This window comes from Mustela nivalis, assembly GCF_964662115.1.
Source record: "Mustela nivalis genome assembly, contig: HAP1_SCAFFOLD_738, whole genome shotgun sequence".
Classification (NCBI taxonomy): Eukaryota; Metazoa; Chordata; class Mammalia; order Carnivora; family Mustelidae; genus Mustela; species Mustela nivalis.
This window is the reverse complement of record NW_028135925.1, coordinates 226,626-298,714: the sequence shown is the minus strand read 5'-3', so window position 1 is coordinate 298,714 and position 72,089 is coordinate 226,626. Positions and strand designations below refer to the sequence as shown.

The following is a 72,089-nucleotide window of genomic DNA, read 5'->3' as shown; positions in this document are numbered from 1 at the left end:
CTAAAGCTAGAACTCAACCACAAAAGGAAGTTTGGAAAGAACCCAAATACATGGAGACTAAACAGTATCCTTCTAAAGAATGAATGGGTCAACCGGGAAATTAAAGAAGAATTGAAAAAAATCATGGAAACAAATGATAATGAAAATACAACGGTTCAAAATCTGTGGGACACAATAAAGGCAGTCCTGAGAGGAAAATATATAGCGGTACAAGCCTTTCTCAAGAAACAAGAAAGGTCTCAGGTACACAACCTAACCCTACACCTAAAGGAGCTGGAGAAAGAACAAGAAAGAAACCCTAAGCCCAGCAGGAGAAGAGAAATCATAAAGATCAGAGCAGAAATCAATGAAATAGAAACCAAAAAAACAATAGAAAAAATCAACGAAAGTAGGAGCTGGTTCTTTGAAAGAATTAATAAAATTGATAAACCCCTGGCCAGACTTATCAAAAAGAAAAGAGAAAGGACCCAAATAAATAAAATCATGAATGAAAGAGGAGAGATCACAACTAACACCAAAGAAATACAAACTATTATAAGAACATACTATGAGCAACTCTACGGCAATAAATTTGACAATCTGGAAGAAATGGATGCATTCCTAGAAACATATACACTACCACAACTGAACCAGGAAGAAATAGAAAGCCTGAACAGACCCATAACCAGTAAGGAGATTGAAACAGTCATTAAAAATCTCCAAACAAACAAAAGCCCAGGGCCAGACGGCTTCCCGGGGGAATTCTACCAAACATTTAAAGAAGAACTAATTCCTATTCTCCTGAAACTGTTCCAAAAAATAGAAATGGAAGGAAAACTTCCAAACTCATTTTATGAGGCCAGCATCACCTTGATCCCAAAACCAGACAAGGATCCCACCAAAAAAGAGAGCTATAGACCGATATCCTTGATGAACACAGATGCGAAAATACTCAACAAAATACTAGCCAATAGGATTCAACAGTACATTAAAAAGATTATTCACCACGACCAAGTGGGATTTATTCCAGGGCTGCAAGGTTGGTTCAACATCCGCAAATCAGTCAATGTGATACAACACATCAATAAAAGAAAGAACAAGAACCATATGATACTTTCAATAGATGCTGAAAAAGCATTTGACAAAGTACAGCATCCCTTCCTGATCAAAACTCGTCAAAGTGTAGGGATAGAGGGCACATACCTCAATATCATCAAAGCCATCTATGAAAAACCCACCGCAAATATCATTCTCAATGGAGAAAAACTGAAAGCTTTTCCGCTAAGGTCTGGAACACGGCAGGGATGTCCATTATCACCACTGCTATTCAACATAGTACTAGAAGTCTTAGCCTCAGCAATCAGACAACAAAAGGAAATTAAAGGCATCCAAATCGGCAAAGAAGAAGTCAAATTATCACTCTTCGCAGATGATAAGATACTATATGTGGAAAACCCAAAAGATTCCACTCCAAAACTGCTAGATCTTATACAGGAATTCAGTAAAGTGTTAGGATATAAAATCAATGCACAGAAACCAGTTGCACTTCTCTACACCAACAACAAGACAGAAGAAAGAGAAATTAAGGAGTCCATCCAATTTACAATTGCACCCAAAACCATAAGATACCTAGGAATAAACCTAACCAAAGAGGCACAGAATCTATACTCAGAAAACTATAAAGTACTCATGAAAGAAATTGAGGAAGACACAAAGAAATGGAAAAATGTTCCATGCTCCTGGATTGGAAGAATAAATATTGTGAAAATGTCTATGCTACCTAAAGCAATCTACACATTTAATGCAATTCCTATCAAAGTACCATCCATCTTTTTCAAAGAAATTGAACAAATAATTCTAAATTTTATATGGAACCAGAAAAGACCTCGAATAGCCAAAGGGATATTGAAAAAGAAAGCCAACGTTGGTGGCATCACAATTCCGGACTTCAAGCTCTATTACAAAGCTGTCATCATCAAGACAGCATGGTACTGGCACAGAAACAGACACATAGATCAATGGAACAGAATAGAGAGCCCAGAAATAGACCCTCAACTCTATGGTCAACTAATCTTCGACAAAGCAGGAAAGAATGACCAATGGAAAAAAGACAGCCTCTTCAATAAATGGTGCTGGGAAAATTGGACAGCCACATGCAGAAAAATGAAATTGGACCAGTTCCTTACACCACACACAAAAATAGACTCAAAATGGATGAAGGACCTCAATGTGCGAAAGGAATCCATCAAAATCCTTGAGGAGAACACAGGCAGCAACCTCTTCGACCTCAGCCACAGCAACATCTTCCTAGGAACAATGCCAAAGGCAAGGGAAGCAAGGGAAAAAATGAACTATTGGGATTTCATCAAGATCAAAAGCTTTTGAACAGCAAAGGAAACAGTTAACAAAATCAAAAGACAACTGACAGAATGCGAGAAGATATTTGCAAACGACATGTCAGATAAAGGACTAGTGTCCAAAATCCGTAAAGAACTTAGCAAACTCAACACCCAAAGAACAAATAATCCAATCAAGAAATGGGCAGAGGACATGAACAGACATTTCTGCAAAGAAGACATCCAGATGGCCAACAGACACATGAAAAAGTGCTCCATATCACTCGGCATCAGGGAAATACAAATCAAAACCACAATGAGATATCACCTCACACCAGTCAGAATGCCTAAAATCAACAAGTCAGGAAATGACAGATGCTGGTGAGGATGTGGAGAAAGGGGAACCGTCCTACACTGTTGGTGGGAATGCAAGCTGGTGCAGCCACTCTGGAAAACAGCATGGTGGTTCCTCAGAATGTTGAAAATAGAACTGCCCTATGACCCAGCAATTGCACTATTGGGTATTTACCCTAAAGATACAAACGTAGTGGTCCAAAGGGGCAAATGCACCCGAATGTTTATAGCAGCAATGTCCACAATAGCCAAACTATGGAAAGAACCTAGATGTCCATCAACAGATGAATGGATCAAGAAGATGTGGTATATATACACAATGGAATACTATGCAGCCATCAAAAGAAATGAAATCTTGCCATTTGCGACAACATGGATGGAACTAGAGCGTATCATGCTTAGCGAAATAAGTCAAGCAGAGAAAGACAACTATCATATGATCTCCCTGATATGAGGAAGTGGTGATGCAACATGGGGGCTTAAGTGGGTAGGAGAAGAATCAATGAAACAAGATGGGATTGGGAGGGAGACAAACCATAAGTGACTCTTAATCTTACAAAACAAACTGAGGGTTGCTGGGGGGAGGGGGTTTGGGTGAAGGGGGGCGTGGGGTTATGGACATTGGGGAGGGTATGTGCTTTGGTGAGTGCTGCGAAGTGTGTAAACCTGGCGATTCACAGACCTGTACCCCTGGGGATAAAAATATATGTTTAGAAAAAAAATTATAAAAAAAATATTAAGACTCTGTTAGCTTCAGAAGACACGTTGTATATTTTATGTGTTTTCACTTGTATTAGAATATACAATTTCGGGGCGCCTGGGTGGCTCAGTGGGTTAAGCCGCTGCCTTCGGCTCGGGTCATGATCTCTGGATCCTGGGATGGAGTCCCACATCAGGCTCTCTGCTCAGCAGGGAGCGTGCTTCCTCCTCTCTCTCTGCCTGCCTCTCTGCCTATTTGTGATCTCTCTCTGTCAAATAAATAAATAAAATCTTAAAAAATATATACAATCTCTAGAGCTAACCTGTGAGGCAGTCAGTAGGGATCACCTTTAACTGACACTTCTAATTGAACCAGCTCTGTGACCTTCGTTTGGCTAAGGGTGTACAGTTAGTGACTTGAGAAATTAGGAGAAGAGCTTCAGGTTTTATATACAGTTCACCTTCTGGGTGACCCTGAGGGTTCTCTGCAGCATTTAACAAAAGTCACTGCATTCACTTACTAGGGCTGGGTGTCTTGAACCGTAGCAGTGGAAGTTGGACATCAAGGTATTGGCAATGTTGGTTTCATCTGAGCCCTCTCTTCTTGGTTTGCTGATGACCGCCTTTTCCCTGTGTCTTTACAGCATGTTCCCTCTGTACCTGTCTGTGTCCAAACTTCCTATTCTTATAAGCACACCAGTCTCACTGGATTGGCCCCTATAAAGCCAGCAGGTGTAATACGCATTGAATACACAGATTTCTCTGGGCAGCATGGACATTTTAATAATCTTTTTGCTTCCAGTACATGAGCATGGAATGTTTTTCCATCTCTTTGTGCCTTTCTCCACTTCTTCCATAAATGTTCGGTAGTTTTGGAGTACAGATCCTTTACCCCTTTGGTTAGGTTTATTCCTAGGTATCTTTTTTTTTTTTTAATAATATTCTTTATTTCCAGATATTACATTATTAATAAAAAATATATTTTATCTTCTCTTTTTCATACATTTCATTTACATTTTCATATTACTTGTCTAACTGAAAAGGAATGTGGAAGTGAATCTCATTTCCACCCTTTCTAAAATCTCCCACCTCCTTGGCTTCCCCATGGTGCTCAGTAGCTATGTGTCTTCTCACTGTTAGGTGCTTGACCCTGGAATTCTTAATTTTCCATTTTCTTTTCCTTTCAGCCTTCACATACAAAAAGTTCCTAAATACAAAGGGATTCTTTTCCCACAATAAACATGAGACCCAATCCATAGTTCTAGAACACACTCTCTGTCTCTCTGTTGTTGGCAGGATAAAGTTCAGCAGAGAGGACTACTCTCCATGATCTGCCTTAACTCCTAGCCTTTTCCTGATTCCCATGCAGTGCTGGGACCTGTTCCTATAGTCTGGAGGAGAACCGAGGATGCGCTCCCTTCACCAGGTCTGCGTGGAGCCCCTCCAAGATGGTAGTTTGAAAGCAGTTCTGCCAAGAGTTATTTTCACCAGGAAGATTGGCAAACTCTACAAATCAGGGTGTCTTCCCCCCTTGAGAGACAGATACAAAATATCCTCCTGTATACCACAGTTCCCTCTCCCACCAAATAAACACCCAACTCTCACTAGTGCTCTCCAACTTCAGACATATGGGAGAATGGTTTCCTCATCCTGCCACACTCTCTGATGGGATTCCTCAAGTGAGAAGTTGCAAGTTCTCAGTTGACATTCAACACTTGTATGACTTTAGCTTTCTTGTCCATAAATGGGCACAATACAATGAAAATTGAGATAATTTACTATTTGAGTAAAATGGATGTACCAGAAAGAATTGCAAGCTGTTGCAGACTTTTGTGTACAAATATCAAGGAGTGAAATTGCAGGGTTGTATGGTAAGGATATGTTTACTTTTGTGAGAAACTGTCAAAATGTTCTCCAGGCGGCTGTGCCATTTCATGTGTCCACTAGCAATGAAGGAGAATTCCTCCTTGTCCATGTTCTCACTAGTATTTGATGCTGACAGAGCTGCAGATTTTGGTTGTTCTCATAAGTGTGCAGTGCTATCTCATTATTGTTTTAGATTGTGTTTCCCTGATAACATATGATGTGGAACATCTTTTCATATGCTTATTTGCCACCTGTATATCATCTTTGGTGAGGTGTCTGTTCAGATCTTTGGCCTGTTTTTATTTTTTTAAAGGATATAAAAATATTTATTCATATTATTTAATGAGATTAGGAACCATAAAATTAAGATTTTCAAACATGTTGGGACGCCTGGGTGGCTCAGTGGGTTAAGCCGCTGCCTTCAGCTTGGGTCATGATCCCAGCGTCCTGGGATCGAGTCCCACATAGGGCTCCTTGCTTGGCAGGGAGCCTGCTTCTCCCTCTGCCTCTGTCTGCCATTCTGTCTGCCTGTGCTCACTCTCTCTCCCTCTCTCTCTGACAAATAAATAAATAAAATATTAAAAAAAAAAAAGATTTTAAAACATGTTTCTTATATTGTCCTAAAACTCATATTTCAAAAAACCTGAAAATTATGTTTTCACTTTGGCCCATTTTTAAAATCAGGTTTTAAAACCTGATCTTTCTTATTGTTCAATTTGAAAAGCTCTTTGTATATTTTGGATAACAGTCCTCTATCAGATGTGCTTTTACAAGTATTTTCTCTGAGTCTGTTCTTATCTTCTCATTTTCTTGACATGGTCTTTCACAGAGCAGAATTTCAAATTTTATAGGGCTTGAGCTCCATTGTTTCTTTTATGGATCATGTCTTTGGTGTTGTATCTAAGGACTCCTCTACATACTCAAGGTCATCTACATATTCAAGGTCATCTATGCTTCCCCTGTGCTATTTTTTAGGAGTTTTACAGTGTTCCATTTCATATTCAGATAGGATCTACTTTGATTTAATTTTTGTGTCTAGATTTATTTGGGTGTGTGGATGTGTGTGCCTACACCATCTATTGAAATGAGTCTTTGTTCCATTGCATTGCCTTTACTCCCTTGTCCAAGATAAGTTGATTATATTTACAGAAGTCTGTTTCTGGGCTCTTTATTTTGTTCTGTTGATCTATTTATCTATTCTTTCACCAATACTACACTGTCTTGATTATTATAGCTTTATAAGTAAGTACAGTGAATCTTGAGGTTAGGTAATGTTGACCCTCCAAAATAGTTCTTCTCCTTCACTATTGTGTTGGCTTTTCTAGCTCTGTTGCCTCTCCATATAGCACAACTTTAAAATAAATCTTTCAATATCTGCAAAATATGTTGCTATGATTTTGATTGGGATTGCATGAAAGCTATAGATCAAGTTGGGAAGAACTGACATTTTGACAACATTGCGTCCTCCTATCCATGAACATGTGATATCTCTGCATTTATTTAGTTTTTTTAAATTTCATTTATCAGAGTTTTGTAGTCTTTTTAATATAGATCTTGTACTGATTTTGTGATATCTATATCTAAGTATTTTATTTTTGGGTGTTATTTAAATGATATTATGCCTTTAATTTCCAATTCCAGTGTTTAATTACTGGCATATAAGGAATTTATTGGCTTTTGTGTATTAGTATTGTATCCTACAATCTTGCTGTAATTGTTTATTACATCTAGGTTTTTTTTAATTCTTTCATATTTTCTGCATAGACAATTATGTCATCTGCACACAAAGATAGTTTACTTCTTCCTTCCCAATATGCATACCTTTTATTTTTTTTCTCTGTATTGTCTTATTGCATTAGCTGGCACAATAATTTACTTTTTACACCTGCATCGGTTCCGCTCAGCAAGCCATCACTGTTCCCTGAAGATTACTGCCATGTCTTCTTAACTGGACTCTCAGCTCTCACTCGAGGCTCCTTGAGTCCATTCTAATGAAAGAGCCAGAATGACCCTTTTGAAGACACGTTTAGCCAGACCATGTCCCTCCCAGCTATAACCACAGCAATGGCTCCTCATTCCACTCTAAGGAAGACTTACATTCTAACAATGGCTTCTAAGATGCTGCACCACGTGACTTACCTCCTGCTATTACCTTGATGTCCACATTCTATAATCTTCCCCTTGTTCACACTATACCAGAAATTTTAGGACACTCTCAGCCTTGGTCCTTTCCAAGACAGTCCTGTGTTATCTCTCTAGGAGGTTCAGGAGTAGAGCATAAGAGAAGAGTGGTTTTATAAGTAAAGACAGGCTAAAGGCTAGCATTGTACTAGGTAAATTTAGCATTTTTATAGATAGGAAATTCTTTTTAAGATTTTATTTATTTATTTGACAGACAGAGATCACAAGTAGACAGAGAGACAGGCAGAGAGAGCGAGAGAGAGAGAGAGAGAGAGAGAAACAGAAGGAAGCAGGCTCCCTGGTGAGCAGAGAGCATGATGCAGGGCTTGATCACAGGACCCTGAGATTGTGACCTGAGCCAAAGGCTGAGGCTTGACTCACTGAGCCACCCAGGTGCCCCCAAATAGGTGATTCTTAAGTAAGTCTTTGGAAGATGTAAATGAGGTGGTTGACATGTATAAATACATCTATTTCAGGTTGATTTAGTGACAACTATACTCACTGAGTGATCACACTTTGCTACAACACATTCCTGTTAAACTGAATCACTACTTTATTTTCATGGTTAATTAATTTCTAAGTTTTCCCATCCTCTCTTCCTTACTGCATTATCAAGAAGATGTGATCTCTTTTCAGGAGAGGGTACCTTGCATTACCATCCTGGAAACAAGGACTAAAGCAGAAGAGCAGTTACAGAGGACAATGCAGTTGAATAGATTTTCATTTAAGTCAGTGAAGACAAAGCGATGGTATCATGAAGGTGGGACCTGCAAAGTGACACAGGGTCCCACATTAAAAAGAGCCCATCCTTGGTTTAATGCATTACCATCACTTTGTCCTTGAAAAATTTAGTAATTTTAGAACAAGGGGCCCTGGGTTTGCTTTTGTACTGGACTCTGTAAGTTATGTAGTCAGTTCTGTGAAGACCTAAGCATATCATTTGATGGGAGAAGATGACATTGTAAACAAACAAAAAAAAAGAGATTGAATATGCAAAAGGGAGATGATAAATAGAACAAGATCCTAGAACAGAAAGAAAGGGGGAAGAGAAAGATTATGGGTACAGGTCATATAATCAACAGGATCATGGACTATAGTTTTTAAAAATGTAGGGAAGCGTGGAAAGGAAGGATGAAGAAATGAAGTGATCCTATGCTTTAGAGGGAGAAGATACAGAGGTTTCCAGCACTTAATGTTCTCTCTGTTCTCAGTAAGGCAGTCCAGCACCAAGAGCATGTGCTTAAACAATAGGGATCCTAAATAAATATTTGAATGTGGGAGAAAATAATTATCTATGAGAAAGATAGTGGAGGAGTAAATGCATGAGAAAAAGCAAAGCAAATATAAACCAAACCCTATCAGAGTAGAATGCAAACATAAAGTCCTAATGGAGAAAGTTATAACAACAAATGTAGAAGAAGAAAATAATGTGTGTTTGTCATGCCTCACATGTGTCAATATAGCTTCTTAAGACATAAACAAATATTCAATATTCCATAAGATAATTATGTGATTTCCTGGAGTTCCTGGCTAGCTCATTCTGTAGAGTGTGTGATTCTTGATCTTGGGTTTATGCATTTGAGCCCCATGTTGGGTGTGGAGGTTATTTAAAAATAAAATCTTTAAAAAAATAGTGTCATTTCCTTAGTTATTATTGACTATACTTTATTCATAGGGAGACTGAATAAGACTGTCATGTTTAAGTTCCCAAAAATTCTTTTGGCTACCATTTTCTCATAACAAGTGTTAAGGGTTCTTTATCTCTAATATTTCCTGTATCACCCCGCCAATGAATTAGCTACATTCTCATTATAAACAGTCATCCCCTAAGAATCACTTAACTGAATTTTTTCCCATAATTATAACTAAGGTCTTTATTTTTCTTTTATTTCTTAACTTCTTGGTTGATGTATAACAAAAACAGCAAAATCTACACACCACAAGGGCATGAATCAATGAGTTATCTCAAATGAATGCAACCGTGTAGCCACCATCCAGATCAATAAACCAAACCCTACTGACACCCAAGAAATAGGCCCCAAGCCTTGTCCCATTTACTCCCAGCTTCCTTTCCAGAACCTTCTCTTTCTAACTATCTCAACTTCTAATATTACATATTCTTTTTTTTAAGATTTTATTTATTTGACAGACAGAGATCTCAAGTAGGCAGAGAGGCAGGCAAAGAGAGAGGGAGAAGCAGGCTCCCTGTTGAGCAGAGAGCCCGACGTGGGACTCAGTTCCAGGACCCTGAGATCATGACCTGAGCCGAAGGCAGAGGCTTAACCCACTGAGCCACCCAGGTACCCTACAGTTTCGTTTTTGAAGACTATATTAATTAAACCAGGCATTCTCATGGTCTTACTGAAGATTAGGTTTTTGAGACTCGTATGTGTTCCTGTGTATAGCAATGCTTCATTAATATTCATTACTGCACAAAATGTTGGATGGATACAACATTTCATTTATACTTTCTGCTGGTGTTGATGAGTATTTGTCGTGTTTCCAGTCTTTGCTATTAAGGATAATGCTGTCATGAACATTCTTTTACATTTTTGGTCCACATCTGCCTTCAGTTTTGTTGGATATATGGAATTACAGTCAGTAGTTATTATCCAACATCAGCAGTCAATGCCAAGGTTTTGCAAAATAGCTTTATCAATTTATATTCTTGCCAACAGCGCATGACATTTCCATTTGTTCCATATCCTTGACCAACACTTGGCATTTCCAGGTACTTTAATTTCAGTTATTCCCTCATCTTGTTATAGTTTTATTCTGCATGTTTTCAAAGCTTTCAAATGTGGAGGCGGTTTTGAAAGGTTTCATGGAATTTGGGATTTTCTCTTTTATGAAAGTCTGTTCAAATATCTGGCCTCTTTTATTATTGGGTTATCTGTCATTTCTTCTTTGGTTTGCATTGAAAGTCCCCAAGGCCATGCTTAGACTCCGTGTTTCACTAGATGGACTTCCACGCTACAGAAAGCCAGTTAAGCTCGTACAGAGAATGGATCCAGGCTAATATCAGCAAAGGTAAAAGCCCGGGGTGAAGTTGAGTACAGACCAGGTGCAAGTTTCCAGCTTCTTTCTCCCAGTGGAGTTACACGGGGCTGTTTCCTTTCCCCAGAAATATTATCTGAAACTCTGTAAACATGCAGTGTTTGCATGACTGGCTTTGGCTGCTTAGACTCCAGCTGCAGGACTCACTGTTAAGTCACACTCTTTGCACGAACTGCCTGATCCAACTCGTACCCAAGGGCCAGGCCTCAGGTCTACAAAAATAGTCTCATCAGGTAGAATTTTGCAAAGGCTCAGAGTCTGGCCAGTCCTGAAGACAAAGCTTTCTTGGGACTGTGCAGAGTTTGTGCAACACTGGCCTGCTAAGCTAACCCTTGACCGTACAGACTTGTAGAAATTATTCATGTATTATACATTGGAGCCTATTTCCTTTGCATGTGTTATAGTTTTTATCTCCCACTATGTGACTAGTTTTTTATTATCTTAACTGCTTTGATAAACAGAAGTTCTTACTTCTTTTCCATTGACTAATCCCTGCATTAATTATTGTGGCTTTATAATAAGAGAATTGATTACAATGTTACTCTCCCCAATCCTTGCACATGGTAGATCTATCCATTAACTCATGCATTCCATAATTCATCTTTAAACAGAGAGAAACCTATTAGGAAAGTAGTTTCCTCTGTATAGAGGTCTCAGACAACTTTTATTATATTTTTTCCAAGATATTTGATATTTTTGATATTATTGTATATAGCATACTTCTGAAAAATTTACTTTACATTTATTCTGGTTAGAAAAAAATGAGCTAGAGGAAAAAACATTTTTTAAGAGATGTTTACTTGCAATTAATTTAAGAAGTCAGAAATTAGAAGTACCAGCTCACCAAACTGAAAAAAACAATCCAGTAGGTGTTTACAAAAATAGCAAGATTATCATCAGACTGTTTATGGTAGAAAAACAGCTACTTCTTTCCATAATCATCATATCCCCAGAAATCATATTTTTTCAGACATCAGCATTGCAAAAAATTACTGGGAAAGACATTTTTCATTAGAGAATATTTTGTCCTGCATAAATGATTCTTCACCCGGTGTTGAGTTAGGCAGTCTCCCCCCAGAAAGTAATCAGCTTCTGCATGGAAAATATGCTGGCATTCCTGATACAGCCCTTGGGACCGTCTGACAAGTGTCCATTTGTAATGATCATGTCAACTGGATGGCCAAAGATAAGAACTCTTCATCTATTTGCTGTAGAATCAATATTTAGGAAGTTATCCATGCAGCCCTTTACCAATAAGGTGATTCTCTACATTTCTTCCAAAAACAGTGATCACCAGATGATCAGATCCTCGAGCCAAATATCTTCATCCCAGCATCGAGAGAGACATTATTTGGCCACACACACAAATCAGTCCCTTGACCAGAACCAGGCTGGATGGAGAACTGCACATAGTCTGGAACCGAATTAGAATAAGAGGTAGAAAACAGAAGGTGGGAGGAAAAGAGAGAATTCTATGACTACATAAGATCACCTCAAAAGCCAAGTAAAGGCTTGCCTTGATGTGAGGGGCCAATGGAAGCATCACTTGGCACACTGTCAGTTTCAACTCTTAGTAGGCGAGTTTCTCTGGACATAAACAGATAGATAACTCAGAGAGAAATTATATTAGAAAAGAAAATTTTGGTTTTCTTTCATAAAACACAAGGAGAGACTTTAGAAGTCCTGGCTTATCAAATAAGAAATATAATGAGTATTTGAAAGGAGAAAAACCAAGATTACAAAGGTTGTGTTGGTTGTATTAGTTCATTCATGTTGGGAATACAGCAATGTTTTCGTGTAATTATCATATCCACAAAGATCGTGAAATTTATTCAGACAACAGTACTATATGGGGCAGTAATAAAGGTCTGTTTTTTTTTTCATCAAGAGTCAACAATTTATGAGAGAAGCTCCAGGTTACATTTATTTTGAGACCTACACGGAGGTAGGGTGACCCAATTATTTTTTGTTTATCCCAGGGTACAAAGTCATTTTTCCCCCTTTTTAACCACAAATGTACTGTGTACACTTATTGACAATGGTGGTGGGGCATCGTGTCAGTTCTGCTTCCTTATAAATGATCCATATAAATATAATATTTTTAAGACTGACCTTAAGTCAAAGTAACTTTGCTAAACTCACTGATTAATTCCACTGATTTATATGTAAATCCATTGCAATTTTCTATGTATTCAATCATATTAAATGAGAATAATGAGCTTTGTTTTTCATTTTACTAACCTTCACACCTTTGTTTCCTACTCTTGTGCTGTTGCACTGGCTAGGATCTTTACTGCAACGTTGACATGAGTATGTGATGAGACGTATTGTTCGTTCTGGCTTCAGCAGGAAAGCTTCAATTCTCCATCAGTCACTTTGAAGTTTGATGTAGATTATGTTCTAAATACTCTTTGTCAGATTAAGAAAACTTTATTCTTACTTGAAGAGTTATTATCATAAGTAGATTTTAAATTTTGTTGAATACTTCTTCTCATTTATTAAAAGGATCATATGGCTCTCCACTTCCCCCTTATACTCTTAACATGGTGATTTTCAGTACTGGTTGTCAATATTCAGGCATTCCTGTTTTTTTTTTTTTTATTTCTTTAAAATAAAGTATACACATCCGTGTATAGAAGAAAGAGAAGTATACAGAAATGTACATAGTGGTTTCAGAGTTGTGCTTGCTCTTTTTTCTTATCTGTCTTCTGGTATTTCTTATTTATTATTTATTTATTTATTTATTTATTTATTTATTTATTTATATTAAAATATAGTGTATTATTGGCCCCAGGGGTACAGGTCTGTGAATTGTCAGGTTTATACTTCACAGCACTCACTCCTGTTTTCTTTTCTCTTGAGTAAATACCCAAGAATGGAACTGCTGGGTTTCATGTTAAGCACATTTTACTTTTATAAGAAATCACTGGGTTGTTTTGCAATGTATAAGGATTCTAATTATTCCACCATCTTCCCAATACTTAGCAATAACCTCTTTTTTATTTTGCCATTCTGGTGACTATGAAATACTTTGTACTGTTTTAATTTGTGGTTCTTTGATGACTCATAATGCTGAAAATGTTTTCAGAGGCTGATTGGCCATTCCTTTTACCCCCACAGCTATACTGAGGTATGATTGACAAAAATTGTATATATTTAAGGTGTAAATTTTCATATTTTGATATATGTGTATGTTCTATGATGATCACAATCAAGCTACGTAACATAACTATCACTTCATGTCATTATCTTTTGTGCGTGTGGTGAGAATGCTTGCTATCCACCTCCTTTGTAACTTTCTAGAATACAGTATATTATTATCATTATTTTTTAGAATAAAGTATATTATTAACTATAGTCACCATATATACATCTCTTATATAGGTCTCTTATTCATATATAGATCTCTTACTCATCTTTTTTCTTAAAGATTTTATTTATTTATTTGACAGACAGAAATCACAAGTAGGCAGAGAGGCAGACAGAGGGAAGCAGGTTCCCCACCAAAGCAGAGAGCCTGATTCAGGATTTGATCCCAGGACCCTGAGATCATGACCCAAGCAAAAGGCAGAGGCTTAACCCACTGAGCCACCTAGGTGCCCCGAACTTACTCATCTTATATCTGACAGTTTGTATCCTTTAACCAACATCTCCCTATTTTTCCCACTTCCTGGTAGCCACCATTCTACTCCCTGTTGCTATGAGTTTGACTTTTTTAAATTCTACACATAAATGTGATAATACAGCATTTGTCTTTCTCTGGCTTATTTCATTTAGTGTAAAGTCCACCAGGCTCATCCAGGTTTCCACATCTTTGTAAATGGAAGGATTTCCTTCTTTTTTAAGGCCGAATTTTATATGCATATATAACTAGTGTATATTGATACTGATGATTATAAACCTGATGATAGTACATAAACATCTATCTATATGTACACCTAGATAGATAAATGATCTTTATCCTTGCATCCATCGACAGACACAGGCTGTTTTCATATCTCAACCACTGAGAATAATGATACAATGAACATAGGAGTGCAGATATCTCTTTGAGATAGTGACTTTATTTCCTTTGGATGTATAACCAGTTGTGAGGTTATTGGATTCTATGGTAGCTCTATTTTTAACTTTTCAGAAATCTCCAGAATACTTTCTATAGTGACCCTACCGATTTACATCAACAATGGATATAAGTTTCTCTTTTCTCTCCATTCTTGCCAATACTTGATATTGTTTGAGTTTTTGATTCTAGCCATCCCCACAGATGTGAGGTGATATCTTATTGTGGTTTTGATTTTCAATTCCATGTTGATTAATGATGTTGAACACATTTCCCTATACCCGTTTGATTAGTCCTTCTTACATCTTCTATGAAGAATCTGTTTAAGTCTTTCACTTAGATTTTCTTAGGTTCCTTTTCTTCTGACTGAGTTTGAGAATGATTTTTATGTATTTCAGATAAATAGATTTTTCCAGATTTATTTGTTGTATATATATTTTTTCTCATGTGGTGGTTTATCTGTCATTCTCTTAAAGTGTCCTTTGACAGGCAGGAGATTTTAATTATAATTATCAAAATTTCCTTTATGACTGCTCATGCTCTGTTTCAGCTGGGATATTTTAGACTATCCCCAAGTTGCAGAGAATTTCTCCTCTGTTTCTTCTAGAAGTTCTAGAGTTTTGGGTTTTGGATTGAGGTCTATGTTCATTTCAAATTAAATTTTATGTGTGATGTAATATAGAGGTCAAAGTTCATCTTTTTTCTGTAATCATATCCACGCTGGAAAACAATATTTTACCCACTGAGAACCAACTGACTACATACATGTTAGTCTCTCTCTGAACTCTGAATTGTCCCATGGATCTAGAAGTCTTTTTTTTTTTTTCAACTGATAATTTTTACTATTATACCATACAAAGCTACTCCAGTCTATTTTATGGGATTTTCTATTAAGACAACAAGAAAAACAACCAGTTAAATGTGTCTGGTTTAGGAACTGAATGTTGACTTTTTTTAAAATTTATTTTCAGCGTAACAGTATTCATTGTTTTTGCACCACACCCAGTGCTCTATGCAATCCGTGTCCTCTCCAATGCCCACCACCTAGTTCCCCCAACCTCCCACCCCCCGCCCCTTCAAAACCCTCAGGTTGTTTTTCAGAATCCATAGTCTGTCATGGTTCACCTCCCCTTCCAATTTCCCTCAACTCCCTCTCCTCTCCATCTCTCCTTGTCCCCCATGTTATTTGCTATGCTTCACAAATAAGTGAAACCCTATGATAACTGACTCTCTCTGCTTGACTTATATCACTCTGCATAATCTCAAAGTCTTTTTATATTAACTCCACACAGTCTTAATTAAGGAAGCTTTGTGATTTAAATCTTGCTATATGGTAGTACAAATCCCCCAACATTTTAAAAAATTACTTTGACAATTCTAGATTAATTGTAATTCTACAAAAAGCTTAGAATCAGTATAACCATTTCCAGGAAAAAAAAAAAAACCTGTGGAATTTTGATTGCAATTCCTTTGAATACATGGGTACATTTGAAAGAGTGGAGATCTTAATAATATTGCCTTTCGACCTGAGCACATTTGTTTATCTGTGTTCCTAAGTATTATAACTGTCTGTAATATTGTAAATGGCATGTTTAAAATATCATTTTGTGATTATTTGACATTAGTATATAAAGACACAACTTATTTTTGTAACCCAACCTATCCTGAAATATTGCAAGATTTTAGCATTATTTCTAGCATCTTAAATGACTTGTTCTTCCTTCAGAGAAGACTTACTTTTGTTTCTGACAGATGGCTATGGCATCGGTATTCCCAAATTATCTTAAGAATTAAGAATTCCTAAGATTCAAAGGTGGTCTGCAGTTTCTGGAAGGGTCATTAATTTCTGGTTTGACTTTATTCTTAGATTATAGTACTTTGAGGTTCAGTCTAAAGTCTGAAAATCAGGGTTAATCAGGGAAACTTCCCTTTGGTAAGCTGAATTACAACTTTTGTTCTCAACTAATTATTTTCAGGATTTTAATTATACACCTGAAATAAGCAGATGTGGTTGGGATATAAACAGTTAAAATGCCAGGCTTACTTTCCTGGGCTTCTTTTCCTTGACCCTGTAATTTTTCCCCACATTTTTAACTCTCCTTTTCTTCAAATAAATGTTTTTCACATTGTCCCAGTCCACCATTACCAGATACCCCCAACTTATTTTTGTATTAATTTATTTATTTTCAGCATAACAGTATTCATTATTTTTTCACCATACCCAGTGCTGCATGCAATCCATGCCCTCTATAATACCCACCAACTTATTTTTTAAATATCACCCTAAGTAATTCTTAGTAAGTCTTATTTGAAGGGTCGTTTGAAAACTTTGGAGAAACGCTTACACTATATTCACCTTCTTAAATTATTTAAAAAGATATCTCTAAATGTGTATCTATTCTCAGTGCTTTACTTTTTTGGTACCAAAAAAAAAAGGAAGGAATGACCTGTAGCATGAACTGTGTCCTTTAAAGTTATGTGTCTTCTCTTAGCTGCATTCCAATAATCTTATATGCATGTATTTTATTTTTTTCTCACTATCTATGCATATTCCATTATTTTTGGTAGAAGACTTTTTTAAATTTATTTTTTACTTTCAGCATAACAGTATTCATTATTTTTGCACCACACCTAGTGCTCAAGCAATCTGTGCCCTCTATAATACCCACCACCTGGTACCCTGACCTCCCAACCCTGCCCCTTCAAAACCTTCAGATTGTTTTTCAGAGTCCATAGCTCTCATGGTTCACCTCCCCTTCCAATTTCCCCCAACTCCCTTCTCCTCTCTGTAGAAGACTTTTAAAGGCCCATATGCATGTGTGGAACACAGAGTTAGCAACCACAGAGTGAACTGGACTTGGCTTGGCTTCCAACCTCCATTTTGCCTTGGGTAAGAAACTTAATTTTCCAATCCAGGAAATTATAGATTTTTTTTTTCAGTATTTATGGGGTAAATTTACACTCAATTCTAGAACTCTCCCTTTTCATCTTGCTGTCCCCAGAGACTAAGAAAAGCCTGTGAAGTTATGCATTATAGAGGAGTTGGAAAGACTGGAGTCTAAGTCCTTGTATGTGGTGTCACCTTTACCACCCTCTGATGCCCACTGAGCCCAGGGCTCCAGGATCATGACCTGAGCCGAAGGCAGATGCTTAAGGACTGAGCCACCCAGGTGCCCCATACACCATTGTGACTCTTTGCACACACTTTTTGGAAAGGCTGGCTATACACTCGGGAAGTGAGGTGATGCAAACCCTCTATGGCTTTTATGATCCCCCTACTTCTGAAGCTTGGCCGGAAGTGGGGCAGACGCAGCCCTATCACACTGGTATCCAGGCTCTTTCTTCCCTTTTGTCTCCCCCGAATTCCTTTATGTAGCTTAAAAGTGTTTCTACTCTTCATTCAGCGTATTGAAAAATTAGCTTTCATATCTGCAAACATTCTCCCAAACTCTTTTTATATCATATATGCTCATCTTTGAAGAAAAGAGAGCACCTTTCTCAAAAAAAAAAAAAATCATCCCGTTAAAATTATGCTTTTACTTACTTAAAACACAACAGACTTCTTCGGGCCATGTTGGAATCTGCCATTTCCCCTTATATGACAAATGTCACTGATTTAATGAATGGAAGGCCTGCGGCAGTGAAGAAAAACAGGGAAAAATTCCAGATTTTATTTAAATAACAGGAAAACCATACATAGCAAGAAAATAATGATTGGCTTTTAAGAGAAATGAAATGGATCCTTCAACACAGACTACTGTAGTTCTTTATAGACTGCCTTGGATAATGTCAATGATTTCATGGTAAACTTGCTGATATACATCTAAATGGAACAAAAAGTCTATATGACTGTAGCAATAAATAGTTTTATGGTAAATAGGGTTTGTAATTTCAGAAAGTAGATTTTTCACATCTTGAGGATTGGCCAACAAGTCATTGCTCCCATTCTAAGTCACTGTCCATACATTCATGTTCTTCACGTCGTAAAATGGAGAAGTGGACTAAATGTAGAGGGTTTTCGCAGAAAATAATACATAGAAGGTGTTCTTTACTATTCTTTAAATGATTAATTAATACAAATTTAAAGTAAGTTGAATCTAAAATTATTACTATGATGGAAGCAAGGAATATTAAAAGAATCGTTATTATGATTTTTACTTAGAAATACATCAGATACAAATCAAAACTAGACAATTTGCTCTAATTCAGGGTGTTCAAACATGCCACAGAAGGAATTTCAGTTTTATTTATAAGGCATGAAAGTATTTTAATCAAAATTTTCTGTAGCTGGGGCGCCTGGGTGGCTTAGTTGTTGGGCATCTGCCTTTGGCTCAGGTCCCGATCCCGGAGTCCTGGGATGGAGCCCCACATTGGGCTCCCAGCTCAGCAGGAAGCCTGCTTCTCTCTCTCCCACTCCCCCTGCTTATGTTCCCTCTCTCACAGTGTCTCCCTCTAATAAATAAATAAAATCTTAAAAAAAAACTTTTTGTAGCTGCCAATGTATCTATCAATAAATGGTAAATATTGGAGGGGGGAGCAAGTCTGATTTTATTGATTTTAATCTTTCCATTTTACTGCGGAGTTTTACACAAGCAAACCACATCAGACATGAAGTTTAGCTAAGGCAGAAGAGGATAATGGGAAAAAATAATTTTGAAGATGGCAGACTTGGGTTCTAATACCTCAAGATTTCTGTCATCTTCTTCAAACAATATTACCATCTTCTCATTAAGTTTGTCTTTTCCTCATAATTACAGGTTTGTCTTATTTTCCCAAATACAATCAAGAGCTTTTAGGGTCAAGAATCATATTGTGCCTTTTATTTCTTATTTAACTAATCACGGAGCTACGCATATTATACACACAATATTTTTTCTCCTGAGGGAAGATGAATTACTCTACAGCCTGTCAAACTTCTCCAGGCTTAACTGAGGTATTTGTTGTTAAAATACATAGAAAATCTGGAAAAGCCCCCATTGGATGTGAGACTATGGAACCAAATCATGGCAGCCTTTGCCTGCTGGTCCTTCTCACTGTTTTTATCCTCTCGGGCTTTACACGAGCCCTTCTCTGTAGCCACCTCCTCTGAACTGACCCAGGAGATAGTTTTTAGCTTATGCATAATTATGTACCTGATTAAAATGAACCAAGTTCAGAGCAGGACTGCCTCAATCAAAAACTCTCAAGTGACTAGAATTGAAAAACATGAAAGAAAAAAAAAATTAAAGCAAGATTATACTCTTCTGTTTTTTACAGTGCAGCTGGTAAAGTGAGGTGTGAATTTCATATACTGTCTCTTCGTATTTGGCCCATTGGAATATATCTGCGCAGGGACATGTCTTCACTTCTCCCTTTCTTTGAAAAGGGCAAGAAATGGAAGGGGAGAGGTGGTGAGGGGCAGGGGTGTCTATGGAACCCAAGTCTATCAGCTTCATATAAATGCACATTCCCCCAAGGCCTTTTACCTTGTTAACGGGAGCCTGTGTGCTCATCATCCCTCCCCGGAAAGCCTCAGCTCAATCCACAGAGGACAAAAGTGAGTGTCTATGGGCACCGATGTGGCTCAGTCTGTTAAGTGTCCAACTCTTGGCTTCAGCTCAGGTCATGATCTCAGGGTTGTGGGATTGAGCCCTGCGTTTGGCTCCGCACACAGTAGGGAGTCTGCTTGAAGATTCTCCCTCTCCTTCTTCCTCTGCTCCTCCCTGTGCTCATACTCTCTCTCTAAAATATATAAATATCTCTTAAAAATATACATAAATATAAATATATCTTTAAAAAAATCTTTTAAAAAAGTGTGTAGTGCTAGGTGCACTAGCACTGAAATGATATGTCCCTAAATATCCTTGCTTCAAACAACAGCTCTCAAGAGCATGTTCCAGAAGCCACCCCTTGCTCCACCTTTCCTAACTCTAGCCTCACCACTGCCACCACCTGCTGTGAGCCTCTTAGGTCTAATCTGATCATATCCTATTGTCCCCCTGATAATGTATTCATTGCAGGAAGTTTCAGACTCTCAGCTTCCAGATCTTCTCTGGGACTCTAACCCTGACAGGTCTCCATGCACCCACCATTTTATCTTCTCCTAACTCCTCCCAACTTCTAAAACTCTCTCTGCCATCTGGAATTCCATCATTAGGTATATCTTAAAACCCATCTATGATGGGTTCCTTTACCTTCCTGCTCTCCGGACAACCTGATTTCCCCCCAACAACACTTCTTACCCTGCAGTTCTTTCATTCCACAAAACCAGCTGAGGTTATTCATGATCTTAGCATTTGTAAAACTTGTCGATTCTGAGGAATTTCCTCACATTACCCATTATGCCATTGGATCCAGCTGTTCATTTCTATCCTAGAGCTTTTTTCCCACTTAGCTTCTGGAATACTGTCATTTCATTTCTTTAAATAATTTTTAAAAATTTTTAATAAACATATAGTGTATTATTAGTCTCAGGGGGTACAGGTCTGTGAATCGCTAGGTTTACACACTGCACAGCACTCACCATATCACATACCCTCCCCAATGTCTGTATCCCCACTCCCCTTCTCCCTAACGCCCCTCCCCCAGTTACACTCAGTTTGTTTTGTGACATTAAGAGTCTCTTATGGTTTGTCTAATACCGTCATTTCTTCATTTTCATTTTTCACTCCCAGCTCCTTTTTGGTTTCTTTGCTGTATCCATCCAACTGCCACTGCCTGACCTTTGAATCCTTCCATGTCTCAGCCTAACCGTGCTCCTCTTCTCCCCATCTGTATTCGCTCTGTGTGTGTTCTCATCCAGTTTCTTGGTTTTCAGTGGTGTCCATACTTAAAATGTTTATCCTCTTCTGTAAGTCTCTTCTAAATACTAGACTCCTATACACAACTGCTTATTCAAGTTAAACACTGGGATGCCTCACACTTAACATCTCCAAATGTGAACATCTTCTCTGTCCCTCAAACCTGCACTGCCACCAAATGTCCCTATCTCCTTTAATGGCAATTGCATATTTTCCTTGCTTAGGCCAGAAAGTCTGGAATCATCCAAGACTCTTCCCTATCTCCTTTCACAGAATCCATATTAAATGTCTTTCACTGCATGTTTACAATACACATGTACACTCAGAACCCAACCCTCTTCGGCACCCTTCCTGGAAACACATCTGTGCAGGCCATCATCAATCTCGATTATGGTGGTCTCCAAAATTTCTCATTGTTTCCACTTTGATCTACCCAACATGGCACCCAAAGTATTCTTTTTTTCCCCCCCCAAGTAAACTTTACCCCTAACATGGTGCTTGAACTCATGACCCCGAGATCGAGCATCACATGCTCTGTTGACTGAGCCAGTGAGGTGTCCCCTAAGCATTCCTTTAAAAATGTAGGTCATATCATGTCCGCTCCCTGCTCAAAAACCTGCAGTGGCTGCTCACTTAGCTAGAAAGCCAAAGTCCTCCCAATGGAGTACTTGTTCCTTTCTGGCTCTAGTACATTTCTGCTCCCCTTTTCCTACTTCTTTCTCCCTTAATTGCTGACATAAGCCACACTGAACTTTTAGCCATGCCTTTCAGAAATGCTCCTAACTAAAGGGCTTTGCGTTGGTTATTCTCTCTGTCTGGAATACTCTTCCTCCAGGTTGTTCACATTGCTAACTTTCTCGGCTTCTCTAAATCTCGAATGTCAGCATCTCATTGAGGCTGGCCTAACCTCTCTGTTCAAAGACACAACCCACTACCCACTGTGTCTAATCTCTTTATCTTGCTTTTTCCCCTTTATTTTTCCATAGTTTTTATTCCCTTCTAAAGTTTTAATAATTTACTTATTTGCTATGCTTAATGTCTGTATATCTAACTGCTAGAATGTCAGCTTAAGGAGGACAGGAATATTTACTTTGTTCACTGATGTGTACCCTGAGCATAGAATGGTACAGGGCACATAGTAGGTACTCAATAAATATTGTTTCCATAGATGAATAGATGCAAAGGTTACCTAGACTTTCCTGGTCTAGTTATCACCAGGAATGAACTAAATCTAAATATAAGTTAAAGATTTTTAATAATTTACCTCAAAACAATCACTTAGTAGATTTAGACATGTTAAATGAGAAAGTCCTTCCCAAAATCTCAATGATACTTGAGTTCATTAGTGTTCATTAAATTTAAACAACACTCTTGATTATCACCCTGTTGAACTGTCATAATATTTTTGTTAGTTAAGTCAGAGCATTATTATTAACTCCATTTTTAAAATTAAGGAAACTGACTTCATAAGGAGTAAGTGAGCTTGCTGAGTGTCTCACTAGCAATAAGTTTCAGAGAAAAGATTCAGTGCCTGATATTTTAATCTCAAGTATACTGTTTCTTCTAAGATTTTATCCTGGTTCTCAACTGTAAGATGATATTCACACTGGATTTTTTCTTCATTAATATTCATGCAACATATATTCTTGAGTACCTGTTGTTTGCCCAGAACTCTTGGCCTTGCACATATAGAAGTGAATAAAACTTGCTCAAGGGCCTTATAAAGTTCACAATTGAACAGAGGAGATAATGAAGTCTAGTGAGAGATTAGGCATTCGGATACCTGTGTTTTAGTCTTAGGTTTTTAAAATTTTATTGTTATTGTTAGTGTTATTATTAGTCTTAGGCATTTTTGAAGGAATAGCTCTGAATCTTTTGGCAAGTCAAATGATAAACATGGCCTCAATGATTCCTAGTCTACTATTCCAAATTAACATTTTCTCATTTGTAAAATAGAAAATAGGTATATTGCTCTGATTATTGCTTAGGGATAAAAGACCTAATAGATTATGATACTAACATATTAGAAACCATAAAGAATTACATAAATATGTAATAGTTACATTTTATACTTCTAAATTTATCATCCTATGACAATGGCATGATTCTCAGAATGATGAGGTAAACCATGAGTAGTATAAATAAAATTGTACTCAAAAGCACTTGAAAAGTTATACCTGACTCCAGTGTAGCATATTTTGAACAGATGTCCCTGCTGGGTTATGTGACAAATACACATCCACACCACTCTGAGGGGTTAAAAAATTATTTTTATACTTGGTCCACCCAGAGAAAGTGTAACTTTTGATACTTACTTCACTAAATAATTTCAATACAATTTAAAGTAATTTTTAAGCAAATAATATAAATAAAATATAAAATTATATTTTAATTAAGTACATAAATTTACTTACTAAATATGTAATTTTACATTAACATAGAAGGTATTATTGGATTTCTGAGTTATGTAGTTTGTCATCCCATACTGAAAACAATCTAAACTGTTAGGACTCACACACATGGACCCCTTTTGTGAGCACAAAGGATTGAAAAGATAGAAATTACCAGGAGAAATGGAAAAGGGAAAAAAAAACCCTCAAAAAAGCAAAGTACTAAAGCCAGTTTTTTCTTCAAGTTATTTGCCAATCCCAGGGAATCTGAAGTTTTATTGTGAGAACTAAGCTAGTTGAGGAAAACAAACAAACAAAAAATCAGCCCAGAGCCTGCCAAGGACAATTAGGAGATTTAAAATGAAACCCTTTCCATGATTAACTGGGCTCCTGCAATGCTACACAACTCCCAGTGAAGCAATCAGAAATGCAGCAGCTTTCATGTCAACCTGTCATCAAGGTTTGAATTAACTACAATGTCCCTGGAAACCTTAGTCAGTGAGCAAGACTTACAATGTCAATGTAGTCCTATCAAAATCTCAGCAAGTTCTCTTAAGGATATCAACAAACTGTTTCTCAGATGGAGAAATGGAAGACCCAGGACAGCCAATACAGTAATACAGTATTGTAAGGGAGGAACAAAGTTGGAGGATGGACATACACAACTTCAAGATGTACTATCAACCTACAGTAATCAAGAAGTGGGGTACTGGTGGAAGAATAGACAAACATCCATAGAATGGAAAGAGGGCCCCAAAATAGATCCCCTATATAGTCAACAGATCTTTGAAAAAGAGAAAAGGCAATACAATCGAGAAACAATGGTATCTTCAACAAATGGTCCTGGAACAACTAGACAACGACATGGAAAAGTAGAAGAAAAAAAAAAAAAAGAATTGAGGCACAGACCTCACACTTTTCACAAGAGTTAACTCAAAATAGAACACAGATCTAAATATCAAACTCAAAACTATGAAACTCCTAGAAGATGACCTAGTAGAGAAAATCTAGTTGACTTTGGGTCTAGTGATGGCTTTGTAGATAAAACACCAAAGGCACAAACTATGAAAGAAGTAACTGACAAGCTGAACTTCTGAGTCAAAAACGTCCACTTTGAAAAAGACAAAGAGAATTAGAAGACAGGGCACAGACTGGAAGAAAATATTTGCAAAAGACATATCTATGAAGTTGTTATCCAAAATGTACAAAGAACTCTTCAAACTCAATAATTAGAAAATAACCTGATTTAAAAATGGGCCAAAGACCTTAACAGACAGCTCATTGAATAGATGTACAGATAGCAAATGACCATGAAAAGATGCTCTGCATCATACACCATCAGGGAAATGCAATTTAAAAGAACAATGAAATCCCACTACACACCTATGAAAATGACAAAAGTCTGAAACATTGACAGCACCAAGTGCTGGTGAGGAAAAAGTCACAGGAACTCTCATTCACTGCTGGTGGAAATGCACAATAGTACAACCCCTTTGGAAAAACAGTTTAGTGGTCTCTTATAAAACAAAAGGAATCCTTGTCACATGATCCAGCAATTTCAGTCCTTGGTATTTATCCAAAGGAGGTAAAGACTCGTGTTCATGCAAAATCTGCACATTGATCTTGATAGCATCTTTATTCATAATTGTCAAAACTTGAACCATAATGACCTTTAGTAGGTGGATAGATACACAGTGATACATCCCAACAATAAAATATTTTTTTCAACACTAAAAATAAATGAGATACCAAGCCAGGAAAAGACATGGAGGAACCTTGAATGTTTGCTACTAAATGGACGAAGGCAATCTGAGAGGGCTACAAACTATGATTCTAACTACATGACATTCTGGAAAAGGCAAAACTGTGGCAGGCAGTGAAAAAATCAGTAGTATCAGTGGTTGCCAGGATTTAAGAGGGGAGGGATGAGTAGACAAAGCACAGAGGATTTATAGTGCAGTGAAAATATCCTACATGATACTGTAATGGTAGGTCTATGTCATTATACATTTGTTAGAACTCACAGAATGTAGAACACCAGAGTGAACCACGCTGTAAACTATGGTTTTGGGGTACTTATGATGTGTCCATGTAGGTTCATCAATTATAACAAACAAAAAGTACAACCTGGTGGTCCTTGCCACATCCAAGATCATTTAGGTTTTTCCTGATGTGATCTTCTAGTAGTTTGAGAGTCTTACATTTCACATTTAGGTCTATGATCCAAATCTGAGTTAACTTTGTGAAGGTTATTTTATTGTTTTGTATGTAGACATCCAGTTGTCCCAACACTATTTGTTGAAGAGACTATGGTCTTTCTAGTGCACTGCCTTTCTCCTTTGTCAAAGATCTGTTGATGGTGTTCATGAGACTCTGTGTCTGCACTCTTTATTCTGCTACTCTGATCTTCTTGTTTCTTTCATTAATTCCACGCTGTCTAGATTACTGTAGTTGAAGACTAAGTCTTAACGTTCAACAGTACCAGTCCTCCAACTTTGCTCTTTCTCTTCAATTCTGTGTTGGGTACTCTAGGTTTTGCTTTCCTCCATAAACATTAAAAGTCATTTGTCAATATCCTTAAATTAGCTTTCAGGGATTTTGGTTGCCTTGAATCCACAGACTAAATTGGTAAGAATGGACATCTTGACAACTTCTCTTTCTTTGACTGAATAAATTGATTCTTGCTGGTAAATTATTAAATGGTACAGGTGAAGGAACCAACCAGTAGTCTGAATGCCACAACTGCTTCTTCTAAATCTGTTTTTTTAATTTAATGTGCTTAAAAAGTCTTAGAATGAATGTGTACATCTGTAATAGCATCTATACACAAACTGTACGGCTTTGGGAATAGTAGCTTGAGCCCCTAAACGGTGTCCCACTCCAGGAATTTTGATGAATGCCCGAAGCTGGTAAGGTAATTAGCAGACACAAATGCCAATTACAAAAGGGTCAATAAGAAAGGGAAGGAGTGTTAGGAACCAAGATATAAGAGCAGAAGTTGTTAAAAAAAAATAAGAGATAGAAGATGGGGTGCCTAGGTGGTTCAGTGGGTTAAGCCTCTGTCTTCAGCTCAGGTCATGATCTCAGGGTCCTGGGATCAAGTCCCGCATCGGGCTCACTGCTCGGCAGGGAGCCTTCTTCCTCCTCTCTCTCTCTCTCTCTCTCTCTCTCTCTCTCTGCTTGCCTCTCTGCCTACTTGTGATCTCTCTCTGTCAAATAAATCAATAAAATCTTTTTTTAAAAAATTAAGTGATAGGAGAGAACTTAAATACGAGAAACTTCAGGAAACAAACACTCAATAGTAAAGGCCAATTAAAAGACCCAGCACAGCACCTGCTCTCTGTTCCCTATGGAGAGCAAGACAAATCGGAATGCAAAATAATCCCAGCATGCTCACGCTGATTAGTTTCAGAATGTTGGTGTAGTCCCCAAACCAGGAAGGCAAAGACTCTATCAGTACATGTGCATAAATCATACAATGACATGTAAGGCATAAAGTACTATTAATAGCTGCTTTCTGAAAATGGACAAAGTACATTTCAAATTCAATTTGTTCTCACCATATATAAGTTCTCCTGGTCATAACCATTTATCATAAGCAAGATATCATGGCAAATCTTACCAATAATCTTCAGTGGACACAGCTTTGAACCAACAAATCTTTTGAATGAGGTATTAGGTAGGAAGTCTTTGTTGCCAAAAATGCCTGTAAGACAAGTTTACTTTATTCATATCTGGAAGACCAAAATAGTTATTCAAGGAATGGTCCAATGTGATCATTATATTTATAATGAAATTCACTGTCTCACATTAGTTCAAAATATTTAAATGAGAGAGGTGGCTCAGTCGGTTAAGTGGATGACTCTTGATTTTGGCTCAGGGTATGAGATGGAGTCCCATGTTGGGTCCATGCTCAGAGCAGTCTGCTTGTCCCTCTCTCTGCCCTACCCTGCCTCCCTTGCCCTTGTGTTCTCTCTCTCTTTCAAATAAGAAATTAAATAAAGCCTTTAAAAGAAATACATTTATTTATTTTTTTAAAGATTTTATTTATTCATTTGACAGACAGAGATCACAAGTAGTCAGAGAAGCAGGCAGAGAGAGGAGGAAGCAGGGTCCCCACTGAGCAGAGAGCCCAATGCAAGGCTTGATCCCAGGACCCTGGGATCATGACCTGAGCTGAAGGCAGAGGCTTTAACCCACTGAGCCACCCAGGTGCCCTAAAAGAAATGCATTCAAATTAAGGGCAAAACTTGGAAGCGGGAGATAGAGATAAGCTGACTACTGGATTTTCCTTCAAAATGAGAAGTCCAAAGCTATTATAAATAAAATATTATTCATTTGTAAAAACAAAAAAAGAATCCATTGTCATTGAAACCAAAAAATTAAATTCATGCAAACATAGTCAAGACCTTTTATTTTGAAATGACAGAATTATTGTCATTTTGTATTATCAGCTATGTAAAGGAAAGGAATAACATACCTTTAACACTGACCTCCATTTGTATGCCAATTTAATTAAAGGCCTCTTTGAGTATTTGATGGAAAAAACTGGAGCTAAGGCAAAAAATATTTTGATTCTTTCAGCTATCTGTGGTATTGTGGAAAATGTTATGAACGCTGAAAGAAAACAAGACAGAAATTAACTATTCTTACGCCATTACTGGCATGTAAGAAATGATATCATGGTAAGTGAGAGTAAATTCATTATGTTACGACCACTAATTGACTCATTCATTTCTCAATTTCCTTATCAAACATTTCTCGGTCACCCAGTATGAGACCTACATATGAATCAAACATCATACTGATGATTAATATTAAAAACAATGTCTAGACCATAAACAATGATAAATCAACAATAAAAGAGTCTTGTAACACCATAGTTGAGAAATCAGAAACAATATTGAAGATTTCTATAACTGGCAATGCTGAAAATAGGTTAGTGAGAATTGTGGATATTTGAATCTTACACTTTAGGTGACAGATCCAATACATGTCAAATTGTTTTCATATTTATTTTTAATATATTTTAAAACATCCTTGCCTTATTGTGCAGAGGATACTAGTTTATATTTTTTTGTTAGTTTAGAGTCATTAATATGACAAATAGTTTTCACTTTTATGACATCTTATCAAGCTACATTCTTGCACATCTTTTTTATTTTTATAGCTTTTCTGTTTTCTTAGTTCTAAGAAGGCACACAATCAGAGAATCATATAACATATTAGAAGTCAGTAAATTCTAGCTCATAGTCACTTCTTTCTTAATAATTTTCCAAGATTCCTGGTTCCAGATAACTGTTACACCTTGAAAATCCAGAGTACAACTCACACACATGATTAATAAATGTCAGAGAAAAGATCTGTGGAAAATCGGATTAGACTGTTCTTCAACATAATCTTTTAAAACAGGGTGTGTCTTATTCCTATAAGAAAATGATCATTTTTCAGCCTAGAAAAGACTCAGTGAATACTGGTTGCTATTATCAAGTAGGCTTTGTAACTTCCCCAGTAGAAAGAGTGGGAGTAAGAAAGTTTACCACATCATGTAAGAGAATTATGTTGGGTTTTAGAGAATTATCCTCTGAAAGTGAAACTATTACACATTAGATGGAAGCATTGTTGCTGTGAGCTAAAAGAAGTTCTTTTTTAGTCTCTTTAAACATATGAAGGCTTAGGCTCATCTTTGTGCATGTCTAAAGTTTAATCTGTCCTAAATGCGTAAGCATTAATGGCCTTCTCACATCCCCTCCTCATGAGGTCCTTTGCCACACTTAAATGACAATTATAAGTATGAAATTTCTATTTGTGGAACAAGGGGTAGTTATGATCTCACTTTGATCCCAAGATGGATATCCAACTCTGAACGCTTGGGAACAAAGACAACCTGTTATTACATGAATTCTTTTTGACTGGAGAAGACAAGGTAAGAGGAGTAAGGGGGTAAGTGTCCAGGGCCAGGCTGTGGGTCTTCTTCCTGGTGCTCTGTTTTATGTCACTTGAGGCTCTGGGAGCTTGCCCACATCCTTAGGAGGTATGTCTGCAAACCCTACAAAAGACATTGCATACTATGAGCCACAATCCTTCTGGCCGTACCAATAGTGGTGCCCTGGGAATGGCTTATAGAAAAAATTTCCTCTTGTCCCGTGTGTTTCACGATGAAGCTGATGGAGGCTGGGAGGTTGTATTTTGCCATCTCGTCAAAACTACAAAAGAAAAAGGGAAGTTGAAATCCCCTTGCTTCCAGAATGTGATGCTAACCCTTGAAGATAATGAACAGGTAAGTGAAGGCAAACAATTTTCCACTCTCTTTGGGTATTATCAAGAAGTTATGGGGTGGGGCACCTGGGTGGCTCAGTGGGTTAAAGCCTCTGCTTTCAGCTCAGGTCATGGTCCCAGAGTCCTGGGATGGAGTCCCACATCAAGCTTTCTGCTCAGCAGGGAGCCTGCTTCCCCCTCTCTCTCTGCCTGCTTCTCTGCCTACTTGTGATCTTTGTCTGTCAAATAAATATATCAAACCTTAAAAAAAAAAGATGTTTAAAAAAAAAGGAAGAATTTTAGGGCCCTTGGGTGGCTCAATTGGCTGAGCATCTGACTCTTGATTTCAGCTCAGGTCGTGGTCTCAGGGTGGTGAGGTCGAGCCCTGTGTCTGGCTCTGCACTCAGTGTGGAGTCTGTTTGAGCTTCTCTCTTACTTCTCCTAGGCTCCTCCCCACTCGTGCATGTGCATGCACATTCTCTCCAGCTCTCTCTCAAATAAATAAATATTTCTTAAAAAAGAAGTTATGTGATGTAATATATCTACTTAATAAAGACTTCTGTGAGAACACAAAGTCAGGGAATAAAGTAGCCCCAAGATCGTCTTATAAAGAGGCTGTTTATTTTACATACAGGGAGATAAAGTAAATATATAGGTTAAGGAGCAAAACAATGGGAAGGGTGGGGTTAGCCAATAAAGGTTACTACTGACAAACGAGAAACACACTTAAGGTCAAGCAAGCATTCTTTCATTTTCAAGCAAAAACTGACATAAATTCTGATGGTCTGTTACAAGCCCTGATTGAGAAAAGACACTTCTTTTCTACTTTATTTCATTCAAACACAAGACAAAATATTTGACACACTCATAAAATAAAATGAAACATTACTTGATGTTATTTGTACCTGAAGGCCCAGAATTCTTTGGAATTTGTCTCCAGGTACTTGTGTTTCCTGGACCAGGTGGTCCCCTGCTGTTCCCCATCCACACGTCTTAACCAGCATCTGCCAGAATGAAGCCCAGGCTATTGTTGGGCAGATTGGAGATCCAGCTGCTGGCAGGTGTAAACAAACCATGTTGCAAGTAGACAACAAACCTCTGAGCTAGAAAAAAAAATGCAGAGAATTTCTTCTTAAATGTTGTAGTATCTGTATAAATATCTTATCTGAAATTAAATCTTTTAACACATGACAGTTTGAAGTTTTAAAAATATATTTTTTAAATTTTATATTGTATAAATATGGTAAATTTTTTATGTTTAATGCCATTGTATGTCAGAGTTGTTTAGCAAAGTTTACAAAGTTGCAAACTTAGCAAAGTTTACAAAGAATTTTTTTTCAAATAACCAAGTATATCATTAGGTCATGTCTCACTTAAATATATAAACTTTAAAGATTAGAACATTCACATAGCTAATAGTCATGTGAGGACTCATATACATTTTATTTTATTTTTATTTTAGAGAGAGAGAGAGAGAGTGAGAAGGGGGAGGGGCAGAGGGGGAGGGAGAAAGAGAATCTCAAGTAGACTCCACATTGAGCACGGAGCCCAACATAGACCACCCTGAGATCATGACCTGAGCCAAAAACAAGAGTCGGACATTTAACTGAGCCACTCATGCTTCCATCATATACATTTTAAATAGCATATTACAATAGATGTCAGCCAGACACAGGTCTTAACCACTCCAGTGCTGTGCAGTGGGCTCATGAAAGAAGTAGCCAGGGTGAGAGAGATGTAGTTTAACTTGGGCCCTGCAGCGTGGGTGCCTCACCAAGGCTACTGCTAGGGAAGTATGTCTGACCTGCCTGCAACAGAGGTCTCACAAAATACCATCACCTCAAGGAGATCAAACCAGCCACTTGGAGACCAGTTGGGGGACATCAGACCTATTCTCTTATGGAAAGGTCAACAACCCACTATGACTGGTATTGATATATATTTTGGTTATGATTTGCCTTTCTTTCCACATAGGACCACAGCAGCCAGCACTATTATTCAAGAGTTCACGGAGCATCTGATCTACAAATATGGAACCCCTCATGACATACCTCAAATAAAGGGAATCACTGCAGGTCAAAGAAGGTGCATTCCTCCGTATTATGGCCTTGGAAGGCCACTGGTCTGAGACTATAACCACCATCAAGAGGCTGCTAGCCCAGCCAAGCAATGAAATCACCAGCCAGTAGAGATGCCAGCTGCGAGATGACATCCTGTATCTATGGGTCCTGTCCTTTAGGACTCATTTGATACCTTAAACAAATGACTGAATATATTGCTGCTTCCTCTAATCAGTAGAACACGGAGTCTAAGAAAAAAGGGGTAGGATTAAGAATGGTCTTACTCACTGTCATCCAGTAACTCACTTGGGAGTTTGTCCTTTCTGTTCTCACAATTTAAGGCTCTTATAGATCCAGAGGCCCTGGTCCCCAGACAGAAGACATGTCCACTAGTTCACACAGTAAACATCCTAATAATAAAGCCATGACTGCTGGCAGGCTATGACTTTGGGCTCCTCATGATAGAAGACTAGAGGGCAGCAGTGGCAAAGAAAGGAATTACTATATTGGCAGGAGTCATTGCCCTTGATCTTCATGACGAGGTAGGGATTCTGATACAGAATGAGGATGGAAAAACATACTTGATGTTCACGAGATTCAGTGGGACATTTTTTGTTACTCTGTTGCCTTGCTTTCCCTATAAAATGTACAAGTACTGCAACTATGACCTGTTACAGGCACAGTAACCCTTCAGGATAAGGGCGTGGCTTGCCACATCAGGAGACACAGCTGAGAGGGAGGGGAATCTACAGTGGGTAGTACAGGTGGGAATTCACAAGTGACAGCCATGGCATTAGGATCAGTGGCAATGGCAGATGTCATACTTTGTTCCACTCACCTTCTTATATGTTTCCCCAGAAATTCTGACCTACCCATACCCTGGAAAACCTGTACCTGGATGAAATAAGCTTAATGTGAAAAACAAAAGGATCTGTATAATGTAAGAGGTGCACTCTCTGTTATTTTGGTGTTCACCCAGACTTCCTTTCCAAAGTAGGTGGAGCTCCCAGATGTTGTAGGTGTTGCTTTCTAAGTGCTCATCATTGCCCCTCTATCCCCCAGGGCAAATGGAAGTTGCCTTACCTAGGAGATTACACCAATAAAAGTAGCCTTAAGCAATAACTAACTGCTGTGGCAATGCAAGAGGCTAACTCCTTAACTTCTAGGCAGGACAGCTTCCACGATGCAGTTTCTGGATCCATAAGCTCCCCTGAGATCAGACTCAGCAGGGCTTAGCTGAGCCACACCCTTCCCTAGCTCCTTTCCTTGCCCTTCTGGATTTCCACATGACCTTCTCCTGATGGTAGACCAGCAATAAATCACATGCTCCTGACTCCCTGTCTCTGGCACTGCTTCTAGACAACTCAAAAGCACTTACTGTATTTTTAAATTACCCTTCAATATTTTATTACAGTATTCACAAAATTAGGTCAGACCCTGAAAAATGATTACTATAATTATGTTAAGTCTATGATAACATTTTCTGTCTGGTAGTTCTGACCTTTATAAGAATCCAAAATTACATTGATTGAGGTTGTTTCAAATTAGTATCTTTCCTGAAATATACTTTACTGCTTAAAACTTGAGAGGGCATTTTATAATTTGAGAAACATCCTTTTCAAGGAGAAATATCTAAAGAGAAAACTAAAAAAAAAAGTTGGCTTTTGTTTGAACAATTAGATGAATAAGCAAAAGTAATCTATTGCATATTCTTCTAGTAAGTGACAGATATAGGATTATAACCCTAGCAACAAATTCGAGTGCTTTATCTTTTTCACCACACTTGCAGATAGTGATGTACCTATTGTTGGGGTAAAGAACCAGGACCAAACTCATCTCTTTGCTATTATTAGAGGAGACAGGAAGGACATTTTTACAAGCCATTTTCTAACCCGTGTTACCATGTTACCATTTCTAACCCTTCATGAAACAAAGAGATTGGAAAGAATCAACAGAAATGAGTAAAGGGACCCACAGAGAACATTTGGAACAGCTTAGTTTCCATCACACTCTAAAACCATCTTGTGGGGGTGCCTGGGTGGCTCAGTGGGTTAATCCTCTGCCTTCGGCTCGGGTCATAATCTCGGGGTCCTGGGATCAAGCCCCACATCGGGCTCTCTGCTCGGCAGGGGCCTGCTTCCTCCTCTCTGCCTCCTCTCTGCCTGTGTCTCTGCCTACTTCTGATCTCTGTCTGTCAAATAAATAAATTAAAAAAAGTAATTATATAAAAAAAGTAATTATAAAACCATCTTGTGAACAAGAAGCCAGGGAAGAATCAGGTTCTCTTCTGGGGGCATGTAGAGACATGGGTGAGAAGTTAACTATGAACTTCATCTTTAAGTCTTTTCCTTGTCTGACACTCACTTAGGGCCGAGACAGTCACCAAGCTGCTCTGAATTGAATATTAACTGAACTGTCACCGTCTTCCCATAAGGAATTCTATAAAGGCCAAGGATGTAACCATCTTCAGTTACAATATCATAACTTCATCTGGGTAGCGCCAATAAGAAATAATTTGGCTCTAGATAAAGAAAAAGGAAGGCTTTTAGGATACAATTTCTGGTCAGTTAATGGAACCTGATAATAACCTAAGCTGTTAATGTAATAATGGACCTTGTAGAGTCAGTCTCTCAACCTCAGTACTATTTTTTTTTCACTAGCTCACTGATTCATTCAGTAATAGATATTTTAGAACATCTATAAACATCATTCTTTTTTTTAATTATGTAATTTATTTTATTAAACGTTTTTTGCCTTCTTCAACCTTTATTATTCTTTTTTTTTAATTTAATTTTTTGTTTTTTATAAACATATATTTTTATCCCCAGGGGTACAGGTCTGTGAATCACCAGGTTTACACACTTCACAGCACTCACCAAAGCACATACCCTCCCCAATGTCCATAATCCCACCCCCTTCTCCCAAACCCCCTCCCCCTCACAACCCTCAGTTTGTTTTGTGAGATTAAGAGTCACTTAAGGTTTGTCTCCCTCCCAATCCCATCTTATTTCATTGATTCTTCTCCTACCCACTTAAGCCCCCATGTTGCATCACCACTTCCTCATATCAGGGAGATCATATGATAGTTGTCTTTCTCTGCTTGACTTATTTCACTAAGAATGATACGCTCTAGTTCCATCCATGTTGTCGCAAATGGCAAGATTTCATTTCTTTTGATGGCTGCATAGTATTCCATTGTGTATATATACCACATCTTCTTGATCCATTCATCTGCTGATGGACATCTAGGTTCTTTCCATAGTTTGGATATTGTGGACATTGCTGCTATAAACATTCGGGTGCACGTGCCCTTTTGGATCACTACGTTTGTATCTTTAGGGTAAATACCCAATAGTGCAATTGCTGGGTCATAGGGCAGTTCTATTTTCAACATTTTGAGGAACCTCCATGCTGTTTTCCAGAGTGGCTGCACCAGCTTGCATTCCCACCAACAGTGTAGGAGGGTTCCCCTTTCTCCGCATCCTCGCCAGCATCTGTCATTTCCTGACTTGTTTATTTTAGGCATTCTGACTGGTGTGAGGTGATATCTCATTGTGGTTTTGATTTGTATTTCCCTGATGCCGAGTGATATGGAGCACTTTTTCATGTATCTGTTGGCCATCTGGATGTCTTCTTTGCAGAAATGTCTGTTCATGTCCTCTGCCCATTTCTTCATTGGATTATTTGTTCTTTGGGTGTTGAGTTTCCTAAGTTCTTTAAAGATTTTGGACACTAGTCCTTTATCTGATATGTTGTTTGCAAATATCTTCTTCCATTCTGTCAGTTGTCTTCTAATTTTGTTAACTGTTTCTGTTGCTGTGCAAAAGCTTTTGATCTTGATGAAATCCCAATAGTTCATTTCTGCCCTTGCTTCCCTTGCCTTTGGTGTTGTTCCTAGGAAGATTTTGCTGTGGCTGAGGTCAAAGAGGTTGCTGCCTGTGTTCTCCTCAAGGATTTTGATGGATTCCTTTCGCACATTGAGGTCCTTCATCCATTTTGAGTCTATTTTTGTGTGTGGTGTAAGGAACTGGTCCAATTTCATTTTTCTGCATGTGGCTGTCCAATTTTCCCAGCACCATTTATTGAAGAGGCTGTCTTTTTTCCATTGGACATTCTTTCCTGCTTTGTCGAAGATTAGTTGACTGTAGAGTTGAGGGTCTATTTCTGGGCTCTCTATTCTGTTCCATTGATCTATGTGTCTGTTTTTGTGTCAGTACCATGCTGTCTTGATGATGACAGCTTTGTAATAGAGCTTGCAGTCCGGAATTGTGATGCCACCAACGTTGGCTTTCTTTTTCAATATCGCTTTGGATATTCGAGGTCTTTTCTGGTTCCATATAAAATTTAGAATTATTTGTTCCATTTCTTTGAAAAAGATGGATGGTACTTTGATAGGAATTACATTAAATGTGTAGATTGCTTTAGGTAGCATAGACATTTTCACAATATTTATTCTTCCAATCCAGGAGCATGGAACATTTTTCCATTTCTTTGTGTCTTCCTCAATTTCTTTCATTTGGAGTGGAGTCTTTTGGGTTTTCCACATGTAGTATCATATCATCTGCAAAGAGTGATAATTTGACTTCTTCTTTGCTAATTTGGATGTCTTTAATTTCCTTTTGTTGTCTGATTGCTGAGGCTAAGACCTCTAGTACTATGTTGAATAGCAGTGGTGATAATGGACATCCCTGCCGTGTTCCTGACCTTAGCGGAAAAGCTTTCAGTTTTTCTCCATTGAGAATGATATTTGCGGTGGGTTTTTCATAGATGGCTTTGATGATATTGAGGTATGTGCCCTCTATCTCTACACTTTGAAGAGTTTTGATCAGGAAGGTCTGCTGTCCTTTGTCAAATGCTTTTTCAGCATCTATGGAGAGTATCATATGGTTCTTGTTCTTTCTTTTATTGATGATCACATTGACTGATTTGCGGATGTTGAACCAAGCTTGCAGCCCTGGAATAAATCCCACTTGGTCGTGGTGAATAATCCTTTTAATGTCCTGTTGAATCCTATGGGCTAGTATTTTGTTGAGTATTTTAGCATCTGTGTTCATCAAGGATATTGGTCTATAGCTCTCTTTTTTGATGGGATCCTTGTCTTGTTTTGGGATCAAGGTGATGCTGGCCTCATAAAATGAGTTTGGAAGTTTTCCTTCCATTTCTATTTTTTGGAACAGTTTCAGGAGAATAGGAATTAGTTCTTCTTTAAATGTTTGGTAGAATTTCCCCGGGAAGCCGTCTGGCCCTGGGCTTTTGTTTGTTTGGAGATTTTTAATGACTGTTTCAATCTCCTTACTGGTTATGGGTCTATTCGGGCTTTCTACTTCTTCCTGGTTCAGTTGTGGTAGTTTATATGTTTCTAGGAATGCATCCATTTCTTCCAGATTGTCAAATTTGTTGGCGTAGAGTTGCTCATAGTATGTTCTTATAATAGTTTGTATTTTTTTGGTGTTAGTTGTGATCTCTCCTCTTTCATTCATGATTTTATTTATTTGGGTCCTTTCGCTTTTCTTTTTGGTAAGTCTGGCCAGGGTTTTACCAATTTTATTAATTCTTTCAAAGAACCAGCTCCTACTTTCGTTGATTTGTTCTATTGTTTTTTTGGTTTCTATTTCATTGATTTCTGCTCTAATCTTTATGATTTCTCTTCTCCTGCTGGGCTTAGGGTTTCTTTCTTGTTCTTTCTCCAGCTCCTTCAGGTGTAGGGTTAGGTTGTGTACCTGAGACCTTTCTTGTTTCTTGAGAAAGGCTTGTGCCGCTATATATTTTCCTCTCAGGACTGCCTTTGTTGTGTCCCACAGATTTTGAACTGTTGTATTTTCATTGTCATTTGTTTCCATGATTTTTTTCAATTCTTCTTTAATTTCCTGGTTGACCCATTCATTCTTTAGAAGGATGCTGTTTAGTCTCCATGTATTTGGGTTCTTTTCAAACTTCCTTTTGTGGTTGAGTTCTAGCTTTAGAGCATTGTGGTCTGAAAATATGCAGGAAATGATCCCAATCTTTTGATACCGGTTGAGTCCTGATTTAGGACCGAGGATGTGATCTATTCTGGAGAATGTTCCATGTGCACTAGAGAAGAATGTATATTCTGTTTCTTTGGGATGAAATGTTCTGAATATATCTGTGATGTCCATCTAATCCAGTGTGTCGTTTAAGGCCTTTATCTCCTTGCTGATCTTTTGCTTGGATGATCTGTCCATTTCAGTGAGGGGAGTGTTTAAGTCCCCTACTATTATTGTATTATTGTTGATGTGTTTCTTTGATTTTGTTATTAATTGGTTTATATAGTTGGCTGCTCCCACGTTGGGGGCATAGATATTTAAAATCGTTAAATCTTCTTGTTGGACAGACCCTTTGAATATGATATAGTGTCCTTCCTCATCTCTTATTATAGTCTTTGGCTTAAAATCTAATTGATCTGATATAAGGATTGCCACTCCTGCTTTCTTCTGATGTCCATTAGCATGGTAAATTCTTTTCCACCCCCTCACTTTAAATCTGGAGGTGTCTTCGGGCTTAAAATGAGTTTCTTGGAGGCAACATATAGATGGGTCTTGTTTTTTTATCCATTCTGATACCCTGTGTCTTTTGACAGGGGCATTTAGCCCATTAACATTCAGGGTAACTATTGAGAGATATGAATTTAGTGCCATTGTATTGCCTGTAAGGGGACTGTTAGTGTATATGGTCTTTGTTCCTTTCTGATCTACCACTTGTAGGCTCTCTCTTTGCTTAGAGGACCCCTTTCAAGATTTCCTGTAGAGCTGGTTTGGTGTTTGCAAATTCTTTCCGTTTTTGTTTGTCCAGGAAGCTTTTAATCTCTCCTTCTATTTCCAATGATAGCCTAGCTGGATATAGTATTCTTGGCTGCATGGTTTTCTCGTTTAGTGCTCTGAAAATATCATGCCAGCACTTTCTGGCCTGCCAGGTCTCTGTGGATAAGTCTGCTGCCAATCTAATATTTTTACCATTGTATGTTACAGACTTCTTTTCCCGGGCTGCTTTCAGGATTTTCTCTTTGTCACTGAGACTTGTAAATTTTACTATTAGGTGACGGGGTGTGGGCCTATTCTTATTGATTTTGAGGGGCGTTCTCTGAACCTCCTGAATTTTGATGCTTGTTTGCCATATTGGGGAAATTCTCCCCAATAATTCTCTCCAGTATACCTTCTGCTCCCTCTCTCTCTTTCTTCTTCTTTTGGAATCCTAATTATTCTAATGTTGTTTCATCTTATGGTGTCACTTACCTCTCGAATTCACCCCTCATTATCCAGTATCTGTTTGTCCCTCTTTTGCTCAGCTTCTTTATTCTCTGTCATTTGGTCTTCTATATCACTAATTCTTTCTTCTGCCTCATTTATCCTAGCAGTGAGAGCCTCCATTTTTTATTGCACTTCATTAATAGCTTTTTTGATTTCAACTTGGTTAGATTTTAGTTCTTTCATTTCTCCAGAAAGGGCTTTTATATCTCTCGAGAGAGTTTCTCTAATATCTTCCATGCCTTTTTCGAGCCCGGCTAGAACCTTGAGAATTGTCATTCTGAACTCTATATCTGACATATTACCAATGTCTGTATTGATTAGGTCCCTAGCCTTCGGTACTGCCTCTTGTTCTTTTTTTTGTGTTGAATTTTTCCGTCTTGTCATTTTGTCCAGATAAGAATATATGAAGGAGCAAGTAAAATACTAAAATGGTGGCAACAACCCCAGGAAAATATGCTTTAACCAAATTAGAAGAGATCCCAAATCGTGAGGGGGGAGAAAGGGGATAAAAAGAGGTTCAAAAGGAAGAAAGAAAAGAAAAGAAAAGAAAAGAATTTAAAAAAAGAAAACAAATAAGAAAAATATAAAAAAGATAAAATATATATATTGGATAAACTAGTTAAAAAACGTTAAAAAAGAGAAAGGTAAAAGGTTAAAAATTTACCAGAAGGCGAGAAATAAAACAAAAAATGAAAAAGAAAAAAATTAAATTAACTGCAAGACTAAAAAAAAAATCAGACGGAAAAAGCCATGAGTTCCGTGCTTGGCTTTCTCCTCCTCTGGAATTCTGCTGCTCTCCTTGGAATTGAAACCGCACTCCTTGGTAGGTGAACTTGGTCTCGGCTGGATTTCTTGTTGATCTTCTGGGGGAGGGGCCTGTTGTAGTGATTCTCAAGTGTCTTTGCCCCAGGCGGAATTGCACCCCACTTACCCGGGGCCGGGGTGAGTAATCAGCTCAGGTTTGCTTTCAGGAGCTTTTGTTCCCTGAGCGCTTTCCGTAGAGTTCCGGAGGATGGGAATAGAAATGGCGGCCTCCTGGTCACCGGCCCGGAGGAGCTGAGAGCCCAGTGCGCCCTCAGAGAACAGCGCCCAGTTACTCCCGTCTACCTGACCTCCGGCCACGCTCTGAGATCACCGAGCCTGCGACCGGTTCAAGGTAACACCGAGCTGTGAGCTTACTGTTGGCTCTGTCTCTGTAGCTGGCTTTCCCGTTCCAATACCCACAAGCTCTGTGACACTCAGACACCCCCGATCCTTCTGTGACCCTGCGGGACCTGAGGCCACGCTGACCCCACGTGGGCTTCGCCCCAGTTTAGCCTCTGGAGCGATGTCCCTAAGCGGAATAGACTTTTAAAAGTCCTGATTTTGTGTGCCATTGCTCTGCCGCTTGCCGGGAGCTGGCTCCTCCCCCCGGGGTCTATCTTCCCTTCACTTTGGATTCACTTCTCCGCAGGTCTTACCTTTCAGAAAGTGGTTGTTTTTCTGTTTCCAGAATTGCTGTTCTTCTTCTCTTTGATCTGCCGATGGATTTTCAGGTGTTTTCAATCTTTAGATAAGCTATCTAGCTGATCTCCGGCTAGCTGAAGTAGTCTCAGCCTGCTACTTCTCCGCCATCTTGACTCCTCCCCTATAAACATCATTCTTATACATTACTTTTTGCCTAACTACTAATCACTCAAACGTTTACCTGCTCAGCCATATACAATTTTAAAATATATGTTTATCCACAAATGTTTGCATGTCTATGATTATAGCTAAGCTTATATCTGGAATTTGCATGTATACAAAAAAGAATTTATAAGTCTTCCACAAAGGTATTTAAATGCCGGTATATATATTTTCACCCAGGGACAAAGTAAGGGTGAAGGGGAAACTGGAGCCACAGAACAGTAAATGGGGACTATTCATTGACCCATATCAAAATATATGAATACAGGGAAATTTATTTGACTGCAGCTCTATTAAAATAAAAGCCCACCCTCTGCAATTAAAGAGTAGCATCCCCTGTGTTATTTCAGCAGCTTAGCATTTATTTACTTGCAACTTAGAATGTTCATGTTCACTTCAGGGTTCTGAGCTCTTCGATATAGAAAGGCACCTTGCATAGTCCCAAGAATTAAAATGAGAGACTTCACTCTGGAAAGGTAGGACATTTGGGATCTGCATATAAAAGGAGATGTTAATACTACTAAAATTGCAGCAAGTGATACCATTTGACTGTTTAAATAATTCTGTGAGTTAGGGAATATTACTGTTTTCAGGTCAGAAAACCAAAGCCCCCCAGAATTAAGTAACTTGTCTAAGGACACACAATGTATAGTTGGCAGTCAAGAGTTTGATTCATTCTGACTTCATTCCCACATCAGTGCTTTGCCAGCTGTCCTCTTTTGCAGCACAAAAACCTCTGTGAGGTCTCCATTATAGAATTGTTTAGCCCAATTCCAAAAACTTTATCATATACTGCAAGTTAATTGATACCTGAATTAATGATGTAATGATATTCTTACGAGACTAACACTTGTTTATTTCCTTTAAATATTTTATTGATTTATTTGAGAGTGTGTGTGTGTGAGAAACAGAGTCAGAGAGAAAGCACAAGAAGGGGGAGGTTCAGAGGGAGAGGCAGACACCCCACTGAATGGGGAGCCAGATGCAGGACTCTGGGATCATGACCAGAACCAAAGGCAGACACATAACTGATGGAGCCACCTAGGTGTCCCTAGACTAACACTCGTTTAAAGTATGTTTAACAGTAGTCGAGTTTTGGGGAGGGAAGGGGAATGGAGAGAATCTTAAAACAGTAAGAAAAAGAACTTGTTATCTATAATGGAACCCCCATAAGACTATCAGAAAATTTTTAGCAGAGACTTTGCAAAATATATATTGCAAAATGTACATATATGCATAAATATATTATATATATATGATTTTATTTTATTTATTTGACATAGAGGCATCAGAAGTAGGCTGAGAGGCAGGCAAAGAGAGAGAGGGGGAAGAAGGCTCCCCACTGAGCAGAGCACCTGATGTGGGGCTCGATCCCAGGACCCTGGTATCATGACCTGAGCCAAAGGCAGATGCTTTAACCCACTGAGCCACCCAGCCCCCCCTACAACCCAACAAAGCTGCCTTTCTTTTTTTTTTTTTTTAATATTTTATTTATTTTCTCTATTTTTTACTTTCAGCATAACAGTATTCATTAATTTTGCACCACACCCAGTGCTCCATGCAATCCGTGCCCTCTATAATACCCACCACCTGGTACCCCGACCTCCCACCCCCCGTCCCTTCAAAACCCTCAGATTGTTTTTCAGAGTCCATAGTCTCTCAATGCTGCCTTTCAAATTGGAAGGGAAGATAGTTTTTCAGACAAGTAAAAGCTGAAGGACTTTATCACCGGAAATAGTTGAGCCTTACAGTACACATTAAAGGGACTTCCTCAAGCTGAAATGAAAAGGATGATAATAAGTAATGGGAAATCATGTGAAACTATAAAACTGTTCAGGTATATATATAGTTGAATTCAGAAAACTCTAGTGTTTCATGGTGGTGGTAAATCTGGAGAATTCTTACAAAGCTGGTAAAGAGCAACTGTGAAAGGGTAAGGTAGGAAAGGCAAATCTGCTTGACCACAAAGGCTTTTCTAGACATATTAGTGGAAAGTACTTTCAGCAGTTCAGACAGTGGAAACTGGCTTCCTTAAAATTCTGTCTACCATTTAGAAAATCTTCATTTACTTATACATATCCTGTTTGAGGACTGCTGTCCCAGGACCACTGTCCTATCCAGTACTTCAGTTTCTTTGACAATATCCCCCATTGTGCCCATCCACATTCCGAAGGTGTCCCCATTGGAGAGCTACTTCATGAGGAAATGTGTTCCATTTTTAGATGCACCTACTTAAAATTATTCCTTAATTTCTTCTTTGAGAATATCTATATTCTCAATAAATAACATAGATATTTAATATATAATACAGATAATAAATATCTATATTATTCCTTAAATATCTTTAAGCCAGAATCTAGTTTCTTATAATTTTCATCAACTGATTTTAGTATACTGATGTATCCAATTATTTTTCTTTCTGAAGATCTATTACATGTTTGAAGATGGTTTTCATGTTTTTGTGACATTTTCTTCAGGCTAGCAATCTAGCAAACTTTATCCCTCTTACCTATTAAAGCAAGATAATTTCAAGTCTGCTTATCATCCTGGACACTTTTCCTTGGAATGACCCCATTTCTCAATGATCCTTTTGAAATCTTGGGTCCAGGAATGAACCTGGTATTCTAAATGTGTTCTGAGCAGTGTAAATAGTGTGGGACTATCACCGTCCTTGTTCTGCACACTAATCCATTTATCATAGCTTAGGTTGATATTTAGTTTTTTGTCTTAACAGCTCTATTATACTGTTAACTCAGAATAAACTTAAGGCCAAGTACAATTTTTTTTCTTAAGTAGGCTACACATGGGGCTTGAACTCAAAGCCCTCATTTAACCAACTGAGGCACCCGACACCTAAGCCAAGTAAAATTCTAAGCTCTCTTTCCTTGTTTCTGTAAAATTGTTTTCTATATACAAAGGTAACACTTCAAATAACCTCCTCCATTTTTTTTGTTGTTAAATTTGTTTCAGTGACTTCTATTGAAATCTCTTAAATTCCTGATCTTAAAGTAACCCTATGAGACTATTCACCTTGATTTTATGCCATCAAAAACTGATTTGCCATTAACGGTTATTGAAGTTATCAATAACACGGTTAGTAAGAACAGACAGAGCTGTGCCTCACACAAGCAGACAACCTTTGCTGACTGGCATGATATTTTTATATTATTACAGTCCTATTATATAATAAAAAAGCACTCTCTGAGAAAGTATTCTCAATGCTGAAACTGACCCACTGAATTACCATTCAGTCTATCTTAGTTTAAGCATAATTCTTGAACGGCTTGCATACCTTCTAGGCAGAGTTACTGAGCTCTGTGTCTGAGAATTGTGACTGATTCTAGTTGTCAGCGATACCATATTGACTATGACAATGTTTCTATCCTCTTAAACTCTATTAAGTAAACAACAAATAAGTAGGTAAGAAAGCAAGATAACTTCTAAAAGTGACTAGGTAACATGAAGAAAATGAAACAGGTTGGGGGTATAAAGTCACAGGGTGGTTCTTTTAAGTCAAATAGTTAGAGAAGGCTTCCTTTAGGTGACTTCTAAGTGGGACTTAAATGAACAGAAAGAGCCAGGCTTGCAAAGATCAGGAACAGGAAAGAAGAGAAAAGGTCAAGGTAGCTAGGAAGAGTAAATACAGAAGCCCCATCCTAGCTATTTTGCAATCCTACTTTCTTTAGTTGTCTAGTCATTCTCAAATGTCCCAGAAAGATGCACTAGTACCAGTAGCCAACCATGGACCTACAACCCTACAGTTATAGCTCTGGGCTGATGGAACCCATTCTGGAGATTGGGGATGGGGGTAAGGTGGTTGGTTATACTAGTCCTTAAAGACTAATGAGAAATCACAGCCATGATAGCCACCTCCATTTAGTGCTCATGACCATCTCCAATTCTACATACTTTTTAAAGAACATATTATTGATCACATCAGAAAAGGAAAAGAGTGAAGAATTCATGCAAATGAACAATACTAGAAATACAAGTCAAAGAAAGTATGCTCTGTACTCAAGAACTACATAAACAAAGGCTTACCGCTTTCACAGATATGTGGAAAATTTGGGGGGAACATAAAATAATTCCATTTAGCTATAGCACAGGACATACGAAGATTACCAAGGTTAAGATATAATGATAGTGTGGGGAATTATCACTGAACAGTTTTTATGCCAAGCAGTTGAACTTGGTTCTGTATGAAACTGAGTGCTACTGCAAGTTTTCTGAGAATGGTAGTGACTGACCCAGAAGCTCGGTGGAGAACATAGATTAGGAAAGGGGAGAAAGTCATTATAATAATAATGAAATAATAGGCATTATAATAATAAAAAGTCATTATAGTAATCCAGTTAAGAAGTAATGACTGCTTGGGGCAGCTCTGCAGCTAGGTCTGTTAAGTGTCCCACTCTTGATTTCTGCTCAGGACACAATCTCAGGGTCGTAAAACTGAGCCCGGAGTAAAACAAAAAAAACAGAAAAAAAAAGAAGAAGAAGAAGAAGAAGAAAGACAGAAAGAGACAAAGAAAGAAAAAGAAAAAAAGTAAAGCTTGAGTTTTCTGGTGTAGAATTGCATGAGATTGAATATAAGAAACAGAGGAGAAAAGGTCAAAAGGACAGAGGACCAATAAATAACAGTGACAAAAGAGAAACTATGGAAGATGACCATGAGGTTTTAGACCTGATTGTACAAGAAACGAGGAAGCAGGAGCTGTTTGAGAACAGACTCAAAACAATCCAGGAGGACCTGCCCTGGTCTCATCCTTGAAATACTACATAAATTTGGGCAAATTCACTTTAACTTAGTGTCTATATTTACATTATGTAAAATGCTGGTGGCAGAGCGCTGTTGAACTAGATTACCTCAAATCTCCTTTCTAGACAGTTCTGAGGTCTTTAGCATGTGGTTGTGAAATCTCTTTAAAGCAGGGATTGATTAACTTCTTCTGCCTAGAATAGCAGCTTTATTGTATTTATAACAAATAAATTAATAGATTCATATGGCTTTTATAAAACCTTGAAATTAATAGAAAAATGTAGATACATCTGTTTCCTCTCGAATTTCTCTAATACTGCAGTCATACTTGTCTCTGTGTGTTTGTAAAACTCTGGGATTTTACTAGTTTTGTAGCCAGTTTTTCAACATTATAGAATGAGTAATTTTCTGTATGTCCTTAAATATTTAAAGCCCTATTTTCTTAGAAGGTTCGTTGGATATAGACGTCAATGATTCTTTTTTTTTTTCTTCAATAGTTTATTTATTTATTTGAGAAAGAGAGCATGCCAGGAGAGAGGTTAGCGGGAGAAGAGCGCAATGCAGGACTCGATTCGCGGACTCTGGGATCATGACCTGAGCCGAAGGCAGTCGCTTAACCAACTGAGCTACCCAGGTGCCCCAGACATCAATGTTTCTAATAACATTGAGGTAAACACATTTTTATGTAAATCTTAATGTTTAGCTATCTATTATTTCCCCCAGATAAATGTCTAGACCTGGTATGTTTCATTCAAAGGACAGAGTTTTAGGATTTTTGATATATTATCAAACTCCACTCCGGTTTGCTATTTATATTTTGTCCTGTGCATTTTGCAACACACAAGTTGTAAATAACTATGTTTTTAATGTTTTTCTGTTCAGTTCTATCTTTTATTCTTATGTCTTTTTACAGGCTGTAATTCTTCTATATTTCATCTATATTTTCTTTTATCAGATATATGTACTGTTGGTCCACCACCAATTTGATGTATGGTAATTTCTTCATAAGGGGGCATAAAGTAAAACCTTTAATTTTTAAATGTTTTCATTATCTGGCTACCACTGTCAACTTTCTTAGCACTTCTCATAGCTATCCAGTTTCTCTAGTTTTCCAGTTAATAATTTATCTACAATCTAGGGTATCTGAATTCTTTATTTTTTTTTTTTTAACGGTTCATAGTTCTCATTGCTTTTTGTTGTTTCACTGAGAATTTCCAGGACAATGTTGAAGGGAACCAACAGGTCATGTGTCCTTTACTTGCTCATCTTTATATACCTCAGAGCACGTGGAATGTGTTCTAAAATATGGACCGAAGAGCCGAGTGAGCTCAAGTTTTCTGGTGAACGGTCACCAATCTGACACGCAGACGTTAGGGTCCCCCTTTGACAGATGGAGAAACTGAGGCTCAGGGTTACAGGGCAGCCACAGAGCCCTGGGCCAACCTGAAAAGGACAGCTCCTGCACTCACACGTGCTTCCGGAGGAGGTGAGCAGCGGCCGTCCGGGTCCCTCCCTCCGCACTGCGGGACTGCGCGGTCACTCCCGCAGCGGCTCCGGCCTGGATCGGTGCTCTCACGCTCCATCCTGCATCCCTGCCCCCTCCGTGAGGCTCGGGAGCAACTGGGCGTGGCCCGCCCCGCCCCGCGGCCCGCTCGCCTCCCGTCTGCCCCCTAGAGGCCGGCGGGCGGCACTGTGCGCGGCGAGGCTGGGCGGGCCTGGAGCGCGGAACCCGAGAGCCGGGTGCGGCCTCGCCCCGAGACTCCCGGCCCTGGCGCAGGTGCTGATCCTGGGCGCCGGGCTGACGGGAAGCCTGTGCGCAGCGCTGCTCGGGAAGGAGGCGCCTCGTCCAGTGCACCTCATGGTGTGGGATGAAGCTGGGGACTCAGGTGGGTCGTGGGGTGGTTGAAACCCGGGAGAGGAAGGCGGCGCCTGCTGGCGGCCCACCCTGGGAGGGCTGTGGGACGATCCGGTCACCGCGGCCGCCACCTCCCTGCGGCAATGTGCGCGGTGCACGCCCGGTCACGTGACCGGAGCCTCCAGCTCCCCAGGGACGCCGGAGAGGGGCGGAGTAGGCAGTGACCCCCGTGCGAGGGAGTGGGAGGAGCCCCGGGAGGGAGTGGGAGGACCGGGAGGAGCCCTGGGTAGGAGGAGGGGGGCCACTGTGGGAAGTAGGAAGATCCCCAAGCGGGGTCAGGAGCGTGAGGAGGGAGGACACTCTGGATGAGGAGTGGGGGTTTAGGGCGGGAGACGGGAGGATCCCCGCGCGGGTGAGGGAGGAGGAAGGAGTCTAGGGTAGGAGGAAAGGGGGGATAGGGAGAGAGGGAGCCTAGGTCAGGGTCCAGAGTCTGGGATGAGCAGGAGGAGCCGGGGCTGGAGTAGTGGGCATGGCCGGGGGGGGGGGGGTGAGGGGAGCAGGGAGAGGGAACCTTGGTCAGGGTCTGGGAAGAGCAGGAGGAGCCCTGGCTGGAGGAGCACAGGTCGGGGGATCAAGAGGGGGAGGAGTCTCGCGCGGGGTTAGGGAGGAGGAGCGGGAGGTGTGCCACCCTGAGGGCAGCCCAGGAGCTCTGGCAGTTTGCACAGCTTGGGCCTACCCCCTTGGCCAGTGCGTGGTTTTTGTTGTTGTTGTTGTTGTTTTGGTTTTCATCTAGGCCTGGCCATGCCTTCCAGGCCATCTGCACATGTCGAGGATCCCAAAGTGCCCTTGGACTAGGACTACCAAAATCTAGTTGACAGACTCCTTTTTTTTTTCTCACGAAACCCGTTTGTGGGAGTGAAAACATGCTCCCAGTGATTATTCTGACATGTCATGCGTTTTTTCATTGGATGTTCTCCACACACCCTTTCCTGTTGTTTAAATGTGTGAATCCAGGGGCCAGGCACAGCGCTGAACACCGCTGTGTCCTCTTTAAAAATACCTCGCAGTGACCAAGTTGTCCTAACGATGGTAGAGGACAAAGCCCAAAACTAAAACAGAAAAGCACAACAAAGTCCTCTTTTAATACAGCCCTAATCTCTTTGGCCCACTCTGGGGTGCATAATTGAGGTGTTCATTGCAAAAGGGTCATTCTGATGCACTAAGATGTTTCTTGTGAATGAATCCAAGGGGGAAGAAGGACGACAGCCAGGAGCTCTTATAATCCACAGAGCACGGTTGACTTGGGTGCCCAGTACATCACCTGCACGCCTCACTATGCCAAGCAACACCAAAGGTGAGTTAGTTGGCAGGAGTCAATCTTCATGCCCATAGGATGTAAAAAGATAGAAATCATCCATTATTAACAGAGCGACACCTTGCCCCTTGTGATATAGTGAAGATACTACAATAACATCGTTGATGGCATTAGCCTGAGTTGAGTGGGAAAGCCAGAGTCTGTGCCTCCCAAGGGTGGTCCTGGAGACTGGAAGATATGCTACATCCAGGGCTCGATTTAAATATGAATTACTGTGCTATGTTGGCAAAGAGGACAACTAGTCCTGGGGGAACTGCATACCTTTCTATGTTCACTGTCTGTAATTTTGAGATATACAAGAAAATAGGCCTTCAGCTAATGTCAGCAAGATTTATAGATTCACAGAACGTTTCTGTTCTTCACCTGGATGATGGTTTACTGATTTTTTAAGGAAACTCTGTACCCCACATGGGGACTTGAACTCACCAAGACCAAGATTCCCCTGCTCAATTGACTGAGCCAGCCAGGTGCCCCTTGAATTGTTTTTTTAATGTAAAACATGCACTGAGTCGATCATATGAAGATTTCTAATTATGTAGAGTGATACTCTCTAAGAATTCTTGGAAGAGAATACAGTATTTTTAAGCTAACTGATAGTGGTATTTAATTATATCATATATATTGATTTATTTCAGTTGTTATGATGACCTGTTAGCTCTTGGCATTTTGAAGCCTCTGACATCTCCTATTGAAGGGGTGGTGATGAAAGAAGGAGACTGTAACTTTGAGGCACCTTAAGGAGTTTATTCAATCATTAAGCACTTCTTGAAAGAATCAGGTGGGGATAGGAGTTTCTCTGCTTTATTTTACTATTGGCATTTAAAGATAAACGTTGTAAACATAATTAAATATTAATACTATAAAGAAAGTTATAAAATAGATGTTCTTCTCTTTACCAATAGCTGATTTTCTTTTATCCCTAATAATAGTTTTCAATGTGTGCTTCTAGAAAAAACTTTATGGATCTGTGTATTGATTTACATAGCTGCCTCTATTTATTTATTCATGTGTGTTTATATTTATTCTTTTTAAGTATACCAATGGGATTATTTTTCATAAACCAACACCTTGTTTGGTCTACTTGTAATAAATCAGTCCCCCCCAATTATCTATCTGTATGCCTCCTATTGGTTCTGTTTCTCTGGAAAATCCTAATACATCATCATCAACTGAATCATATCTTAGGTCTATTTTCATAACAACAAATTCAGTATGCTTCATTTTTCTCAATGCCTGTTCAGTGTTATATGATTTCTTTATGAATAAATAAATTCATTGCTTATGTCAGGATTAGCTTTCTGGAAAATATTTAGGTTGTTGGTGGGATGAGGGGTTGTTTTGGTTTTCGCTAATACCGCTATTGCTGCATTGTTTAACTGTGTCACACTTCTTTAGGTGTATCTGTAGAACCAGTTTCTAACAGCACAGTTGCTGTGCCAAATGGTATTGTGAATTTTTAATTAAACTAAGTGGTTCTATCTGCTCCTCTGAAAGAATATCTCATCAGTGGTAATGAGGAGGCTCCTGGGTGGCTCAGTCAGTTAAGCATCTGATTCTTGGTTTTGGCTCAGGTCATGATCTCAGAGTGGTGAGATGGAGCCCCACTCTGGGCTCAGTGGGGAGTCTGCTTGAGATTCTCTCCCTCTCCCTCTACCCCTCCCACTCGTGTTCTCTCTCTCTCTCTAAAATAAGTAAATAAATCTTTTTAAAATATTTGAAAAAGCAATGAATGAAAATTTCTCTCTCTGCGCATCTAGGTATTTTATAACTAAAAATTTTAAATTTTTGCTAGTGGGGCAGGTTAAAGCTGGTGTCTTTTTGTGTTCTGATTTGTACTTACATAATTATGACTGAGTTCATGCATCTTTGTGTGTTTAGTGAGGTCTTTCCACCTTTTTTCTTGAATTTCTTATTTATGACTTTGTCCCTTTTCTATTAGGATTTTCATTTATTCTTTACGTATTTTATGAATGTTTTGAAAATGACCTTTTTTAGAAAAGTTGATAAATGATCTTGGATGATAAGCGATTTGTTGTTTTTTTTTTAAATCTTTCAATTTTTTAAAGATTTTATTTATTTTTGTGTGTGAGAGAGAGAGAGAGAGAGAGAAAGAGAGAACACCCATGTGCATGAGGCAGCAGGCAGGAGAAACAGATTCCTAGCTGAGCAGGGTGCCCAACCCAGAACTCGATCTTAGGCCCTGGGAACATGACCTGAGCAGAAAGCAGATGCTTCACTGACTGAGCCCCCCCAGGAGTCCAACATTTTGTTGTTCTTGTTGTTTTTAAAGATTTTATTTATTTATTTATTTATTTATTTGACAGAGAGACATTGTAAGTAGGCAGAGAGGCAGGCGGCGGGGGGGGTGGGTGGGATGGGAAGCAGGATCCCAGCCGAGCAAAGAGCCCGATGCGGGACTCAATTCCAGGACTCTGAGACCATGACCTGAACCGAAGGCAGAGGCTTAACCCACTAAGCCACCCAGGCACCCCTAACTATTTTCTTTAAACAGAAGTAAGTTTCTTGATGAATCATAATTAAGTAAGGTGCCCAATTCAAGATCACTGATGAAAGGTGCTAAGACATTTTGTTCCATAAACTATTTCAAGAATAATTACTATTTTGATTTTCTTCATCAAGTTTTACTTTTTGAGAACCCCAAGAATCCCTGATAGCAGGCAATAGAGGAGTCAGTTAGATTCGATATACATACAGCATGGGGAAATAGTAGATGTCAATTGAGAATTCAGGCAATGATGGTGTATTACTTGGGATTTTCCAGAGAAACAGAGCCAACAGGAGCTAGATATAATAGGGAGTGTGTGTATGTGTGTGTGTGTGTGTGTATTTATATAAATATATATAAATATATAAACACATATAAATATATAATTATATATAATATTTAATATATTATAGCGTATATAATATGATCATATAATATATAAAATATATAATATATAATTAATATAATATATTTTATATATTATTTGATTATATAATATATAATATAATATGTATTTATATGTATTATATATACAAATATATAATAGGATATATCTGTATATATACAGTTTATTATAAAGAATTGGCTCGTGATTAGGGAGGTTGGTAGGTGTCAAGATCTGCAGGATGAATTGGCAAATCCCAATACAAGGGGTAGAAAAACCCCCAACAACCCCTTGTCCCAGTTTGAAGGCTGTCGGTCAGGAAGAATTCTTTCCTTTTGGGGAGGGTCAGGTTTTTTGTTTCATACATGCCAATGACTGGATAAGAGCCATGGGCATTAAGTAGGGAGGGTAATCTACCTTACTCATTCTACCAATTTAAATGTTAATCTCATCCACAATCATTGTCAAAGACAGAGCCAGAATATATTTGACCAAATATCTTGGGGGGAATCCATGACCCAGTTCAAGCTAGTGCATAAAATTAACCCTTACAGAATGTGATAGCATTGGATATTTTGTAGAATGTCACCATCAGCTTCATCTCTTGCCACCATTTAACTTTTAAAAATCTCATTTCCATTATGATTTGACCCAATTTGGATGTGCCTATTTACTGAAATCCTCAAGTACTTACCAGCTGTATTATATGTCCTATCCATCCATCCATGCACGCACACATCCCTTCAGTGAACGCTTATCCCTTCAGTGTACTTCCTGTATGTCAGATGCTGTGTTAGGTGCTAAGGATACAAGAACCAAAGTCCTTGCCCTCTTACATCTGACGTTCTTCCAGCAGAGGAACAGTCCTTGAATACACAGTACCTACATCCTTCTCTTGGTAGGTGTTTGGGAGAATATATATTTTATCTTCCAGTTTTGCTTTGGAAGCTCTTGGGAAAAGAGGTCCTATTTAATTATTTGTGGCTCCCATAGAGTTTAACCTACCCTGTACATGGCAGGTAGGTATCATGATATATAGATTTCTATATCTATTTCTATATATATGTATGCATGTACATTGGAGTATATATTAAATATATTGAATATAGTTATGAAATACATTTAATATATATATTAGGTGGTTATCAGTTTTAATTTAACCAATTCTTAGTAAAAACCTGTTAATATTTTCCATTTGTACAACCTCTTGAGACAATGGTTTTATAGAGTTTTTTATCCCTATGTAAAATACTATTTACTTCAAAAGGGAATTTTTTAAAAAGATTACATACTATTGGTTGAAAGTTTGGAAGATACAGAAAAATCACAGGAAAATGTCACTGTAGACATCAACCATAAGTTCGTTTTGTGACCTACTTTCTCCTTTTTTAAAAAATGAATTTTTACATAATCAAGTTCAAGATCTATATAATTTGAGTGCATATAAATGATTTATTTTAATATTATCTTTGTAATACCTCAAGTCTTTTTCCTGTTTACCCAGATCTGTTGTTACAGAATTTATAAACCTTATTATACTATTTTAAATTCTGCAATTGTATCTTTTTAAACATCCTTTGAACTTCTGGGAAGTTTTCTCTCCACTACATGATCCACAAGAGTGTTTTCATGTTTCCAAAACATTAGTTTCTGGAATCGTATTGACCTGGAACTAACTAACCCTTTCCTAGCTATGTAATAATCGGAAAGTTTAAAAATCTATACCTTGGTTCTTTCATTGGAAAAAATGAGAGTAATTACAGTCCCCCCTGCAAAGTGTTACCGTGAGGACTATGGGATAGAACGCATTCATTGTCAACCCAAGCAAGTAGTAGGCCAGGTACATAGCAACCTTTTGCTACATTTTGGTTTAAAAAAATAGTCTCCTTAATGAAGTTGACCTTGCATAAGATCAAATTGTTAAGTCATTCCAAAACTATTCTACAGTTTGGAATCAATAAAATTTATAACCCCACAGTCTATTGGATGAACCAGCACGGTTTTGATTGGACCAGACTTCCAGGAGATTATCTGTGTGGGATATGACTAATCACGTATGCTTTCGAATGCGTTCAAATCTCTAAAACCAATATTGCGCAGAACAACTTTCGAGAACAGCAGCCTGAGCAGCAGAGATGCTGGTCCAGTAGGTCTGGCTTAGGTCTCAGAACGTACCTTTGTACCAGGATCCAAGGTGCCGCTGGTGCTGCCGGCCTGGGGTCCACACTTAAGAGAACCACGGACATACACCTTGCAGAATACTTTGGGACCCTTGGGACGCATGTCCAGGACATCTGGCTGGGTATGGAGAATTTCTAGGTCCGTGGACTTAAGTTCCCTGAAACACGCACGCCTGCTCACCACCGCCCATAACCGTGCACCACTCTTTCCCACGGCACCCTAAATAAATAGAAACGAGTGAAGGGGAAAGGTTCAGGCCGGCCTGAAGCTGGCGGGTGGGAGTTGAAGGGGCCTCCGCGCAAGCAGGCAGGTTGGAGGCTGTTTACTAGCCCTTGCTCCAGTGTATGAACAGAACGAAGCTAATTGCCTCAAAGAGACGAACCCCTGGGCCTAGTTAGCACCTTGTTCCTTCTAATATATTTGCTTTTGATTTAAAAACTCTGAATGTTCACAGTGTTGCCACGGGATTCCAGGGACAGTGAAAGCATCTGAGGTCTAGAGACGTGAAATGGAGGAAATGAGTGGTTTTGGATGGATAAGACATACCAGACACAGGCAGATATTCCGAATCAATGTCAGAACAACGGCGGAGGGACCTTCTAGGGGAGGAGGATGGAGTCGCCACAGGAAGGAAGCTTCAGGGCCAGGCGGACATAAGCCGGATGTTGGGTGGCTGGGATGCTGTGGTGTCCCCTGGAAATGATGGACGAGATCTTCCAACGTGCTTTTGTGTCTTGTTCTTTCTTCATTTCTTGCTTTTCCATTCCTGAGACAGCATACAATTAGATTTGTAAAAACAAATCCAAGTTTTCTGGCAATTGCAATGTGAGGTAAGTGCTTGGCCTCAAGGACACTTAACAATCCAGGGATGTTTTCTTGTCTTTTGGTTTATGGTTCCTGATTCATTCTCTTCAGCAGGTACTTATGAAATCCCACTATGTGGTGAGTACTCTACTGTGTATGGGATACGGTCTTCACAGACACAGAGCAGATATGGTTCCTTCCCTGGGGGCTCACAGGTTAATAGGGAAGAAAATATTAGTCAAATAACTACTCAGGTAATTATCAAAATACCTTGGTGATAAAGAAGAAAAATGCGATTAGAGGACATTCTCAACCGTATTTCTCTTCATTCCAATTCTTTTTTTTTTTTAAGATTTTATTTATTTGACAGAAATCCCAAGTAGGCAGAGAGGCAGGCAGAGAGAGAGGGGGAGGAAGACCCCCGCCAAGTGGAGAGCCTGATGTGGGGCTCGATCCCAGGACCCTGGGATCATGACCTGAGCCTAAGGAAGAGGCTTTAACCCACTGAGCCACCCAGGTGCCCCCTCATTCCAATTCTTAATAAAGGTAAATTGATCCACTAATGAGAGCTTGGATCTCGTTCACAGACACCTTTTTCAGGCTTAAGAGGGAATGAGACCTAATGGGGAAGTGAGCCCCAAGAAGGGTGCCTTCACTGTTCAGTTCCCCTGAATGGATCCAGTCTGTAACTCCTCTCTCTCTTCCTGTTCATACTGGAAACCCTGAGGATGTGAATATGTCCTTGCTTTTGGAACAGCTGCTGATGTCTCCTTCAGACACCATGTGACTCAGGTCAACCTGCAGAATGACAAGTGGGAAGTCTCCAAGGAAACAGGTCCCCCCGAGCAGTTTGATATCATTGTCCTCACGATGCCGGTTCGCAGATTCTGCAGCTCCAAGGCGACATCGCAAACTGTGAGTCCCAGCCTGGCTGTCCACCTCACGGAGTGGGGTTCCTCTCACGGGGTGTGAGCTTAGCATAACTCTCTCAGCAAACGGCACATTGTGGATTCTATTGATTTCCGTGTTTTAGAAACTGATGCTATGGCCTTGTCTGTGATGTTAGTCAAGGTTAAACTTAAATCCATGGAATTTTTTTTAACTGGTTAAAGCTTGAACATTGTTCTTACCGCCCTTGCTTTTAAGATGTAAATATGTTTTATGAACATGCAGTTTTTTGGCCAAAGGAAGACCAGTCTCTTTGTGTCCATCCTGGAGATAAGAAGGTTTTTATGATACAAGAATTGATCACATTGGCCACCTGGGTGGCTCAGCTGGTTAAGCATCTGCCTCTGGCTCTGGTCATGATCCCAGGGTCCTGGGATTGAGTCCCTCATTGGGCTGCCTGCCCAGCGGGAAGTCTGCTTCTCCCTCTGCCTGCTGCTCCCTCTGCTTGTGCTCTCTCTCTCGTTCTCTCTCAAATAGATACATGAAATCTTAAAAAAAAAAAAAAGAAAATGTTTATGAATGATTGACTTGGTACACTTGACGGAGGGTAAGTTTCTTTGGGTTTTATCAGCTCAAATCAGAATTGGACCCCATGTAAATAAGCCCACTAAATGGGGAGCCAGAGCAGGGCTCCCTCTCCCGACCCTAAGATCCTGACCTGAGCTGAGATCAAGAGTCCAGTGCTCAAAATACTAAGCCACCCAGGTGCCCCTAAAACTCAGGAATCAAAAACATCTGGTTTCCCTTTAAGTTCTAAATCTCAAGTTCTAAAGCTCAGTATGGACTATTCACGTCTTCTCTCTGTGTTTTCCTGAGAGCCTTAAATAGTGCTTGTGTGATTATTACCTGGTGTGTCATAGTTCCCCTGCTGAAGATGTCCATCTACGAAGCCACGTGCTGCCACATCGTGGACGCTTTATGTAGTGCCGGTCCCCTCAGAATTTTTAAGCCAGAGTGGACTCTGAAGAAGAGAGCAAAACAGAATATATGGAATGAATGAATAAACAAACAAACAAAAAACAGAATATACGTAAAACCGCGACTGTAATTCATGAAACCCCACAGTGTCACAGGGAAATCACCTTAGACCCACAATAACTGAGTAACATGCTCAGAAGTGCTAGTCAGTGACAGGCCTCGCTTTCCTACCAACTGTGAGCAGCCCTGAGCCTTTGCTTTCTTTGCATTTCCTTCTCACCCTGTCCCCCTTTTAAATCATGTCTGCCCTTTTGGATCAATGCAAATACCATTGCTCCAGTGAGAGACTTCCCTGTTGATTACACGTGGTCTGGGTTTTCCCCTATGCACTGCTCTCTCCTTACTTTGCTTTTTACAGAAGACATGGAGCTACTATTTTTGTGTGTGTGTGTCAATTACTTGTTACATTTATTACATTATATCAGGGAGAACAGGGAATCCTTATGGCCCACGTCGACATTCTCTTATAATTCGTGATTTGCCTTTTGGTACTATAACTGTGCTGCCCTCTATTTATTAATATCACAGGATTATCTCCCATGATCCTAAGACATTATTATTATGATTATTTCCATTCTTGGCGCTGAAGGAATAAACATCTGTTTTATTCCTCAACTTGATTATAAGCTCCTTGTGGTCAGATGACCTTGGAGTCTACTGGTTCTGGCTTGGTTCCCCGTTTGGGTGCTGGGATAAAAGGGTGAGCCTTGAGAGATTCAGGACTGGAAGGGACCTTGGGGCTCATTGCTTCTGCCACCCTGACTTTAGAGATGAGGAATTTCAGATGTGATCCGCCTTCTACAAGATTACATGATTTAGTGGGGACCATGCAGGAGAAAGTGTGGCTGAGGAAAAGGAGGCACCTTTCCCATATCATTATGGTCTTGATTTCGTGTTTCCTAGACATTTATTTACTTATTTATTTTAAAAGATTTATTTATTTTAGAGAGGGGGCAGAGGGAGAAGGAGAGAGAGAATTTTCAACAGACTCCCTGCTAAGTAGGGAGCCCAACATGGGACTCTGTTCCAGGACCCCGAGATCGTGACGTGGGCCAAAAGCAGGAGGCAGACAGTTAACAGATTAATCCACCCAGGCGCCCCCATGTTTCTGATACATTTAAATACAACTTTTCATTGGGCTGTCATAGGGCATCTGGGTCTGAATCCACATACCGGACTTCCTGCTAGAGTTCTCGCCTCCTCCTGCTAGGAGCGTGGCAGAGGAAGTGGAGAGATTGTGGGGTGAGCAGTGTAAAATAAAGCAGGTGGGACTTGGTGACTGTCAGACATGAAAAGCCTGGAAGGTTCCGCTCCCTGTGCCATGCTGCCTCCCACATGCCTAGATGGAAGGAACGCGTGCATTAAAGTCTCCTGATGGATTTTTGTCCTTCCTTATTGGTTTGGTACACTCTCTCACATCCTTAACACCAGGAGGGTAATTTGTTTTCTTGAGACAGGAAGGAATGAACACACAAACCAGGTCAGGTACCGGCATGTCAGGGAGCACCCCACTCCCCCCTGCTCCCACCACATGACTGCACTGTGTTTGTCTGAGCAGAAACATGGTCAGATAGACCCAGGGGGGGAAACATGTGAGTCCATCCCTGCATTGAACCCACAAAACACTACTAGTTTTAGACCAAAAGCCTCAAGCTGCCAAACATTACTTCAAGAGGCAAATGAATGAAAGCAAAAGGTTCACATGCAGCCCATTGGAAGGGTCACAAAGAGGAAGCTGAGGGGGAGGCAGGGACAGCCGTAGAGTGGGTCTCCTCCCTTCAGGAATTCCAGTCTGCTCCGGGCTCCTGGAATGAACCATACATTCTTCGTGCATTTCTTCCTAAAGCTCCCTTTGCTTGCCATACTCGGATATGGGCTCTGTCTCCCTCCTTCAGGACCCAGCCCCCCCATCAAAGAGTTCCCTGGGCTTCTCTGAAGCTCTGCTCTTCAGGGGAAGCACCTTGGAGATTTCTCCAGCACCATGTCCTTACACTCATGTAGCTCCTGGCATTGGCTCCTCCACAGAGGACAGTTCAGGGCACTGACAGAGGGAGCCAGAGCTTGTAACCCAACCATGCCGCTCACAGTCTGGGTTATCTGGGGCAAGTTACTCAACCTCTCTGAGTTTGCATACAAAATGAGGACAAATCACATAATTGACACATGGGATCATAGTGAAGACTCCGTGAGATACTCTGAGTACAGACCTTGTCACGGCGTTGGACACATAGTAAGCACATTGCTTGTATTAATACTCTTGGTGACTTTTTAATGTTTGTGAATTCTTTACTACTAGGGAAAAGGTCTAGGCATCTGTTTAAGGGGTGGAATGCTTGGTGTTGGGGATTAAGACAACCAGAAAAATCCCCTGTATCAGTAAGGATACAGCGGGGAACATTACTTTGCTCTTGTGCAAAACAGTGGCATATTTGGATCCAGAACACTGTGTGGTCCCTTCGCCTTAGAGTCTACAACACTGAGATGCAAGGAACGTCTGTTTCTTCATCGCTCTAAGTTTACAAATTACTCTCTCCACCTACCTGGTAGAAAACCCTCCCTTGTCCTCATTAGGGTATCTTCCTTTCCCTTTGGGGTCACATGGGAATTCCAGGCTTCTGTAGTGCCAGGGAACTGGGGGTGGAGGCCATGGCTCCCAAGTGCACAAAGTTGCCAGCTTTATTGGTGCTCCTCTGGTCTGTCGGCTTGGGCCCAGCCCAGTCCTCGGACATCGCTCAGCCTGGCAGGACTCACGGACGTCTCAGGGGACAGCCATGCACTTACCCAGAAGCCTTTCCACTGCCCTGCAGGCCTAGACACATGCTCCTTGTGAATTCTGCTGCAAGTTGCCTCCCAGGCAGAACACGCAAGTGGGAGCCGGGCCTCTTCCCTGACAGGAACCCCCCGAAACTCCTCCCTTTTAGACATTTCACATCCAGCCCCTGCCCCTACATTTTCATGGATCCACCCCCTTGACCCACCTGATAATCCTGCAACAGAAAGACACTTTACTTCCTTCTGACTGCATGCGGGGTGAGGGTGGGGTCGTCCCTACTTTTAGAAACACACCACTGAGCATCTCTTTCCTAGACTGGAGGGTGGGGATGAGAGAGTTGGTTTTCCCTGAATTACTCATCTTGGTAAATTCTCGAATCTCTGGTTGCTATGTGATAGAAAATCTGGAACGAAGCTGCAGGAGCTCTCAAGAAGGCACACTGTAATAATGGAAAGGTCACGCATGTAGGTAACTAGAGGCTAATAGAAGGAAATGGGAAGAACATGGAATTGCTCTTAAAATTCTAGAATACAACCACCAAAGGAGTAGCAGCAACCTGGAAGCCTTAAAGTTGATAATTTCAGATGAAGGATATGCACTCTAATTCATTGTAGAGAAGTTTGCCCTCTGACAAAATATTATCTGTTTGACTGAATCTAAGGGAAATGCTTACTTTGCTTCTATTTTAAAAAGTATAACTTGTTTGCCCAAAATATAATAGTTTAAGATTTTCAGTAGACTCACAGATGGGAGGTTTTTGATGAACTAAGGGTCTTGGAGCACTGCATCAAAAACTAGTGATATATTGTGTGGTGACTAACATCACACAATAAAAAAAATACTTTGAATATACAAAAATTAAAAATTTTAAAAATTGATGAATTATTGTAAAAAAAAATTAAGATCTTGGGGGTCCATTTCTAGATTTGTAAAAATGTCCCAGAAAATATCTGCTTTTTCAGTAGTTATCTGTGTGTGTCCCTTTTCTCCACATCACATACCCTGACTGGTACACTTCAGGCTTATGGAATTGCTCAGGATCTATTTTTGATATATCTATTAATATTGCTAACATTTCTGTTCTTTGGATTCACGTTGATGTGTTAAACCAGTTTGATCGACATCACGTTGATGTGTTAAACCAGTTTGATCAACATGGACGTTTCCAGTTTCATAAAGTGTTGCTCACAGAATGCTAACCATGTTGTTAACTGCAAATATGAAACAAGGTTTTCTCCACTAAATTCCTTTCCTCACAGAACCAGTTAATTTTAACATAGAGTAGAGTTAGGGCCTCTTGATGGTTTTTGTTGTAAATTTTCTTGGCTAATCTATGTTTTATTTCTCTGTGCTTTAGAATCAAGTTTCATTAAAAATTCCAGTTAGAATACTGACTCGAATTACATTGAACATAAGCATTAATTTAGGGAGAAAGGACACTGTTACAATAGTGCATCTTTCTACCCAAAAGAACACACACACACACACACACACACACACACACACACAGCAACACCAAAAACAAAACAGTTCTCTAGGAATTTTTATGCCCTTTAGTATAATTTGGTAGCTTTTATTTTAAGATCTTATACATTTCTTGTTAGGATTATTATGAAATCTCTTATGATGTCTTGGAGATTGTGAAGAATGTCACTTTTTTTTTGCTTAGAAATATTTTATTTTATTTTATTTATAATTTTTTATTTTTTATAAACATATATTTTTATCCCCAGGGGTACAGGTCTGTGAATCACCAGATTTACACACTTCACAGCACTCACCAAAGCACATACCCTCCCCAATGTACATAACCCCACCCCCCTTCTCCCACACCCCCTTCCCCCAGCAACCCTCAGTTTGTTTTGTGAGATTAAGAGTCACTTAAGAATGTCACTTTTGTTTTATGTTTACTTAGGCATTTTCAGAGAAAACCACCTAGTTGTTTTAAAATCCATCATGAAAGGTCTGTTTCTTTTGATAGTGGAGTTAAACCCTTTTACGTTTATTGGGGTAAATAGCCTGTTACTTTTATCTTTTCCATTGATGTCTGTTATTTATTTTATTGTAGTTTTTTCCCCTCTTTTTCTTCTTTTCACCAACTTTATCAAGTCTCTCTTTTTCCTTTTCTCATGTCATTTATTTATAGGATCTACAGTGCTTTGTCATTCCATGAATGCTTATCCTTTTATCCTTTACAAACATGTTTAAACCTATTTCATCTCCTTCCTATTCCTTTCCACTTTATTCCACAAAAAAATTTTGAATGCCTACTGTATTTGGTGTTGTTGGGTAAAGTAAAATTTAAGTAATCCTTTCCTTCTCCCAGAATATTTTTTATCACTTTATATGAAAAAGCTGATGAGTAATCTGAAAACAAAAGAAACAATCAGAGGTTGAACAATAATTCCCTGCACTGTCCTCTCTTCCCACATCCCAGAGATAATTGATGTTAGTGCTGTGGTGAGTGCCCTTCCACACCTTGCTCCGGCATAGAGTGCCTTCTAAATCTATTGTTTTGAAATTGGCTCTTTAAATTGACTTTTCTTTAGGGTCATCTGACTCTTGACTTCAGCTCAGGCCATGATCTCAGGGTCCTGAGACTGAGCCCCATGCTGGGCTCTGCACTCAGCAGGAAGTCTGCTTGAGAGTGTCTCTTTCCCTCTTCCTCTACTGCTCCCAACCTACTTGTGTGCATACTCTCATGCTCTCTCTCAAAATAAATAAATAAAATCTTTTTTAAAATCTGACATTTCTTCAGATAAATACATCGTATCTATTTCTATTTAATGGCTGCATAATCTTCTATACTTTGGAAGTCCTAGAATTTAGTTTTCATCCCTTGTTGTATATTGAGGGACATTCATGTGCTTTCAAGTTTTTTTCTATTTATTCCTGTTTACTGCTATATTGAGTGATAAAGTGCCAACATTGGAGTTTTGGGCTCAAAAGATCTGTATGTTTTATTATTTATTTATTTATTTATTTATTTATTTATTTAATGGTTTTATTTATTTGACAGCCAGATATCACAAGTAGGCCGAGATACAGGCAGAGAGAGAGAGGAGGAAGCAGGCTCCCTGCTGAGCAGAGAGCCCAATGTGGGGCTTGATCCCAGGACCCTGGGGTCATGTCCTGAGCTGAAGACAGAGGCTTCAACCCACTGAGCCACCCAGGTGCTCCAATCTGTATGTTTTAACAGATATTGCCATTAACTCTCTAAAAGTTATATACTTTCTAAAAATTTTATAATGATGTGCATTCTTAATGTTTGAGAATATCTGCTTTTCCATATACTCTTAGCAGTGGATATTTTTTAATTTATCTTTTAAAATTTCTGCCATAGTGTTAAGTGAAAACAGGTACATTTTTCTTGTTTTAATTTGCATTTCCCTTGACTGAAAATGAAATTGAGCCCTTTTCATGTGTGTTGCTCATTAGATTCCCCTCATGTGAATATCCAGGTCCTCTCTTTTGCTTACTTTTGTAGTGGGCTCTTTGTCTCTTAGGAGCATTTCATATATAAAAGATATTAATGTTTTTCATATAATAACACAAATATTTTGCAGACTATCATTTATTTGTTTCTTGCTTTTTTAAAAAATGTCATTTGCCATAGTAATTTCTTAAGATTTTTATTCAGTTAAGCATGTTTATTATCTTGCATGGCTGCTGGATTTCCCAACTCACTTCTCACTTCCCTTACTCCGAAGTCTTGTAAATATCCTAAATAGTATTTTAATACTTTTACTTCTCATGCTTTACATTTAAATCTTTATCTGTAATATGTGTTTTATAGAGTATTAGATAGTGATCTGGCTTTGTGGGGTTCCCGCCCCCCCGCATAGGAATACCGATTTTATCAACATTATAAGATTTATTTTTTCCACTAAATTGAAATTCCTTATTTGCCATATGGTAAGTTCCACGTATACCTAACATTTGTTATTGGATATCTGTTTTGTTCCGTTTATTTATTCCTGTGTCAATGCCATCGCTATTTGGCTTATAGTCACTTTGTAGTTATAAGTTGTTTTTAGGGAGTCTGAGCCAAATGTGTGGGGTGTAAGCATGAGAAAGCTTGATTGTTCTCTGGAATGGCCTTCAGACTCTCTGATGTGAACTCCAGGTCTTTCCATAGAATTAGGGCCTGAATGGAGTCTTGGTCACTGGCAACAACTTTCTAGCCATCTTTGGCTTTGGAAGAGTCTAATGTTGGCTTTTAAGGCTCGGTTGTGGTTAATTTAGTCTTGACTCTGAGCTCATTTGCTCCATCTCTAATGCCAAGCAAGCCTGTCTGGTACCAAGGGATGCTGGCAGAGTGGCTTTGGGGTCTGATTTTGAATATCCGCCCACTCCTCTCTTCAGACTGTCCCGTGACTAGCTGCTTGGTGCTGGGAGGGAGTCAGCCTTGGCTTCCCTGGAGTTCATTCTGTAGTTTGACCCTTAGGGGATGGGTCTACATGTAGACAAGGTGGGGTGTGTTTTCTTGGCCCAGAGGTCGGTTTCTGCTTCATACCGAATGTTTCCAGGGCTGTTTCCCTGTGTCTAGAGGCAGTGATGTCTTCCCCAGGTAGCCCCACCTGCCGAGCTTCACCTCAGTCCCTGTGGAGTCTGCCCTTCAGCACGTACCTGGTTAGAAAACAAGGCCTCTCCTTCTTGGAACTCCCTCTCCAGGAGTGTTTCTGGATCATTCTCTAGGGGGCTTCCAGGATGTGGAGGTGGAGCTTCTCTCTGGGAATACTGGCATTTCCATAAAGCTGAGCTTTGGCATTTCACATCCTGTTGGAATTTTCTCTTTATATTGACCAGACAATGGGGCTCAGAGGAGCAAGGCCCAGTCTTACTGGTGAGTTCTCAGAATTCACTGAGAGCAGTTGGCTCGGTGCTTTTCTTGGTGACCTCTGGAACTTCAAATGTAGGATCATGAGTGCTTTTTGTCCCAGCTTCACAGAGAGCCGGGAAGAACTGCTGTTGCAGTTTTCACACTTGGAAGGCAGGAATTTCCTTCCCACACTTTTATGACTATATCGCAATTTCATCATAACCATGCACCTGTTGGGAAAGTTGACTTGTTGGTCCCCCTCTGCCCTACGTTAGCCTCCTGTTCGTTCATCCTCCCAACTTGCAGCAAAACTGCTTTCTCAGGAGCATCTTCCTGACCTCCAGGACATTTCTCCTACCATATGTAATCCCAGTTTTCTGTGCCTCATATGCTTAGCACTCCCTACAGCTGCACTTAATTAATGGCTCAATCCACTGTGTGACAGGGGTCTTCCCTTGAAGAATGGAAAGGACACAAAGACAAGAACTGGTTCCAACTCACTGTGTCCTGCTTTCCCAGGATCCCATCGCCTGTGGATGGCCCTCAGGCTCTGTTTACTGAATGAATGACTGGCACGATCTGTAGTAAATCTTGCAGAACAGGCAGGGGACAGGAAGGGAATGCTTTGGAGAAGAAAAAAGGTCTTAGCAAAAAGCTGGAACTAGAGGTGCTTATCTTATATTTTGGGGACTGAAAATGGACTGGCTTGGTGGGAGAGAAGGCTTTAGGGTGGGAGAGTTAGGGAGATAAAGCTAGAAATGTGGTTTTGGGGCAGAATTGGTGAGCCTCGGATGTGGACATCCATTGAACAGAAGTCCTAGTTTATCAGAAATACAGATTCTACCTTTAAAACCTGACTGGGCACATTAAGTTGGTAAATAAATTTACCTAACTGGACTGAGAGGAAGGAAATCCTTGTGGGACTTTGGGGAATGTTGTCCAAAAGACTTTTCATCTGAACAGACTGTCTGTCCTTAAAGAGACACTTAGCACTTCAGTAAACCGAACTGGAAAAATATGTAATCTCAGAACCTATCATGTACTGTAGAATTAAAGGATGAATATTGATCACTACAAACACCTTCAATCTCCTTCCCACGACTGCTAGAATCTCCCATTATCTTTGATGGAAAAATGAGAATCAATTCTTTTCTGCTAAAAGAAGTTTAAATTCCTCATTTTTCTTTGACACTTTGGTGAAGAGATTTTGCTTAAAAGCACAGGAAACAAAGATCCTCTCTTCATCAGGTAACATGCTTCATTGCTTTTTCCAGCAGACCATCTCCATAGCAGGGGAGATAATTCAGTTTCGAAACATCTCAGATATTAACTACTCTGTTGGGCTGCCTGCAAGCTTTTGAACTGAGATCTCCATTTTTAGAAAAACCAATTATTACTATTAAATCCCCTTTATTTGTCATGTCTCGATCTTCAACTTTTGTATCTCCCTCATCTACTTGTCTTTCTTTATTATTATTTGCATAGTATTGGAGAGTGAGCATTGGTTCTGGTTGATGTCTCCTTACTTTAGTAGCCAAGAGGCAGCCCAAGCTGATCTTTGCCTTCCTGCAGAAACCCAGTAGTCAGCGGAAATGTCAGAGTCCTGTACCCATTGTGGGGTCTAGAGCAATTTGTTACCACTCCTTCTGCTGATTGCCTACTCAGGTCCTGGCGGGACAGAGCAAGCATCTCTCCTTCCATACCTGCCACTCTGGGGACTGACTGCTGGAGTTGGAGAGAAGAGTAAGAGGGCATCTGGAAGGATCTGGAATATGAAGAGAACTGGTATCACAAGCAGTTCATACTTATTGTATCAACCACTTCACCCTCACTGTTCTTCCCTCATTCTTCACAATTGCCTCGTGAGTGTTTTACTCCCATTTTACGGTAGAGAAAAGTGAGACTCCAAGAGGTTACATTAACCTGTCTGAGGTCCCGGAGATCACAGAGCTGTTGGGTGGCCATCTGGAATCCAGTCTTCTCAGGACACTGCGGTTCCCGTTTCCACCACATGGTCCCTAGTAGCTTGCTCAGAGAGAGTTTTTAAAACTCCTAATGAAATGCACTGCATAAATTTTGGGGGGAGAAGAAAACTGAGGTGATACTTAATACCCATCAAATGTTTCTATCTTGAGTGGCCCATATTATGTGTCATAGGATGAAATATGGTCTCTGCCCTTAAAAGCAGCTCAGTGGAAAGGAGTTCCGGTACGGCCAGGCCAGGTGCAGTGTGAAACAGATGTCTACACCCATGTTCATTTATCCAGACTCAGGAGCATCTCTCCCTCACCAGCCCCTCTTCTGTGGTCATCAGAATGAGGTAGTGAGCCAAAGGGATCTGTTTGAAGAGATCTGGGGACACATTGAGATAAAGGTATTTAAGAAAAGGGACCTTATCATCTGATTCAGCTTTTCCGTTAAATTTTCACGATCATATTCAGTATTGCAATGTCTAGCTCTCAGGCCACTGCCATAGAGGGTGATGATCACTTGAAAATTGGACTAAAATCTCAAGTCACTGCTGGCGAAACTGGTGTCCTATGTAGGTAACTCTCAGAAGATTTCATAGTTTCAACACGAGCATGATTCTAAACCATCATAACTGTTCTCTGATCTGCATCCCTGAGAAAAAGATTTAAGTGTATTTTTTTTTCAGATTTTATTTATTTTTTTGAAGAGAGAGAGCACAAGCAGGAAGAGCACCAGCAGAGGGAGAAGCAGAATCCCCACTGAGCAGGGAGCCCAATGTGAGACTCAATCCCAGAACCCTAAGATCTTTACCTGGGCTGAAGGCAGACACTTAATCGGCTGAGCCACTCCCCAGATCTAAGTGTGTTTGTTATTCCCACTTCAAAGATGAGAAAATTGTGCAATGGTGATACAGTTAATGAACGACCCAGTTAGGTTGAGTCCAGGGGATGGGCCTTCCCCATTCCATCACACTTTCCACTATTTATGTGCTTCTCATACCCAACACATGAGCCATGGGTTTGCAGGTAGAAGAACCACAGTGGAAGGGCAAGATGCACAGTTGTTCACTTCCCGTGTTTTCACGTTCAGTGTGGAAGGCAGAAGAACGGCCCCTCAAAGATGTCCTGCCCTGATCCCTGGAACTGGGGAGTATGTTGTGTTACATGGTGAAAGGGACTTTGGAGATGCAGCTAAGGGTCTGAACATGGGGAGATGATCTCCATTATCCAGGGACCTCGTGTAATCTCAGAGATCCTTGTAAGTGAGAGCAGGCAGGGAGAATCAGAGGCAGAAGAGCTGTGCTGTGAGAACAAAGCTCAGAAAGATGTTCTTGGTGGCTTTGAAGATGAAAGGGGCTACAGACCCAGGACCATGGGTGGGCTTCAGCATGAAACACATTCTCCCAGCGAGCCTCCAGAGGTGTGAACACAGCCTCGTGGGCACCATGTTGTTAGCTCTGGTAGACCTATTTCGGACTCCTGTGAGGCAGTGTATGTGTGGCATTCGAAGCCACTCTGTGTGTCATAATTTGTTATAGCATCATGAGAAACTACAATTCCCAGGAATTGTTTTCATTAGTAATAATGTTTTTTCATAAAATTAGCTCATTCTTACCTGAGAATGATCATCAAATTGAACATTATAATCATTACTGACTGAATATGTAGGAACTATGAGGAATTTGCCTCTCTTCTCTCTTACAAATGATCCCAATTGACTGCTTTCTCTGACAGTGTGAAAGAATCTTTACATCCTTACAGTTTTGTGAAGTTGAGTACTGATTGTCTAACTAGTTTCAAGGAACTTGAGAGCAATTTACTTGGAAATGACCTATGAATTTATTTAGGCCTTTTAATGAGACCATTTTTAAATTTTTTTGCTTTGTTTTGTTTTGTTTTACGGTGGAAAGGGTTGCCCCTTCATAGAGGATTACTTGTATCTTGCCCGTTATTGGGAAAGCCAAAATTGCTTTGAAGTTTCAAGATGCTGAGGTTTTTGGAAATGTATTTACTTCACCCGTGATAAAATCTATTTTATCTGCAATTGGTTTCACTTTGAATGTTGTAACGATGTGTCTGTAAGTTTTGTAAGACCCCACTAATTATTTGACAAGAAATGTGGCTGCCAAATTCATAAAGTTCCAGGAAGCACACCAGAAGTAGATGCCAGGATGGGCAGTTGGAGGCACTTTCCCATCTCCTTCCACCTGGAGCTCAGTGACCTTGGACTTGGAGTGTCCTCTTTACGTTAGTGCCATCACAAACCAACGTGAAAAGAGAAAACAATTTAAAAGTAAATAGAAGGAAGTCTTGGGGTGCCTGGGTGGCTCAGTAGGTTAAGCCTTTGCCTTCAGCTCAGGTCATGATCTCAGGGTCCTGGGATCAAGCCCCGCATCTGGCTCTCTGCACAGTGGGGAGCCTGCTTCCTCCTCACTTGTCCTCAGCCTTTTGTCTTCTGTGCACCAGTATGCACAGACCCACACCACGGAGTTGTTCCAGTTAGTGTGTACTGGACATCTGTTGTTGGGACATCACAGTCTCCAACAATTCCTTCCTTGTCTTTTACATACTACAACCTGCCAGCTAGCCATTGTCTTGGTGTCTTAGTAAGAAATAAATTTAGGGTTTGAAAGTTCTTGTTGTCTTTGAAGTAACATTGTTGGATTTTCTAACACCTGTTATGCAGAAATTTTACTTAGCCTGCACAATGATTAGTTTATGGCTAGTTAAGAAAGATTTTTAACATTTCTTGCCTTGTTAATTTTTTGTTTGATTATTGACATATGACATCAGTTTTCTGAATTATGGATTAGATGATAATATTTCTATTCATCTCCAGCATGAAGGCAATAATCTACTATATTTTTTTTAGTTTTCTATTTATTTATTTATTTATTTAATTTATTTTTTATTTTCAGCATAACAGTATTCATTATTTTTGTACCACACCCAGTGCTCCATGCAATCCGTGCCCTCTATTATACCCACCACCTGGTACCCCGACCTCCCACCCCCCCGCCCCTTCAAAATCCTCAGATTGTTTTTCAGAGACCATAGTCTATTTTTAACCGCTATTATTATGAGAAGTTTTTTTCAGTGGGAGTGTTCATTGACGTGTTCATTGTTTCTTATATGAAAGTCAGAAAACAGACACACCAGTGTGTCTGCAATAAGCACAATGGACACAGCCTCATTCTTCTACTAACTGTGCTCAACATAAATCAGTGAACTCTGCCTTTATTTGAACTGTTCAGAGTTTTTAAAGTCATCATTATTTATTTTAGAATTTAGAATTTTCATTTTTGGTTCCAGTAGGTGAAAAGATCAGCAAAGCATTTTTTTTCTTTTTACAATAATTTACAATGTTCTGAATAGGTGACAGTTCCAAAAGACTCTTTTGCATTTACCAATGACTTTACAATAAGCTGAATATAGAAAGTGAATATAGAGTTTTATCTGTTACCATGAGTAGGGCATCAGCAGTCAGATATACTTAGGACGGTTAGAGAATTATGTAGGTTTGAATGTTTATTTTCATTCTTGATGTGAAAGTAATTGCAGAATTCTCCTATTATTACAATATGTAAATATTGAATATATTCCGCATTCTTTATAATTACTTTTCAGTAGCCCTGACATGCCAGACATGTATTTTTTTCCCTCAATAATCCCCCAAATTTAGAAACTATATTTCCCATGAACATACATGTAATTTTTAATTTAGTGATTATTTATGGAATGCAAATTCTTAGAATACCTCCAAATGATTCTCTTAGTTAACTTTTATTGTTCATTAGTGCTACTGATAAAATGTTTTTATTTAAAATTTCCAGTTAATCCAAGTGCATAATTTGGATATTTTCCCTGAAATGGCAATTCTCACACTGTTTTTATTTCGAGATAGATGTAAAGAGAAACAGCATGGAAGAAATTGTCAAGAAAACAATACCTTTTGACAGAATTAATTTCTGGGAACTGTCAGCTCATTCATAATAAGAGCCACATAATGCCGAATTGTGCTGTTTGATTTATATGAACTCTATGGTGTCACTTTTTTCCCTTACTAAAGTCTTTCTCAATATTGTTACTTTTTTCCCTTTCCACTAAAGTCTTTCTCAATTTAAGTTTTGGGTCAGTACTCTAGAAAAATGAAGAGAAAAAGTTTTTGATAAGACACAGGGAACTTCTCCCTAGTTTGCTGGTCGGAAAATACAGATTATGTTGTGGAATCCCTGGAGAATCAGAGAAGAGAGACTTCAGCAAAGCAGCAGGCATCTCCAGGAAGTACTGTGGGCCCAGGGACCTTCTCGGATGAGCTGCTGCTGGAAACTCGCTGAAGCATTACCTTACCATCATCCTCAAACAAGGACAAATGGGGTGATCCCAGGGGCGCCTGGGAGACAGGACTGCCGTGTTAATTCTGCATTTCCATACTGTACGGCACAAATAGCCTACCATCTTTCCACTTGAATTTAAAGCAGTTGGACTCCAGACCAAGCAGCACTCATCTTCTCTCTGAGAGCATCCTTTCCAGAGGGATAGTTCCCACCTCCATCGTGAAAGAAGACCGGAAGTCACCGGTCATCCACATCCAAGTTAATGGTGTCCTCGAGGGGTTGTAGGTCACTCAGGCACGTGTGCTGTTTGTTTTCTCAGAATTGAGTGTTTCTGGGCATCCCTGCTTCTCAGAGCACACATCCCCGCCATATGCAGCATTTTAAATTGAAGTAAGAGACCCTAGAAATGATTCTTGAAAGTCAAAGCCTTTAGTTTGATGGCCAGATAGCCTGGTATTTTCCACCTCAAAGTTCCCCAAACTCTTCTCCTTTTTACTGTGAGAATAACAGGGGTACAGGAGGAGAGCGCTGAGGAGATATGTCGAGCCAAGGAGAAGATAGATAGCAGTCCTTCCAGCTGGTAGAAATCGGAGGGAGGGCACCATAGTGCATTCATCTCACCACAGACCAGTCCAGAAGGACAGGAATATGCAGCTGTTGGCCTTTCCCACCCAGCCTGCCTGGCTACAACCCTCACTGTATGGCTGTTCCTTGAACTTGTCAGACTTCACTGGAAACAAGTATTTCAAGGACAGTGTTGTCTGAAGAATCATGACTATTAATATCTATGACTTTATCCATTCTGAAGCAAAAGCCTTCTGGTGTCTTAGACTGTGCTTCTTGGTCATTCATGTTATATTGAAGTGAATTTCTTTAATGTAGATATTATTATTATTATTTAGGATTTTATTATTTTTAAGTAATCTGTACACCCAACATGGGGCTCAAACTCACCACCCCTAGAGCAGAAGTCACGTGCTCTTCTGACTGAGCAATCCAGGCTCCCCTTTCACATGTAGGTTTTAATTTTTCTTGTCTGAAGTGTTCACTTGGCAAGCGAGAAGAGAGAGACCTTAGGCAGGACACAGGGCAGAAATGACCTAGGGACTGTGGGGGAGGGATGGAAGAGCAGTAGACGGGGTGGGGGGGTGTCAGGGTTGAGGGCCCACTGGCAGCCATGTGGGTCATCAGATAGCATGAGGGGTTAGGCTGGAAATACTGAGCAAAGGATTGTATCTGAGGCCTGGAGACAAAGGGGTAAAGGGCAGAGAATTGGGAACACATACGGTGGGGTCAGCTGAAAGAAGTCCAGCAGTTTTAAAAACACCATTCAAGAATATTCTGTGTGACGTCGTCTGCGCCACCAACTAGACCTTGCCTTGCTCTGGGGGTAACTGTCTTCATTGTTGTGTTCTAGGAAAGGAATGGTTTTCTGTCACTCAAGAGT

At 39.6% G+C, this 72,089-nt stretch overlaps 1 pseudogene across 1 annotated transcript; it reads right to left on the bottom strand.

The window, feature by feature from the left end:
- Positions 1-19,646: 19,646 nt before the first annotated feature.
- On the bottom strand, positions 19,647-44,270 carry LOC309857455 (lipase member J-like; annotated as a pseudogene). The gene is made up of 9 exons: positions 44,245-44,270; positions 41,322-41,444; positions 34,403-34,538; positions 30,865-31,062; positions 29,798-29,907; positions 28,182-28,318; positions 27,262-27,407; positions 23,489-23,560; positions 19,647-19,736 (listed from the first exon to the last, which is right to left on the bottom strand). The product of its transcript is annotated as a lipase member J-like (transcript).
- Between the last annotated feature and the right edge of the window lie 27,819 nt (positions 44,271-72,089).